Genomic DNA, 72089 nt, shown 5'->3' with positions numbered 1-72089 from the left:
GAAATGAACAGATGAGAGTTTCAGGGTTATTGGCAGTAGCTCATATGTAGTCGCTGGGGTAGGAGAGTGAAGCTTCCTCCTTGTCTAAAAATATCTCCTGTGCGATCGAGGTGGGCTGCCTGTGCAGTGAGACCCCTGGTCATCGTGTGCCTCTGAAGGTCATTGCTTGTGAAAATAAGACCTTTGCATCTCAGTTTACCGGAGACTCCACTTAAGGCTTCCCAGTGCAGTGGTTGATACTGTGTGAGGTAGAGTCTAGGACTGTAGTAACAGAATCCAATGTTGACTGGAATCACATTTAGCCATCCTCCTTATGTCGCACAGCCAGCAACTGTATTTCCACATATTAGGACACTTTAAAAGATTGTTATGATCTTCCATTTAGCTGTGAATTTAATTATTGGTTTACTGTCAAAATAACTTAATAGTCTAACTTGTCCTTTCCTGCAAAAGAGGATTACAGTGGACTGTTTGGAAACTATACAATGTCATCTTTTTTCTTTGTTCAAAGTCACCATTTGAAAGAACAGCTGTCCTAATATCATAATCCTCCGCACTTAGTTTTTATAATGCTGTTATAAATAAATTAGAAAAAAAATAAAATGAAATTGCTTTGAAAGAACAGATTTTATTTATCTGATCTTCAGTTGACCCTGTGTCAGGTTATTATAATTAACTTATTACATGTTGTGGTCAGTGAACTGCTTTTCACAATGAATTTATGTTGTAGTACTAGTAAGACCATGACACCTTTGCTTTCTTTGCAGAAAGGAAGAAAAGCTGTATCACCTTCTGAAAGGTGTGCTGCTTGAAGGTAAGAGGGTGTAAGATAGCCAGCTGAGAGACAGATTGAAACAGCTGGCCTTGCAGAAACAAACCCTCATTTACAATGAGCTTTGTGGATAAGCGCCACCGGATTGGTCGAGGAAGCATGCAGGGACAGTGCAGGTATGCTGACATTACCAGCGACACATCCAGTGCAGGGGGCTTCATGGATGAGACAGACCGAGAGGTCAGCAGCCTTACTGACCGTGCATTCAGAAGCCTTTGCATTGGAGAGGAGGCCATCTACAATGACTCTGAGCTCACCTCCCCAGCTGAGCGGCACAAAGCCTTTGCAGAGGAGACCGTGGCTGTTCAAGAGATGTGCTCAGTGGGTGATGGGTGGGGAAAGGCAGAAGGGAAGCCAGCCCTTGCAACAACATTCCAGTATTCATCTGTACAGAAGGGCAGGCAGGAGCACATCCTCCAGAATAGATCCTGCCTGAGCAATGGTGCGATTGAAGGCACCTGGCAGCAAAGGAGGAGCAGATCAAGAGTGTCATCCCTCATCCAGGCTTTCAGCTCAACAGGCGCAGGTCATGGGATCACCCCACTCCAAGATGGACGCCATAGTACTGGAACTGGGACATTGGTAATGGACAGTGAGCCCTGGAACAGGTCAGGTCTGTCAAGCTTTCACAATGAATTGTCAGGACTCCCTGCTACTCAGTTTCAAGACACCTGCTTGGCTGGAAACTACTTCTATTCTTCCAGCACAGATCCCGCTGTTACAACTCCGAAAAGCAAAACCAGCACATCTAGATTCCGAAAGCTCAGTTCCACCAACTTTTTTCTCCACAGTGAGTTCAGCCCATTCCAGACCTGGAAGGAATACAGTAAATTCCAGTGCCAGCAGGACTCCGTTGTCAACCCTATCGCACACACTGGTGTTCCCCGGTGGTATGACTCCCCACTTTACAAGGAGTTGACTGCAGCTAACACAACGCAAGTCACTCTACCTGAGGAGAAAAAATACTACCAGAAACAAAATGAAAGCAGAATACCGTCAGAACCCCCAATATCAAGTGTTCTCCAAAAGGCCTTGGCTATTGAGAAACGGTGTGAGTCAGAGATGATGTCCAACTGTCCACCCTGGAGAAGAAACAGGACCCTGCCGAACGACCAACTCCCAATGAATCGACCCTGCACAGTCTCACCTTGCAGTGACAAACTCAGACATGAGGATGAAGCCTTGCTTTCTGCATGCCGTGCATCTGTCATCTACCACAAGGTCCACACCTTAGTGGATGAGACGGCCAACAGTTCAGCCTCTTTCAACATATCTCAACTACTGACACCTGTTATACATCCAAGGCAGGAAACAGAAACCTCTGAGATTCTGCAATATGAATGTTCTCCTTCACATGACCCCCTGATCCCGAAGGACACAGACCCAAGAATGCAACATGAAGTCAAACAACGGGACAATTACAAAGCCATGGCGTCGAGTTTGCTTTTCAACCTCAAAGACAACAGGAAGAGAGTGAAGAGCACATACAGTCCCACAAAGTTCAAAAGCCTGGAGATAACTGACCGTAGCAAGCAGCCCTCTAAGCAGGAAATCAGTAGCCTCACTGATGAAAAATCTGTTTCTGGAGTCCATGGGTCTGGAAATCTGCAAGCAGGAGCAGCAAACAGCCATTCAGGTAATGGCCCTGTCTTGCAACCCACAATTCAACATACTGATGCCAATGTATCCGATGAATACTTAACGCTAATTTCTCCTCCAACTGCTAAAGAAGCACCTCATGATGGCAGTTTCAGCAAAGCGATAAAGGGTGAAGACCAGCTCTCTGGAAGCCAAAAGAGCCAATATAGTAGTTCACCTTGTGTACCTTCAAAATCCAGTGAAATTCCGCTCAAGAACAAATTAGGTCAGCCCACAAGGAAACAGCAGAAAACAAGCCCTGCAGAACAAGAAATCGTGAACATGCTCCCAAGAGAAGGATCACTTCATTCCATCCCAGTAAAAGACACTGAGCAAGGAGGAACAATTGCTGTGAATGAAAACAATTTCATAAAGAGTGACATAATCAACAGAACAAAAAATGTACAAAATGAGATGACTGGCCAAACATTTAGCTCTGGTCACCATATGCAAGTAAAAAGAAATGATACCAAGATGGAAGTGTTTACTTTGAATAGTAAAGGAAAAATGAAAACTGTAAATTCTGTCATGAAAGAAGAGGTTGCAGCAAGAGAATCTGACATCCTTTCACATCCAGAAATGCAAAGCAGTAGCAATGCTTCACAAGGGGTGCTTGAAATTAAAGAAAAATATGACGTGATGACAGAACCCTACGTGAGTTTGGATCGTAATAATGTTTTGCTGGGTTTGCTTCCAGTGAAACAAACAGAAAACAACACAATTAAAGTCACAGAAACAATAGAAAAAGGCCATGTAAGAAAAGAAGTTCTAAAATTTCAGTCAAATGAGATATCTCAAGGTAGCCACGAAATGCTTGCAAGAAGAAAAAACCAGCCATTGCTGCACAGCCAAACTGAAGGAACTGCAAATAAGGGACATGAGCACACATACAGATCACCTGAGAAAAAGAAACATGAATATTCTGCAAAGGAAATGTATACACTGCGAGAAAATAGTCAGGCTACAAAGCATGTAGATAAGATGACAGAACCTGAAGAGGCTCCAGTTGATTCACTCTGTAAACGTGAAAGTGGCACCAAAAAACAAGAATCAGCTATAGAGAAAACCATACTCCCCAGTACTGATGGCATCACAACTGAAGACCATCAGCATGGTATTAAGCAAGGTTTATTTTCAAAGAGAGGCAGAACATACAATAAGAATGACACAATAGACTTTAAAGAAGAGCAGTCAGAGGCTAAACAGTGCCTGCTCTACACCAGTATGGAACAGCCTGTGTCCCAACAAGTAGGGACAGCAAAAGAGAACAGATCTGGTAAAACTCAAACACTTCCTAGAGAAGAATGCTCATGGGTGAATCAGAGCCTACAAATAACAAAAGAAGACTCTGCACATATAGAGCTTGCCAGTGTAAATAAGGAAATGAAAGCAACAAGTGGAAATATGTCAGCAATGGAGCAGGTAGTGGAAACTAAAGATATGAATTCAACATTAGAAAGTCAACAAGGAATAAATAAAATGCCTGCAAACAAAACCCATGAACAAGAAAAGAGAAAGAAGCTGTCAGTTCTAGGACTGGAAGAGATTTGTCAGGCAGCTGTACAAAATGAAATTGTTAAAAATGAGGCAGTGAATGAAGGCAAAAGAGATTCTTTCAACAGCAAAATGGTCAAAAGGGAGTCCTCTGTAATTAAAGAGACGGACAGAGTGGAGAAAGAGGCATCAGCAACATCAGAGAGCCAAAGTGATGGTCATGCCCTATTCACAAGCAAGAGAGATGACCAACCAAAACATACACATGACAAAAGAGAAGACAGGCAAAGTGGATTTGCAAATAAGGACAATCCCAAAGTCAAACACAAAAAGTTTGCATTCAATGAAAGGGACTATGCAATGCATGAAATCCTTACATCAAAAATAAAAGCACATGCTCAGAAAGAAATATTTGCCATTATGGAAAAGGGTTATGCGAAATGGGAAGCTATTGCTACAAGTGAAAAAGAATCTGGAGCCAAGAGAAGTTTGTTTGGTGGAAGAGTTAGGAGCAACGATCATTACGGCAATGCTGCAGCCAATGAGAATAACCATACAAAACTGGAAACAATCCCAAGAGGGCAAGAAAAAGGGGATGTAAAGAGAGCACCTCCAATAAAAGAAAGAGAGCAGAATTCCAAAGAAACCATCGCAACAGATGATGAGTGTGAGGCTAAAAATGGTCATCCTGTAACTAAGGATGTAGATGATGGAAAGAATGAACCTACACACATAGAGAGAACTTCTGGTGGACAGAATGCTTTGCCAGTAAGAGAGAATTTGTACGCTCAGGATGTATCAAACATAGTCGCGGATATTCGGTCGGCGAAATCACACAATCTCACTGGAACAGAGAAAGAGGAAAGAAATGGAAAGAAAGAACCATCTGCAGACCCAAAGACCGCCATCAACCAACAACAGCTTCATTTCAACAAACATGCAAAGGTTGAGAATTCTGAAATAAATCCAAAGCACCACTTTGACACTGCACTTGAGCAAAAAGCAAAAAGCAGTCCTAGACAGTGGTCCAGAGAAAAGGAATGCATCAGCACCGAAAACACTTCAATCCACAAACGTCCCGATTCAAACAGAGAGACAGAACATGCAGAAAGTGCTGTCCTTCAGAATAATACGAAACACGCACTCCGGTCTGGTAAAACTGAATGCGAAGGTACAGAAGAAAAAAATGAAGTGGTGAAGGCTGATGAAGGTTGTCTGTCCAAACAGGCCACACCTACAAAAGGAAAGAGGGAAGAGGCTAGAATGAACGAAGGGGGAATTAGTCAGGAAGCATATTCATTAAGGGAAACGGGAAGTGTTCAAAATGGTTTTCTGAAGGTGAAAAATGAAGGTGATGGAACAGATCCGAAAGAGAAAAGCAGGGAGTATAGAAAAGGGGAAGAGTTGTCAATCGAGAAAGCTGGAGACAAAAAGGAAATGCTTGCAACAATAGAGAAAGAGTTTGTTAGGATTAATGTGTTCGCCATTACAAGGAACGCTGATACCGAACTGGATACCTGCTCAACAGAGCACAGAGATACAGAAGAAAAACATCATGTTAAAGAAAAAAGACAGAGAGAACAAGAAGCAGTTGACTACCAGGATGATTCTGCAAATGTTCCTCAGGTCAAAGAAGCAGAAAAACAATCAAAACAAGTAAAAAGTGAAGCTGAAGCAAAAGAAATCACTAGAGGGCAATCACCAGCAAACCAGATCCATGCCATATCAGATGCACTTGCAACAACAGAAATGTATGAACGAAATAAACAGCTAGCAAAGGAACATGGCATTCGTGAAGTACCTGAAACAGCAAAAGAAAATGCCAAACCACTGGTGCTCGCAGAAAAAGATTTTTCTACACAGCCATTTTCAGCGAGAAATGGAATTGTGGAATCTTTTAGACAAGGAGACAAGCAAACTGATAAAAAGGGGGAACCTGCAACTAAGGAAAATAAAAAAGAATTTATTGGGTCAAAGGAACCTAAGAAAATGGAGACTACTATAGAGAACAAATGCATTAATTTAAACGTAGACGCAACAAAAAAGCGTGATGGACTATACCCGCTTGCAAAAGAACAACATAGTTATCCACAATTGCTTGAAAATCAAAACAGGACTGAACCAGATGCACTTGCAGATGAATATGTTGAAGCTCAAACGCTTCCATTAGATGAATCCTGTAAACGGGAATCTCCTTCAATCACTGAAAAGGACAAGGTGTTCAAACACAATAAACGTATTAAAGATTCTACATTAAAAAATCCTAAATCAGACATACCCGGAGCCAAAAAACATACTGACATAGAGGTACCTGGAGCAAAAGAGGAAGCAAATTTTGGGGCTATTACAACACATAAATCTTGCGCACATGCTGTTCATGCAAGAAATGAGAAAACTAAACCTGAACTGTCTGCAACACAAAGTCATGGAAACACGGAATCAAATAATAGATCAGAAGACAGTTATGCTAAATCTGCCATATTTGCAGCAAAAGAATGCAATAAAAGCAGTAAACTCTTGTCCCCTAAAGAGCAGCTGTTGCCAAGAAAAAATATTACAGCTGATGTATTTGCAAGTAAAAACTACACTAAATCAGAGGTAATTGCAACAGAAAGTTGGACAAATCCAGATCTACTGGAAAGAAAAGAATGGTCGAAACCAACTGTTCTTGTACAAAAAGAAACTACTGAATCAAGTGTACCTGCAAGAAAAGAATATATTGACCCATCTGTACCTTCAACTGCTGATCAACATATAACAAAAGAACAAATTAAATCAGAAGTGCCTGTATTTAAAGAGGATCATATTGCAGATGTGCCTATAACAACAGAGCCTTTAAAACACAGTACATCTAATGTAAAAGAATGTGAGTGCAGTGTACCTGTTGCAAAGGAATACAGTAAACCAGATGTCCCCATGACAACAGAACCTGTAAAACTCAGTGTACCTTCAGGAAAAGAGCTCAGACAAAGACTACCTGTAACAAGGGAATATAAGAAACCAGATATCCCTGTCACAACAGAAATGTCAAAACCTACTGTACCTACACGAAAGGAATGTACTAAACAAAGTATACCTGTAACAAACGGAATTAGTAAACCAGATGTTCCCGCAACAGCAGAACTCTCTAAACCTGGTCCGCCGATAAGAAAAGAACTTATTACACAAAGTGGACCTTTCACAAAGGAAAACAGTAAACCAGATGTGCCCATAAAATCAAAACTTGCAAAGCCTAGTGGACCTCGAGGAAAAGAACTTAAACTGAACGTACCTTTAACAAAGGAATACAGTAAATCTGATGTACCTGTGACAGCAGAAGTGTCAAAACCCAGTGTACCTACAGGAAAAGAACTTATTACAAAAAGTGTGCCTGCAACAAAGGGAAATAATAAACCAGATGTGCCCAAAACAAGAGAACCTGCAAAATCTGGTGCACCTATGAAAGAACATATTAAGCAAAGTGTACCCATAGCAAAGGAATATAATAATCGAGACATACCTGCGATGACAGAAACTTCAAAACTCAGTGTACCTGAAGGAAAGGAAGTTGTTAAACATTGTGTATCTGTAACAAAAGAAATTCGTAAACCCGATGAGCCTGCAACAGAACCATCAAAACCACCTCCGTCTATAAGAAAAGAATTTATTAAGCCAAGTGTACCAGTACCAAAGGAATACAACAAACCAGATTTATCTGTACCAATAGAAACTTCAAAACCTGGTCTACCAAGAGGAAAGGAACGTATTACAAAGAGTGTGCCAAAGGAACATGTTAAACCAAATATTCCGATGGCAGGCCATTCTAAACCACATGTGCCTGTGAAAACAAAACAGCCTAAACAAGACATAACTATGAGGAAAGAGCACACTAAAGAAAGACTAGATGTAAATAAAGACAGTCCTAAACCAGGCCTACCGCTTCCAAGAGAAACGAATGAAATGGAACAGCTATTGCCAAAGGAATATTTTGTTGCTGAAGAGTGTAAAGTAAAAACACCTGCTAATTCAAATGTACCTTTATCAAAAGAACTTCCTACACCTGAGGTGCACAAAAGACAAGAAAACATTAATGACAAACCCAGAGCCTTTCCACTTAAAGGCAATTCAAAAGGAGAAGTGAAAAATGAACATTTTAGCAGAAAAGATGTTACATTTCCACTCAGTTATCCTGCCCAACATCCAGAGATGGCTTGTGAGGGCAGCGACGTCTCATATAAACATGCATTTGCATCAAAAGAATATGCCAAATCAAACAAAGAAGTGTTTACTGACAAAGAAGAATATGATAAAGCAGGTAGCATATATACACAGAGGTTTAAACAACAGGAGGGACTTTCACTGGAAAGAAACAAATTCAAAGAGCAACTGATAGCAAATAAAGATCATCACTACTTTGAAAAAGACATACCGCACAAACAAAGACACGCCAAAACTGCAGCTTCTTCTGATAAAGGTCAAAGGGTTGTGAATGAGAGACACATTCTTAAACACGAAGTTCATACAAGTTCAGAGAAAGAAAAAACTGGAAGAGCAGCAGAATATGATGCAAAGCAGAAGGCTGCAAACCTGGGAGATCGTGAGTTAAGCAGCCATTCATCAATCCTACCCTTGCAGGTCAATGGTAGGACTGAATCTTCTGGCTACCTGGAGCAACCAGTTCATACCGATATGTCCACAAAGCCTCTAGTTGAATCATATTTGTCGATGGAAGGTGCACACCAAAGTCTGATGAAGGAGCCTAAGGTGCATGGTGTGCTGGAGAACATACAACATACATTGGATGAGAGGTCAAGCATCCATGATGGGAAGGAGACTAATAACAAAGAAATAGAAGTTCTGGAGTACTATGCTCTTAGCAACTGCAAAACTGACACAGAAAGTAAAGGAGGAAGGGTATCTTTGCTACAAACCGATGAGAAGATGCCAAGAAAAGGAGGGGTCCAGACATCTGGCAGTGAGGCAGATGAGAGCAGTTCGACCCACTACTCAGCAGACTCAGTTAAAGCTTCAATACCTACACCTCAGTTGGACACCTTGTCACCCACAATGGGGAAACCCACCATGTTCAAAGTAAAAGACAACACTTTCAGGATATCCCCTGTAACCAAGGCAGTCAAGCCACGTTTTCACAAAACCTTTCCAGAGGACCTCCAACGTGGTTCTCCCAGCAGTTCTGAGAAAGGGGTGGAACAGCAAGATCAACTTGCAGAACCGGCCAACTTTCCTGCTATGCACCATGCAGCTGTCCTTTCAAATCGATTCCCCCATGCAAGAGAGCGAATGTCTCACCATGTCCTTTCACCCTCTGACTTCAGCACTGCCAAGGAAGGAGGCTGCTTCAGGCGGAACCCAGCTCCGGAGGAGGATGAGTGCTGCTCGGTAGCAAGTGCTTTTTCAGAGGACGTGGAAAGCTATGCTCCAAGTACTGTAGACATGGCAGATGACAGGGTAGCAATTCTCAGGAACATAGAGGATGCTTCAGACATCAGAGATACAGGTGAGAGGCCAGAAGTCAAACTTCTTGGCAAACCACCAGTTGTTCCCCCCAAAAGTGAAAAAGCCCTCCGGCGTGCCCAGAAGCTGACATCACGCAGGATTAAAAAGGATGAAGGCAATGTCCGGCAGGAAGGGAAGAGCCAAGTGGATCAGAAGGTAGTTCGTGCTGTGTCCAGTGTGCCATCTTCCCCCACAGGCCTGATGGAGTCACATCGCCCCATGCCTGGCCCCCTGCCCGCCCCCAGATTCTGTATTGAAACAGGTTACGTTGCCCCTGCCCCCAACCTTGTCCCTCAGCCCTTCCCACTAACACAAAGGAAGCTCCTGCAGGACCCCAACTCAGGCCAATACTTTGTGGTTGACATGCCAGTACAAGTCAAGACAAAGATGTTTTTTGACCCTGAGACAGGGAAATACGTTCAGCTGTCGGTCCGCCAATCGCCAGAGGGAACTTTGTCGCCAGCCTCCTCTGTGGAGCTGCTGAACCCTCCATACATGTTGTACCCTGGCTTTCTGCCAATGCACGTGCCATCTTTGCCCCCTCTGAGGTCGTCCTCCCAGATGTCGGCCCCTGCCGCCCTGGTGGATGACCCCAAGAGGCCGGACATCAGCGAACCATGGAGACAGAAGAGTTATCACCAGAGGACCAGCAGCGAGGTGCAGCCATACACTGAGCCTGTGTACCAGTCACCCCATCAGCTTCTGGAGGAGTCTTCACACGGGGAGGATAGGAACACGGTCAGCCCCAGAAATCTGAACATCATATCCATGAGTGAACTAGAGGACTTTGCAGTGGAGAGCACCTGACATCCATGAGGGGCAGAAAAATCAAATATTATCGGATGAAGTGAAAAACTGAACAAGGTTAATCGAAGCACACAGTATATAATGTACATATGAACATAAAAAGCTACATGGATGTGTATCTGAGCAATTTATACACAAAAAGAGAGCTATTACTTAAAAGTAAAAGTAAAAATTAGTTTATTGATAGTGTATTTTGGACAGAAAGTTCCTTCATAAGATATATGTAAATTTGATTTTTCATTTGTAATTTTTTTTTTTTTATCTTAGCTGGGGATTTGTGATGAATCCTTTCATAAAGCAGGGCTATTTGTTTAAACTGTGCTTAACAAGATATACCATTCCATTTGAAAGGTTCTCATTCAGTAATACTTTCGAGGAGTTGTCTCTTTGTTTTCTTGCGTTATTCTAAGTCTGGTCCTTAAGGAAAAACCTAACCACTTACTGACAGTTCAATTCCAGTGTTTCTGAAATGGTAAGACTTGCTTTGCTTTTTTGTTTCAGATCTTGATTTCTCAGAATGCTCATGAAAATGCTAAAAACAGCAGTATGTTAAAATGATTAGTAAAACAGAATAGAAGCAATCTTTTTATAAGTCTTATTAAATATTGAATTAAGATGGTGACAGTCATCAGTTTTCTTGAGATTTATTGTCATTTCAAGCAGTAATATCCCTTGCGCTGTATGTAGACTTAGGGGGACGGTGTTAGTCTTGCTGTGATTGTTTAAGCTCACCTCCACCCCCATAACACTGCACTGCTCTTCTCTTATTGGTGTCAGCAAATGTGTCTTTCATAAGGGTCTTTTTACTCTGAACATTGATGTAAAATCAAAATACTTGTTTTATCAATTCAGTTGTTGGTTCATATATGGGTACAAGATGGAATCAGAAACAACTTTTGCCTTCCAGCAAACTCTCACCGTTATTCAATGAAATGCTAAAATTTATAAATATCATAATAACATTATTTACAGTTGTATGTCAGATTTTTGTATTAACTGTCAAGTGTCCTCCTTTGTAAATCTCACTCACTCCTTATTCCTCGTTGATCCTCAGTGACTGGTTATAAAAGTTCTTACGTGAGGTAATGAAAATTAAATATTGCTCAGATCATACTGCTCTTCACAAAGACATCAGAAAAAAAGCTTCATTGTACAGATTTTAAAGAAGTTACCAATAAAAGGCAGCCTTCCCATACTCATATTTACATTACATTTCTTCATATAGCTGATGCTTTTCTACAAAGCAACTTACAATATTAAGTTACTTACAACTGTTTACCCATTTATACAGCTGGGTATTTCACCGGAGCAATTCAGGGTAAGTACCTTGCTCAAGAGTACTACAGCTGTAGGTGAGGTTCAAACCAACAGACCTCAGATCCAAAGGCAGCTGCTCTAACCCCTGCACTGTCATTTTGCTATGAGCAACAGAAATTTAAATTGAAAATATGAGTCTTGATGACATCAAGCACTACACAAGGCCAGGAGCTTCTAGCCACCCACATGTGACATAACTTCCGCACACCAGATCTCTATCAGAAATCTCATGACTTTTTATGGAAGTGTACTCTCGTGAGCTATTATACGTGGTATATTAAGACCTGAAATTATTAAATGCATAGGATTCTTTTGAAAGGCAATTCCATTATTAATAACTGTAATTTAATTCTGTATTGAAACAGGCTACGTTGTCCCAGCCTCAACCTTATTCCTTAGTCCTTCTCACTCACACGAAGGAAGCTCCTTTTATCAGAAATTATACTTTACAAATGGCAGGTTTAGTCATAAGTTACATCATGAGAATTCGCACACACACATTGTCGGAAGACGCTTGTCCCAACTGGGGCTGCGGTGAGCCGAAGCCTAACCCAGCAGCACAGGGTGCAAGGCTGGAGGGGAAGGGGGCACACCCAGGATGGGATGCCAGTCTGTCGCAAGGCACCAGGACTCGAATCCCCGACCCACCAGAGAGCGAGCAGAGGCCAAACCTGCTGTCACCACACCCCCCCATCATGAGAACTGCCTTGTCCTAATAAAACAAGCAATAATAAAAAAATAAAGAAAATATTAATTCATACAGCACATTTAAAACCTACTTTACAGTAAAGAGGATAAGGGTATAGGTTACAAGTTTAAAGTGAAGAAAGTAACAACATTAAAAAAGTCAGTTGCTCCAGAAAACATTAATGTACAATTAATTTGTAGGACAACTATTTAATTATTATTGCTGTTATTTTGCCAATAGGTATTCATTTCTAATGAAATACTGAAAAAACTATGCTCAAAAAATTCTTCGTACTAGTTTAATTTGACTCTGTAAAATCTAAGGTTGGAAGTTATCTTAGACAATGGTGTTATAAATAAAGACTGATAACTATTTAGTGAGGTTCACCAGGCTTGATGCAATTTATTTCAAGGACAGGCAGTGCAGCGTGTGCCTAGTTCTGTTGCAGTGTCTACTGCTAGTTACCTCTACCCAGCTCCTCCACCGGCCAACGTATCAGACCAACTTTGCATCTAACCGAGAATACGTCCAAGTCCCAATTCTCTGGCCACGACAAAGCTGGCAAGCTGCTGTTCTAGACTTTTCCAAAGAGAAAACGATAATTGCACAGCGAACTTTGCAGTGTACTGTACAGCATAGAAAGAGCACAGTTAATGCGTACCTGCTTTACAACTACTGTTTTGGACTGGTTATTGTAGCTCAAAGCACTGTTTTTTTAGACTGCCTACTATTAAAGGACCAGGAGAGTGACAGGTTTAAGCTTGCATGCAGTGCAAAGTTCGCTGTACACGTGTTGAGGAGTCTTTAGAGTGTATGCATCTCTTGAGGATGCTGTAGAGCGCACGCACGTGTTGAGGGTGCTGTAAACTGTACGCACGTGTTGGGGATGCTCTAGTGGGTACATACGTGTTGAGGATGCCTGTAGAGTGTATGCATGTGTTGAGGATGCTGTAGAGTGTACACATGTGTTGGGGATGCTGTAGAGCGCACACACGTGTTGAGGATGCTGTAGAGTGTATGCATGTGTTGAGGATGCTGTAGAGTATACGCATGTGTTGGGGATGCTCTAGTGGGTACATATGAATTGAGGAGTCTTTAGAGTGTATGCATCTGTTGAGGATGCTGTAGAGCGCACACACGTGTTGAGGGTGCTGTAGACTGTACGCACATGTTGGGGATGCTCTAGTGGGTACATACGTGTTGAGGATGCCTGTAGAGTGTATGTATGTGTTGAGGATGCTGTAGAGTGTATGTATGTGTTGAGGATGCTGTAGAGTGTATGCACATGTTGGGGATGCTGTAGAGTATATGCATGTGTTGAGGATGCTCTAGTGGGTACAGACGAATTGAGGAGGCTTTAGAATGTATGCATCTGTTGAGGATGCTGTAGTGCACACACACATGTTGAGGATGCTGTAGAGTGTACGCATGTGTTGGGGATGCTCTAGTGGGTACATACGTGTTGAGGATGCTTTAGAGGGTATGCATCCGTTGAGGATGCTGTAGAGTGCACATACGTGTTGAGGATGCTTAAGAACAGCACAGGCCGTGTAGTTCCCCTGAAATGAGGTCCAGTATGTATCTCCTCGGTGCAATCTGTTGTTTCTGTAAATACTGATACTCCAGCATGTGCAGTCTTCCCTTTGACATAATTCTGGAACTTCTTTACCTTAACATTTACATTTATTCGTTCAGCAAACACTCTTCTCCAAAGCAGCACACAAGGATTATTATCTATTAAACTAGCTGACACTTTTGTCGAAGGTAACTTGCAGTGCCAGATACTCTTGAACAGAAAGTGAAGCCTGGCATAGATCGAAGAATACATTGCCTTTCATAATATGAGATATTAAATGTTAAAGGGCTTTAGCATCAGCTGATTACTGAAGAGCTGGGAAATTTGCGAGCTCAAATGAAGGCGTTTCAGAACTGCAGACTGGTGTTGTGCTATTGACATGTAGTACTCCATTTATCCAGAAGGTGGCAGTATAACGAGATGTTTATTTCCCAAGGACGATAAGATGTTATGGCTGTAAACTGCATTTTAGCATCAATAGTCATATTTAAAAACATCTACTACCTTTTCAGTAAAATACTGCACTTCTAGTTACAAGTGATATTAAAAAACTATTTTTAAGGAATACAGTATATTGATGTTTGGAGTATTAAATATACTGCCAACTAATTGGACTAAAGGGCAGATCATTAAGTATAGTTTGTATATTGACCCCTAAAGTGCACAGATGTTTTTTTTGACAGAGCAAATGCTCTGGGGAACTAGACTTGTTCAGCAGGCTGATACCCTGGTAACTGACATTGCTCTGTTGTGTAGACAGGTGAATGTTTGTAGGGGTTTAGTGTGGTGTATCTTACATAAGTCATCCTGAGCAAAAGTGTCAGCAAAATACTACTTAATTATTGCTGTCTGTCATTTTGGAGAAAAATATTGCTGTGTTTCCAACAGAGTTTATTAGTCCAGCCTTTATATCTGTTAAGAAAATGTCAGAGGCCTGCATGGTACAGCTAAGCCACAGTTCACTAGGTGATGGGAGCAGGGGTTGCAGGGGTTCGATCACTGTGACCCACTCAGATCTGCTCTCTGGGCCCATCTAGTGGATGAGACCTGCAGTCTGATACAGCTCTGCATCCTGGACCTCCTCCTCTTTCTGGTCCCTCTCCAAATTTCATCACAGGATCTGTTCCTGTAAGGTGGGCTTAATAGTAGTTCACTCAGAAACGTAAAAATGAAACTGTCTCTTCATTTTGTAACTGTCTTCAAGTAAGTTTGGGCCCCAAAATGTCCTGTTACAGGCTAATAGGAGGTACCACAGTGCTCAAGAACACACACTCACACACACACACACGCATTGTCTGGCGGTGAGCTCCTGACACGCCGCATGACTCGGCCTTCACCACCATAGCGTCGCCATGGCGCGAGACCGCTGTCCCGTGCTAATGAAACCTTCCCGAACGAACCAGAGGGCTGGCGGCCGCCATGACTCGCACCTACGACCCGTAACCTTCTCCTGGCCTGTCTGCCCACCCGCCCTCCGAGTCCGAGATATGTTGGTTTGACCACAAAAAACAAAACGGATGCTGTAGGTTGGTAGTTTGCTAAGTAAGTAAGTTAAATAATTTAAATCTCATCCAGGCTGTTTGCAGGATCATCTGATGATTTCACACATTTCTGTTTATTAATCTTTATTTACACCTTTTCAAGGCCGCTTACACTGTCCGATAATAAACTTAGGCAATGATTCACCCATTTCTACAGCAGGGTATTCTTTGTCAGTTCAGGGAAAGTGCTCTGATCAAGGGGTCTACAGAAGGGGCAGGATAAAAACACATAAATTTAAGATTACTAAACAATGACCCCAACACTGTACTACACACACACACATTGACTGAAACCGCTTGTCCCAAGCGGGGTCACGGTAAACCGGAGCCTAACCGGCAATGCAGGGCGTAAGGCTGGAGAGGGAGGGGACACACCCAGGGCGGGACGCCAGTCCACGCAAGGCACCCCAAGCGGGTCTCAAACCCCAGACCCGCCAGAGAGCAAAACCTGGCCAAGCCTGCCGCACACCCGCACCCCCTCGCTTAAGCACATGGACTTGGAATTTGAAGTCTGCTGGTTTAAGTCCCACTCTCATCACTGCTGTAGAACCCCTGTGCTACTTTGGAACTTAGCCTGAATTATGTGTTTAGTAAGGAGCTGCATGAGAGTAAAAGTTTAAATCACTTCAGATAAAAGTATTTGCTTCATAGATAATATTAAATAATAATGTTAATAAAATTAACCACATAAATACAAATATATATAATTATAAATTTAGTAATTTTGAATCTAATTTAAATTATTTATTATTATTATTATTATTATTATCAGCCCTTTGTTCAAGTCATAAAGAGCAGAACTACAGCGCTTGCATCCTGAAACCCATGGGAGAGTTGCTACCTGAGCTGACACATAAGAGAAGTGCATCAACTGGTTTGTAAAACATATTTGTTTCATTGTTTATTTTCTTCCAGGGATGGGGGTATAACGAAGGGCAGAGGTACTGAATCTAAAGTGGCACAGGGATGCCTTTGCCCATGCTGAGTAAGTACTGTGTGGTTATTGGGAAGCCTGTAAACATCATTATCCACTGCATTAAAGACTGCTACGTTTGTATAATTTCCGACAGAGATGAGCAAGATTGATTGGTTTATTGATCACTTTAAATGCAGGAATTAGAAAGCAGTGACCACTGAAGATGACTTCATAATAACTTATGCAATACATCTGCATATAATAACGTGTTCATAGACATATACATAGCTGATGTGGCAGAGTACTGCAACCAAAACAAAAAAAAAGAAAGAATCTCATCGTGCTGTAAAAATAGAAATCCAGCCCCTATTGATGTACTTTTTTCTTTAAAAAAGAGATTTCGTTCTTGGCAGCCATCCAGCTAATTTAATAGAACTTGGTCTCTCTAAAATTATTTGAATTATTGGCAGAGTTTATATAATGACATCAAATTATCAGTAACTCCAAATGCACAGCTGTAGGATAGTAACAACTTTATGAAATATTAAATCAAAAATTATGAGTCCAATGTGATTTAACTTCTCATTTGTATTTGGTAATGGCTAAACTCTTAATTAAAACCTTATTATGCATTAGAATAAACAAATACATTAAGAAAAGTCAAATGAAGCTCTCGTAATGTGCGCTGAAAGTTTTAATGAGGCCATGGTTGTGATCCGTGGCGCCTTCAGTAGCAGGAGCGCTGGGGAAAGGTCCCCTGTTGGGAGGAGGTGCTGATTTCTGTAAGGAAACTCTGCTTGGTCAGCAGGTTTCGGGTTGGGCGTTAGTCCCTCCGCTCTCATCCGAGCTCACAGAGCTGAACGGGACCGCGGTGAGCCCTGCCACGTCATAGACTGTCAGTACAAGCCTCAATGGCTGAAGCCAAACAACCATGCCGTTCTGAAGGCAGACGGATTAATGAAAATGACGCGAATGCAGAACCAAAGATTCCTCGAGATGAGGGACACCTTAAAAACTTAGTCGCTCAAAGGGCCACGAGTACTGAAGGTTTACCCTTTAATGACATGTTCCATCGATTGCCAGCATTGCATCCACCTGGCCGAAATGTTGGGACATGCATCTGTCTGACGTCAGCACACAGCAGCCAAACAAAAAGTAGACCTGAATGGGTAAATAACCTCGTCTAAACGTACGACATTTTCGAGGAATGCGTCACACACCGTGTTCTTCTGGAAGAGCGCTCACGATTGCGTGGTGCCCAGCAACATCAAGCAAGACTTCTGACATTATCCTGTACTGTCAAGTCGCCTGGGTGTTGCATCATGAATTATTAAATCAGTACTTCGTGGTAATACATAATTTCTTATCAATTATTCATGCTAATGTGTGTGTAGTTTACTTAATTGTGTTATTGACGATCAAAAGTAATTTCCTGAAACTCCTCAAGGACGCAAATTTAATCAGTCTAACAACTTTTCATGTACAATCCTTTCAAATAACCTTAATCTGCACAACTATTTCTTTATTTATGCCCCCTACTGAGAAACAGACAGCGAAAACATAAAATGGAAATAAATGAATGATATGTTTTAAGATCCTAATTGTGATGGTGTTCCTCTGTAAAAATGGCTAAATATGTAAATACAAATTGTAACATTAATAATTAGCAGCTAGTGTTGATAAATTTAGTTTGAGATTTGGAAATGGCATGTGTGTGATTGGCAAAGAGGATGCTCCTAAAAGTAAATAAATAATAAGACTCATTCTGGCAGTTTTACCTCTAGTGAACAGGGAAGTAAATTAATTATTAATAAGAGCCAGATGGCTGAAGCAATAGGCTACAGGAGACGTACATAAGTGTGCCTACATCTTTAATTGTTTTAAATACATGTCAAAACAGGACAGAAGATAGCATGGATCCACAGAATATCTGATGATACAGCATATTGTATACAGCTCGTCTGCGTTTACCTTCAAAATATATACGTATGAAGCACAGACACTTGTCATAGACTTTACAAAACAACGACATGATGTTTCCCGCAAATAATATTGCAGAACATGAATGCAAGATTTCAGTATATTTTACTTCTTAGTCTATCGATATCATTATTTTACAGTGTGAGTTTGACGCTAAGCAGCCGCACAAAGAAGCAGAGCATTAAGATGAACAAGGCTCATTACTTAATATTCTGGACATTCTCCCCCCCCCCCGTGTAGTTTGTGTGCTGCCCGAGTAGAAACGTTAACTTCTTGAAATGTTACAGCTGCATATTAGCAAGCAGTGCAAATGTTTTTACATGTACACACCGGCTTTTTCACACATCAGTAACAATGCTCATTTAATACGTTAATTAATCTAATACAAATCAATTGTGTCCAAGCACCCCGCACCTCGGGAGCTAAAAAATCCCCCAATACTGAGCAAGGCCACACAAAAATCAATATGTATATTAAATAAATAACTTAACTGACTCCATACTTTGTAGAATTCGGAAAAGGTAAAATCTTCCCATGGAACAGTCTCATTTGGGGGGGGCGGGGGGGTCACGGTACCACACCAGCCCATTTGCATCAGCGTCCCGGCAGTGGCTGACCTGCAGGGGGTGCTCACAAGCTGCGTTTCTTCTCCAGGGGGTCCTTGGAGCCATGCGATGGCTTGTCCGTGCCACTCTCCTGGCTGGGGGTCTTGCCGCTGGGTATGGGTGCGGGGCTACTCCCGCCCACTGGCACACCTGCAGCGGACCCTGCCCCTGGCCCCGCCCCTGAGCCTGTTGGCACACCCGCACCCAAGAGGTTGGCTGACTGCAGCACAGCCTCAGAGTGCTCGCGCGCCTTCATGCGCAGTGCTGCGACGCTAGCCGTCCGGTTGCTCTGGCAACCGTAGGGGGGCAGGAAGGAGAGGCCCATGGGGTCAGGAACACAGCAGGAGCAGAGCGGACCTCCTGGAGTGGTAATAAGAAGGGTGGGGGTGAAAAGCACATAACTGGGTTAGAACCTGTGCCATGCCGGCTTACTGCTTTCGCCAACTCAAGCCGTGAAACCATCGTGCTTCTCATCGGTATTAACCACACACCAATTATGTTTTCAGAAATACCTTTCACCCAGAGCAACACCCTGAAGGGGCCCTACGCTACAGGCAAACACAGAATCACAGAGAAATTTAACCAAAAAAAAAAAAAAAAAACTCAGCCTGAAATGTAGTCACCACTGTAACACCGATGAACAGCACAGTCGTGTTTGGGTCATCGTCAAATAGCGCGCACGAAGAACACAAAGGAAGATCACAAAGAACATCAACCAAGGACCGTTCGCGAAGAGTCAACCATTTCTCGCACACAAAAGCCTTTCTGCAGCAGAGATCGAACTAATGGTTTGTCGGCCAGTACTTTTCAAAGCATGTTAAACAAATTGATTTTTTTCAGATAACTTATTTGCAGGAACTGAAACTCTAACCATCACTGGCATCTGCTGGGCTTTGCTCTGATTCTGTGATTTACACAGCAGGCCTAACACTCTCCAGGAGTAAATTCAAACTGGAAATGCAGGAAGCCTCCTGAAATTATTATTTTTTTTTTTTTAATTTTCAGGTTTGGTATCGTTCATGTTTACTTAGTTATTGTTAGAACAATTTAGCCACGAGAGAGACGTACTCTTTGGCCTCACCTTTCAGAGTGGCCACTTGGGACAGCGCTTGGGCATAAGTGGCGGTGTTCAGGAGGGTCCCAGGCAAGCAGGAAGGGAAGAAAGGACCTCCTGGACCCACCGCTCTGTTCAGACTGGCCAGCGGAGGAGGAAATTAAATGTTAACTGACGTCATAACATTTAGCGGCTACCAGATGGAGGCCGAACGTGTTAGGCACCTTTGCTGCATTTCCAGGGGTTCCTTCTTGCCCCGGCTCTGATCTGGAGAGGGGGAGCTGAGGTTCCTCACCGGTGAAGCCCCCTCTCTCACCTGCTCCTTGCTCCCCTCCTGCTCGGCACTTCCTCTCTCCGTCTTCCTCCACTTGGCCCTCCGATTTTGAAACCAAACCTGAGGGGCGGTCACAAACCACCAAAAAGAGCCCGGCAGGAATTCAACTATACACAACATAGATAACGTTTGCAGTATTGTATTCTAAACATTTTATTGGATTTGTTTAACTCATTCAAAATCCTGCTTTCAAAGAAAAATAAAAAAAATCTCTGCTACTTGGTATTATGCGAGGGGGAGGCAAAAGGTACCTGCAATATTCTGTATTCATTCCAATACAGATCACTGCAGATACTTTTTGACTTATTCAAAGTCAGGTGACTTAAATTGTCAGGTTAGGGAGATCAGACTGAAAAATTCTTTACAGTAGAGACACATACAGAATCTGACAAATACTGGGGGACACATTTGCCCCCCCAGCACCTCTATGACACTCTACAATGGTGTTCTATTGCGAAATATTACAGCAGAAAGTGTTTGGAGGAAGAAAAGTTTAAATATTTTCATTCGCTAGCAACTTAATAACATTGCCTCTGCCTTATTTATTATGAAAAACTTTTGTCAGAAATTAAAGGTTCACGGTGCCCACCCTCCCACCCCCCCAATCCCGCTGTATTATGACAACTTACATAAAAACTTCACGAGCACAAAATGCTCTGCATATGCGGGGAAGTTCTTGTATCTTAATTGAATGAAGGTCATTGGCTATAACAACATTTAATTGAGCAATTTTTCATTATCATATTTTAATGACTTCCTACTGACAGTGGCCCGGCTTCTGAGAGAGAGCCGTGATGAAGTCGTTTATTTCCCTATTTAGTGATTGTTTGACAACATCAGATTCGATTAAGACTGTGCTCTCCAACGCATTAATCATGTTTGAATGCAAAAAAGGCCATAATGGGGTCCTATCTCCGCAGACCCGGTGGCATTGTGCATAGGTACAATAATGTCAACAGACAAACAAAAAAACATATAGTATTCACTCAGCATAATAAAAGACAACAGTTTACAGGCAGGGCAACAATATTGGGAATGTAATTGTCGCAGCACTATCTCACCCCTGCACCTTCCAGCTAGAAGTCATGATCTCCTCCGTCTGAATAGTCCATAATTGCCCCATTAATCTCAATTTGCAGTTTGTTCTTAATGCAGCCAAGGCCAATTGACACTTAAAGGAGGGTCTACACACTACAACAAAAAGAAAATTTATTTTCTAATAATGATGTAAGTTTAATATCCCTGCATGCTGCGTCTGATTCATGTTCAGATTTAATAATACGAATCGCGTAATCCGATTAGAGGGAAATAATTTGTTTACAATCCCTAATTTACAGCAGCGAATTCCATTATCTATGTGCAGTCATTGGTTTTAAGCGATAGTAAGATGACCCAGGGGAACAAAAGCCAAACTATTATATTTCGCACAATTAGATCTGCGCTCACAACAAAACCCAAAAGCAAATCGGGGAGGAAGGAAATTACATATAGGACACATTGAATTTCATTACATGCGGCTATGTTTATATAGCGGTAAGAATATTTTGCCGGGCAATCTCTGAATTTAAATTGTCAGAAAGTGAGCTATCTGAACAGTGACCGCGAAGGACGTCTCTATGTGTGTTTGTGCGTGCGCGCGCGCGCGCATGTATATGTGTGTATTCATATTGCTATATACCTATACATATATACATATATATATATATATATATATACACACACACATATGCATACACACTTGTGTGTGTGTGTTTATGAAAGTATGAAATTCGTGCATCCATTCTCAGATGACTGGGAATCAAAAGGACTGAATGGATGCACATTGATTCATATAAGCATGTGAAGAATGAGACCGTTTTACCTCTGTTTCTGACGCTCCGGAATGGATTTATATTAGAACAATTTCGTACCTTTGAGACGCGGACAAATTAGTGTAGAACATTATCACTAGTTAATTATGAATGACCGATTAATCAACCTAATCTAATATTCCACATTATGTTGATGTTATTAAAGTGCATCACGAAAATGACAGAGTGGCTTAATTTACTTTCTTTGGCCAAACGTGCTTTGAACACTTTATGGGGTTCTATTCATTAGACGGGTCTTGCGGTCCGTACTGGCGCTGAGTGGGGTGGGGGAGGGGGTGGGGGATGGGGGTGCGCTGGGGGGTCCTGGTCCGCGCGAGCCTCACCTGGACACGCGCTTCGGTCAGGTTTATCTTCATGGCCAGTTCCTCTCTGGTGAACACGTCCGGGTAGTGGGTCTGCGCGAACACCGCTTCCAGAGCCTCCAGCTGGAAGCAGCAGAACACAGGTTCTTTAGTGTGTCAGCGCGTGCGGGCGCGTGCGGGCGCGCGCGCGCGTGTCGTTGCGAAAAAAAAAAAAAAAAAATGACCGGGATTTTTCACTGCGTTATTACACGTTTCAAAGAACGCGAATAAACCCTTTCTTCTATTATTTTTACTAGTCTTTATTTAGGCTAGCTGACACCGCCGTCTAAAGCGACTTACAATGTTAGATAATTAACTTCACGGATGATTTTTTTTTTTTGTCATGATTTATACAGCACCAGTTCAAGGCACATGATCAAGGTACATTAAAATATCCAGAATAGTGTCAAGTTTAATAAAACTGTTCATCCCCGTAGCAAAGAATGTTTTTTTTTTTTTTTAAACGAACAGGCTTTCATCTTACTAGCAAAACAGTGACGGGAAAACTGTTTTCTGTTTTCCAGCAATATAAAAGAAATTAGAAATAAATTTGAATTCAATTACAACGTTTTAAAATAGTAACACTTTGACTTTCACAGAAAATCAGTTCTGGTGTTAGAGCTGTGCGTTCACACAAAACGAATAGGATGTTTGCAGATTTTTTTATTTTTTTTGTTACTTTATGCTCTTTCCCTTCAAATGAGACTAGAAGTAGGTTTGCCTTCAGCCTTCACCCGTTTCATACCTGCTGTAAGGTAAACGTGGTCCTGTTCCTGCGCTGCTTCCTTCGCAGAAATCCGTCATCGAAGTCTGCGGCTGCATGGCCTCCGAAACTGCCGGAGTTCACTGAAAAAGGTGTGGAGAAACGGCGTTGAGAACTTTCACCACACACTCGGCAACTTTCACTCCAATAAGCGCAGCTCGGGCAGCCAGGCCTCGCTTTTCCAAAAAAAAAAAAAAGAAAAAAAAAATTCAGCGTCTTGTTTTACTTTTGTCAGACTGAGCAAAAAAAAAAAAAAAACTGTTATAGTAGCCTAATTCTTACACATTTCTTTTTTATTGGGACGTGGGGGGAAACGCTACTTTGCCAGTCATCATGCCAATAAGATATAAAATGTACCGAGCATCTGTTTATCTGAAGCCAAGGAGAGCTTCGATTTTTGCGAACATTTAGCTGAGCGACGCCGAGCAGTGAGTGATGCAGGCGGTTGGTAGGAGGGAGGACCGTGACCACAATGAGGTGTCCATTAGTCATGAAACATCTGTGCCCAGGCAGGCAGGCAGGCAGGCAGGCAACACAAGAGCCCGTGTGGCCCGAGGGTAGAAGCTGGAGCCCGGGCCCGCGATGGAACCAGGTGGGGCCAAGAGCGTCATAAAAATAATAAAACACTCCAAACAAAACCGGCGAGGAAAGGTCATACCCAGTGCCAAACGTAGAGATATAAACGATATAACCTCCAAAAAGTGTGTTAATGTTTTCTTTACTCTGCAAGGGGGAATCTAAACTAAGAATCAGTTATATGCCTACCTTGTTCATACGCTTCGAGAGCGCTGCTTTCTCAGTTATATTCATTTATATTTTTTTTAAAAAAAAAGATTTTTCAGACACAGGGTGTAATTTAAGCAGTGTTAGCAGGTTGCTTTCGAGTTTGTTTTTTCCAATCAGAACACAATGTATACACGAAATACAAGCTTGACACATTGTGGTTTTGAAACAACTGAACATTTCCCTCTATGCATTCAACATATGAACAGGCCCATAGTTAGAATAATTATTATTATAATAGCCCAATGCAGTTACATACTAAGAACAGCGAGTGTGAAGAAGTACTCACAAGTGTTAGTCCTGCAACACTCCCCGTCCAGCTGAGGTGGACAATGAAAATAAAACATTTTCTTGTCCTTATACAATTTCTCTGGACTCTACAACAGCCCGGATTCCTATTCTGCAAAACAAATCAGTAAGTACATTATATTATACAATATATCGCATATTATTATGTGGACCTGATTGACATCTTAAGTTTTATGTCATCTGTAAACATGTATCTACATAAGAATAAGTACATAATCCTTCTCATACTTGCACATGACTTCCACCTGTCAAATCAGAAACTTTATGGGAACTTCAGCTCCGTTATATTATCAAAAAAAAAAAAAAAAAAAAAAAAAAAATCACACGAACAAAATCAGGTGTCCTCCAACATGCAGAGAGAATATGATTATTACTGTACTTTAATGTCACTGTTCTTGTCTTTCTCCTGCGTATAAAAGTCTGAGATGTTACGCAAGCATAAATAACGTACCTGCTGTGTGTTCGTGGTCGATGACAGCGGCTGAACAGAGCTCTTGATGGACGCTGTACACACGCTGCTCCGGCGAGCGGGTGAGTGTATGTGTGCGTGTGTACGATTTACCGGCAGTCACACTCCCGCAGCCAAGCGCGCGCGCGCACACACTCTCGGGGTCTCTCTCTCTCTCTCTCTCTCTCTCTCTCTCTCTCTCTCTCTCTCTCTCTCCCGCGCGCGCTCGCTCGCTCGCTCGCTCTAACACACACGCAGTGGCGGAGAGCGAGGCCCAGCTCTGGGAGCAGCCAGATGTCTTTATATCCGTCTGCAGCGCGTTCAACCTCTCAGCACTCGCCTTTATAATCTCGCGCATAATTGGTCTTAATCTGATTATTTGCAGCGCTGTCTGCTCTGAGTGACTTGGATAGGTCCGCTGGGTGCTCCGAAGCGCTCACGTGCTGGACAACGTCAAATCTGGACAAAGCACGAGACTTTAAAAAAAAAAAAGAAAACACGTACCTTGTACGAATTGCTTAGCGCTATGCGTTGTTATTCCCAAATCATTCCCAAACATGCGTGCTTTATCGACAGCCATGCACTTTTTTTTAATCCCTTCGCTTTTTCATATTAAAAATCTAGATGACTGGTTCTGGATTTTAAATTGACTGTCAGACCAGTAATTGCACATTAGATGGGTTAGGGGTCCACTTTATACAAGGCTTCACTTGCTGAGCGCTCATACATCCAAATTTTGATTTTGTTCACAGCAAGGGGTCCTTGGATTTATTTTCTCTTTGCCTGTAAATGATATGCAGCGGGACCCTTTCAATTACTTTTAAAACGCATCTGGGACACGGAGTACAGACATCGTCGTTTCTCTGCCTTCTGAAAATTAGGCTCTAAGTACCAGCTGAAATTTTGAAGACGAGGGCGGGATTGGATGAAATCACATAAACTGCAAAAAAGCAAGTATAATGGCTCATAATTGGTTCTCTAATAGCATTACACAAGGATAATAGCCTGTTACGGCCCCCTGCACTATTAAGTGCTTCCCTGGCGTAAAACGTTTATGATATTAAGGGGGGAATATAATGATATTTTGGTTATTAAATGCGTGTAATTAATTTATGCACCGCTGAAAATAAAGTTGGTATTATGACCTCGGCAAGATGCAGTGGAAAATTGAAATCAAACAACTGTTGATAAGTTTCTCCTGCATGTTGTCTAGACGTAGCATCAAAGGTGCGTTGCTTCTTTTTTTCTTTATGTTTTAGATAGATGGGCGACAGGCAAGTGCAATGTTTTTTATGGCCTCATTAACTGAAGGGAGAGGGTGAAAGCGGCATTGACCCCATCTGTGCAGTAAGAGATCCTCATGGGCAAAATCAAGCATACCCTAAAATCTATCTTGCGGATTCCATGTAACGCGTTATGGTAATACGTGGGTTCTAGTTTTTGAACAAAACTCGTCCCAGCGATTACAAAATAAAAGTTAAAAAATAATTGCATAGCAGAATACATATACTAGCCGCAGCGAGAGTTCACTGCATACAGATCAGTCTACCCATGTAAAATTTATTTCATTCTTTATTGTAGCTTGCGACCTTCAGCTAAATCCCTTTATGATTTGTTTTGGAGGTAAGTGTAGACACCGGTTACTCGTTGGGAATTTGGAATCAAAACAGAGGATGAGGAATGACTGATTGGAAAATTGAGATGCAGAATGTTAGTAAGTAAAAACGTTAGCCTAAACCAAACGAAAAGATGGAAATCTGGAGAGGGGAAAGTACAAAACAGGGCTTTCGGCTGAATTTCGGGGAGTTACACGTTGATAGCGCTCATTGAAATACAGACTCATCGACCGCTGACATGAAGTTAAAAATCAGCACCCTGGTCAGCGCTCCCATCCTCTGCTGCGACTGCTGAGCGTCTTTCTCTACTTACTGTTCCCCTAATTCATCAGCAAAACATGTTAGCGAAAAGTACATACAATTTAAAAGCGTACACCGCCTATGAGAGATGCTACATCACTGCACATTACTCATACCCTAACTTATTCAGAAAATATGAAAATGACATACAATATTTATATACACTCAGACATCAGTCTACCATACTGTGTATGACTTTGTGAAAACTGACATTTTTTATAACATTCAACATCATTTCCTGCAGAAACAATTTGGGTGCATTCCCAGGTATCTCAAAAGCAAGTTTTGAATGATCCGAAATGATCTTAATATCAGTTGAAAATGATTAAATGCAGTGACATGAAACTTAACAGGCGAACAAATGCATAAATATGGCTTGATCTGTCAAAAAACACAAAATATTAATTCAGTTAGTCATTTTAATGGTTGACAACTATTTTTATTGCACATCACGGCTATTTCTTTCCAGGGAAAACTTGATCTTTAGAGACTGTAGATTGAGAAATATTCCGCCGTAAGTGCGATCTGCAGTGTCTTTAACACGTTTTACCTGTAAAACAGACGCAGACTCGGGTTCTATTCTGCTGTCCTGATGAGCGAACCAGCTCAGTTCCATTGAGTCAGTAAAGCAAAGTTTCAAGTCTGAGCTGAATAGAGTAAGTACTATTTAACGGACGTGTTAAGAAAAAAGCCTATAAGAAAAGTTAAGTATTAAATAAACACGAAAAACCACTTATTCCACAAGAAAGGCTCTTTAAATCTAAAGCTGCCACTTTAAGATATTCGGATAAACGTAATTGTTTAAACTGTTGCATAAATTATTATTTTTTGCTTCCGCGGACGGTATTTTCTTTTAAAGTTACCCCCAAACGTTTAATTATGTGTTTTGCAGCATTTCAGTTGTCTTGTATTGTTACAAATTTGTCTTTAAAATATTACAGCAGCACCTCATCCATCGTTGTGTGTTTCTGGAAGCAGCCTATAAATAAGAAAACTCACGGGACTGAGCTGGTTGCAGGTGTACTTATTTCGTTTGTATTTGCTGTCTTTGTTAACTTTTGAAGGCCTCGGGGAGCATTTTTGAAAATCCTGAGGGATAAATTGAATTCACTATTAATGGATCTGTTTCTAGGTGTAAAACTGAGGTACTACAGTACTCTCGATTCAGACACTGGGTTGGGACGATCACACTTTTTTATTTTATTTCCATCACTTGCTCTTTTACGGTTATCTTTGGGGAACAACATGGTCACCGGAATAAGCACTATCTTTGAGTTTTGTGCCATGATTGCAGAGGAGCAATTAAAGCCAAGCTGATTTTCCTTCCCTGTACAAAAAAAAAAAAAAAAAGAAATCACAGCTAAGAAAAAACAAAAAGATGAATTTCCAGGAGTGAGAGGTTTAGCATGGGCTCCTAACGTGGCCTGTCAAACACAGCAAAACATATCTTCCTGCGTATTAATTAGTCAAAAACTACAGTCACCTGGAAAAGAATAATGTCGTAATTTTAACCCATCTGTTTACAGCATCAGCACAGATAAATGTCCGAATAAGTTTACTGCAGCTTTAGTGGAGAAACACTGGAGAGAAGTGGAAGTGTAATTACAGAGTTTAATTAAAAACACGGTTCTGGCGGACCGCGAGGCCTGTGTGTGCGACGCGCTGGGACACATCGCCAGCCATTCAATGTTCTACAGGTAGTAAAACTGACTGCATCTCTGCTTGTTCACATAGTTCAAATACTTTTACCCTTACATACCATGTACATTAGAAAACACGTTCAGAAATAATGCATGTGTTGTGGAGTGATATGAAGGGGCGACACAGCGGCACAGCGGGTAGCGCTGCTGCCTCATAGCGCCTATGTGGTGCGAGAGAACAGGGGTTCGATCCCCAGTCTGTATAGAGTTTACATGTTCGCCCCGTCTGCCTGGGTTTCCTCCCAAAGACATGCTGTTCGGGTTCCCTCATAGTGTGTGAGTGACAGAGAGAGTGTGTTCCACTGATGTATGTATGGATGAGTGACCTATTGTAGTGTATCTAGCAGTGTTAGTCATCTTGGTGAATGAGGTGTGTGGCTAGTAACACTACAGAGTATCCACTGTAAGTCGCTTTGGAGAAAAGCGTCTGCTAAGTGAATAAATGTAAACGTTTAACGTGAGCACACAACGTTGTAGAGTTGTAGAGTTTAGATTTCTTCACTGTTTCAGACTGTAAAGAGAAAGAAGGTGTGAAATTTGCGCGGGAAAAGCAGGGCAGTAACTTGTACCGGAGAAAGCGGTTGGCGCCAGTGGAGTCCACGGTCAGCTGTGTAATAAAATGGCGTCTCCTGTAAAGGATCGTGCGAATTTTAAAGTTTTCGCTGTTAGTGGTTACCTATAGACTTACCACAAAAATGGGGCTGAGAAAACGACTTTACACACAACAGGTTTCAAAACTGTTAAGGCCACTGGATTTACTAAGTTGTGTATACTCTCTTCCACCTCCAAGTTAGGGACACACACCAGTTGCAAATGATAAATGTACACTGTCGCTGAAATATTGTTTAAAAATACTTTTCGGAAGAACCGGCAGCGCAGGCATATCGGAGCACCCTCCCGAAGAATATGTTAAAAAAACTCCCAACATTCATTTTCAGTTCAGAAATAATACCGCTACATGGAGTGATATGTTAATATTCGAGGATTTAACGTAATAACGAGAACATGAACACGATAGTGGTAGTTCACATAAAGGGTAAAATATCTGAAGTGGGGAGTAAATACCACACATTAGGTATAGGGATACTAATCATGTTAATGCGGTGAATCAGGAGTCCTAGATGTTACAGAGAAGTCGGCGGAACGCCTGCAGAGTTGCTCGGACCAGCAGTGGTCGACAACATGGCGGTCAAACCCTGATCCCACTCCGTGAGTCCCCATCTTCCTCGTAGGGACACGCTGCGTACTCTATTCCCCCCAGTAAATTACTTAAATTAAACTTGAAGCGTCGTTTGTTAGGATCACCCTGTTTAGACTAAGTATTAATTATTAAGAGAAAAATCTGAGTATGGTCACTACATACATGTGGAGAACGCATATTAGTAAATCTAAAGCTTTCTTGACGAAGGGAATGCGTAACTCTCTCCTGTTATATTAACATGCGTTTCATTGCATTTCTATGTGAATTTAGGCAGACCGGAGCTTGGTGGAGGTGAATGTTATACTCAGGAATGAAACGGTCTTATTCAACTACTGTCGCAATGTACATATTTTCTTTTTAGTTGATTCACAAGTTTAAATATACAGTAATTTCCAGGTAGCGGGAAGTGTTATTTCAGTAATAGCTGCCCGAAGAACATTCATCGTTACGATGTATGGGGTATTTAAATATATCCCACATCCAAAAATGAACCGCAGAGATATGTAATCTCATACCTGCAAACAAAATGTTTAATAGATTGCATTCTGACAGGATACAGTCCATTGACTGTGTATTTAACCAAGAAATTTGAAGTTTATTTTAGTACTTCTGTAAGCTGCAATTTGTTCATAGGATTGGCGAACAGGTTCATACATTATAGTCACAGTTACACTTTAGATCCCATGTAATGGAGGTAGATTAAGAGGTAGAATCATCAGTTCCCATTTTCAGCTTTCAGAATGCCTCAGGATTGCAGTTGCACATTTTTCTAGATCTTTACACTCTAGACAAATGCCAGCTATAAAATATTTTTTTCACAGACTAGCACATCCACTAATTTTAAAATAGTGACATTTTTAGCCTATGGAATAATTCTGGTTACATTCATAACCAGCAGTTAAACTAATAATTCCTTATTTTACAGTACAATTAGGAGTATATATAATTTGCAAAATCATTTTGGAGATGGTAAACATGCTATCCCGCTGAAGGGATGAAGAGCTATATGAACAACTGTAATGACTGACTTCAAGTAGATCCCAGGACATATACAGTATAACCCCTGATGCCCCTGAACTTAAAAAGCACCAAATGTACACAATGGCATGTATTGCCTCCATTTAGTGGAAGTCAGCTTTGAGCCTCCACATCCCCTCTTGGCCTGGGGTACGGTGGAAGTCACACAGGTTCCTGATAAGCTCTCTGAAGACTGCTGTCTGAGAGGCAGATAGCCTGGGGCCAAAGTGTTGTAGGATCTCCTCAGTGCTAGCCTGCCCATTCACCTGGGCCTGGAAGGCCACAAAGTTCCGAAGGTCCACCAGTAGCTCATCGTGTTCTGTAGAGGCACGGGGGAAATCTGTGCCCCCTGTCGATTGCAGGCTGCTGCCTTCATCTTGGTCTTCCTCCTCCAGGCTCTGGGATAAGCTCAGGTGGTTCCTGGCCTTCATCTTGGCTAACAGAACAGAAGAGGAGAGGGCAGCAGAACCAGAGTCTTCATCCAACCCTTCTCCACTGAAGTGGTTGGAGGATGTTGGTTTTTTAAGAGCAGACTTCTTTATTATAGCAGCATCCTGCAAAGATGAAACATTCAAAGTCGTATTAGGAAAGGAGAAAGGCATGTGTAATGAGCAGCATGAGACTATAAGTAAAATATCACATTTCAGATCAAATCCTTCACTGACTACATTATAAATGTGCTACTAGAGAATGTTTATAATATAGAGGTGTCCCACAAAAAGATCTGTTAAGGCCATTTTGGTTTCTTCAGTACAGAGGCAGTATCAAAACAAAACAAAACCAAAAAAAAAAAGAGAAAAACTTCTGCTGTGATGTATGTTGAATTATTGTTGACTTTAACAGATGACTTTGGGCCCTTAATTTCATTGCCTAGGTTAATAAATTTACATATTCTATTGCCATTACATCCCCACTGGCTGCATGAAGATGTGCTGGAACCATGTTCTGATGGATGAGTTTCACTTTTTGCCAAGATGTTTTTTCATTATTCTCGTCATATCTGTAGCATATCAGAAGAGAGTTCTTTAAAAAATTGGAAGTGCTATTACATGTTCTTGAAGGAACCTGGAAAGTCCTCTGCACATAAAATAACCATAAAAAGACAAGTATAAACTGGATGATGGTCATGGAAGAGCAATCATAAGATGTGATGAACAAAATTAGGAAAGTTTTACTGGATCCTGGGCAGGAAATGACCCAAGAGGGTTAAAAAAATTGGGGGCACAATAAACTCTTGTCTTCAAGTGATGAGGCATGATCTCCAGAATGCCATCAGCATATCTCAAGAGCAATGTGTGGTTAGAACATTGCTAGGATAAACATTTCAGTAATCCCATTTAATGTGTGTATTCACTATTTACTGGAGACGAAAGTAATTTTAAATGCCCAAAGTAGGCTGTCAAACTGACCAAGACCCTCAAAATAGCATACCAAGATATCATGGAGGAAGGGGAGAAAAAGGAAAATATTAACAATGGGTTGATAACTTCTAAACACTTCTTAAGCACTTAACCAATAAAGTACTTTTTTTCTGAAACATCCCACAATATCAAAATATTCAGCCCATCTCTACTTTTCACTTTGTTTGCATACAAACATTTTTTGAAAGATCTACTTTCTTAAATGTGTATTACACACCTATACATCATATTTAACAGATGAGAAGGTTGATTTTGGTTAGATACCTTGCATTTGTCCGATCCATGTGCAGCAGAAGTGCTAGTCTCTGCTAACACTGGGTTCTTCTTTTGACCAAACCTTCTCCTAAAAGAAATCACAACATTACCATTATATTGCAAAAGAAAACACAGAAAAATGCAGTAAACCCAAGGGACTTCTCAGAAATTACACTATACATTTAGCTTTAAATATTCTGCAACGTGACTTACAATGTCAAGCTACTTAGAATACTTTACCGAATTATACAGCCAGGTAATTATTACTGGAGAAATTTGCAGCGAATACTTTTGTAAAAGGTTCTACAGCAAGAGACTGCATTGCAACTCCAAGTCAAGAGGTGGCAGCTCTACCCATTACACTACCTGCTACCCTAAAATATAAGAATATCTGAACTGTTTACACTGAGTGCAGCTATAGGCAGGTAAAGTGTTTGAATGGCTGTCAGACAGTTACGTAGTCTGTTTACTTATTTGTTGCAGCAAGAATGCATAGTTTCTTTTCAAATTATCAGGCCATTGAAAAAAAAAAAAAACTGTCTAAATTTGTGACTAGATTGTTTTGTGTTTTCACCAGGCCAACAGAATACTGTGCTTTTTGTTAATCAAGCGAGTTAATGTACTTTTCATGAGATTAAAACTGCTGGGCATTTTTACTCATGTATGCAAAGTCCACTGTCCATTACAAGATAGAGCCAGTGAAAGCGGAATTTCATGCCAAGAAAAGTGTGACTGGCTGCAATGTTTGACTGAAGCCCTACTTGAAAGTTCCAGGGGTTCCCAGTGGTGTCCCACAGTCGTTTTCAGTGGGCACTCGTGAGAAGGGGATCCTGCAGTGCTGGCGAGACAACTTCAGGACCCGCAGGGCATCTTTAGCTACGCGGTCAGCCTCTGCCTCAACAAGCACATAGTCTGGGTTGGATGCCTCCATGATGGAATCATGCTTCATCACACTATGAATACCTGTTAATGATAAACAGATTGCCATCCCTAAGTAAAAATTGAAGAATGGCTTCTAATAAAGCCACGTACACATTCCTCAGAGTAGCACTCTGATGTTAATTAGACTAACATTCAGAACTGCTATAGCATAAGACAGAAATAATATTGTGGATATAAACAGTCCTGGGGTGAAATAAATGTGAAGGGGAGCAGCTTATGTGAAGTAAGATCAACAGTCATCAGTCTTTCTTGGGTGACTAATAAATACATGGTATGTAAAACAGGTATCCATTACTTTTGAGCAAAATCAAGCTCAAACCACAACATATTAATGAATCAACTTTTACTCCAAAGTATGTGCTATTCAGTGTCCTAATTCTCTACTGAAACAGTTTAAAGACCTATCAACAGATTCAACAACTTATGAGACCTTTACCTGACTTCTTAAACAGTTTGGCAAGGACATAGTCTTCACTTTTATTCTGGTCTTCTTTGTCTTTCTCATCACCACCAACCCTCTTGTATCTCCTCTTCTTTACCAGGTGCGAGATGCGATGCCCTTCAAATCGGGCATCCCTATGGTGCTTGTGTTTCAATGGCACTGAAGTATCTTCTGGATCACAATGTTTAGTCTTTTCTTTCTGTTTCTGAGGACTGTGCCCTATTCCATCAGCTGGCCTTGCCTTCACCTCGCAGTATAATGTGCATTTAGAAGCCCCGTTTGTGGGACTCCCGTCATCTTGGTTACAGCCATCGGTGTCATTAGGTCCAGTGAACCCATTTGTGGACTGTGGACTGTTTATTTTATCAGTTAGTGATGAGGATGTCAAATTTAAATGGAGAGAGTTTCTTTGTAGTGGATCTTGGGAAAGGTCTTTTAGTTTTGTGATTCCATTCAGCTGGCTGTGTCTTTTTTCAGGAGAACTTGGCAATTTCACTTTTTTTGGCTTCTTGGGCACTTGCACATCAGAACCAGTACCTGAGATAATTTTACAAAAAGAGCCATGTTAAATTTAAGGTTTCATTAATGTTATTAATTACAATGAGTTCAGCGAATCTCAAGCAGCCATCATGAATACATGTAAATCTATGAGAGGGAATGTCAAGGACAAAGAAACAGGCAAGGACAAAGAAACAGATGATTACAATTTATTTTTAATTTCCTGATTTAAAATAATACATTTAGTTGCTAAATTACCTGCAAATATTGCACTGGTTTCAGTTCCCTGGGAGCTGTCAGGATTGCTCAGCGTGAAGAGCTCGTAAATGTCATTGGACTTGAAAAATCGACGTTGTTTGGGGTCTTTAAGTACTCGATTTGTGAGGAACTGCTTGAAGATTTGTCTGAGGGGATAGGCCAGAGTTGCACTGAATTAGCTACTATTGAGGGCCAGACGTTTAGTCATTATCATAATGACCAGAAATATAGCGTGGCTGGCCAAGGATCCAAAAAAAAATGTTACCCCACAGAACTGTTTAACAGCGGGACAAGGTATTTTGTGTTATAAGTTAGACATGAATTACTCATTCAGCATGTAAACAACCCATCATCCAGTAATCTTTGGGAATTTGTAGAACCTTTAAGGCGGAATAACACAACAGGTTACCGCCATCTTTGAATGACCTGTATTCACAAAATAATCATTTCTGTTTTTGTGAACTGAACTACATAGCCCATTTTGTTTGAGTGCCTATCCTAATGTACAAAGGAGCAATTAGACATTCTCTGCCTTCCAGGTTTTTTATGAGACAACTACATTTGGTAACAAAGCGGTATTGTTGAGACATTATGGTAATGTAGAGCATTGTCATAACATGCATTTAAAATTTCCTACGAAGTTAATGTGTAAACCTGAAGATGTTCATAAACAAATCATCCTGGTGGCCACTGCACATGTAAACATTTTACTGCTGGTTGTCTTAAAGCACCTTAAACCAGATAAATCCTAAATGCTGATCAAAATCCTTCACTGAGTAATACCTTTCAATGTTTCTAAGTGGAAGTATGATCATTCAACATACATCCTACTACTAACCTGTGGTAAATCTTCTCTTCAATTGTCCCAGCAGTGAGCAGCCTGTACACGGTCACCTGCTGTTTCTGGCCAATTCTCCATGCACGCTCACGAGCCTTTAAAGCACAACATGATATGCCATTTACAAACAGTTTTTATTAATGTGTATCGAGGAAAATGAAAAATCTAACCAGTGTAGAAAACTACAGAGCACTACAGAATCTGATGAGGATGCGTGTTACTAAGAGCCCTACTGAGGTAAATGTAAACACAATGTATTAAATGTGTTCACCTGAGTGTCTGTGCTGGGGTTCCAGTCTGGGTCATAGATAATGACGCGGTTTGCGCCAGTCAAATTAACACCAAGACCACCAACTCTAGTAGTCAGCAGGAAGAGGAAGATTGACTCGTCCTGGAGAAAAAAAAAAAAAATCTAGGTATTATAATAATAATAATACACTAGAAAAATACTGTAAAATGAAGTGAAACCAAGTAATTTACTCAAGATGGATACCGGCTTCAAAAAATCATGAATGATACCTCATTGTACTGTGCAATAAGCGGTTGTCTGGAGGCTATGGTGGTGGTGCCGTCCATTTTCAGATATGTGTATCCATTTTCCCTCACAAATACCTCCAGGATTTCCAGCATCTGTTAGAAGAAATGTTTTTGGTCACAACACTGAGAAAGGGATTAAGATAAAAGGATTAAAGTGGGATTAATATTACATGTAGAGAGGTGCCACCACTGTGGGTGTAGGTTCACTACGAAACTCAATCTTATTTATATTGAACAAAGACAGCTGGACCTTGACAGACCCCACACAATGTAATAAGTGCTTCTAATGCATTTTATTAAAGGAAAAATGACAATTTTATTGGTGCTAGAGCAGGTTCTTGGATATAGGTATAAAGATATCCACATATCCATATTTTTACTGTACAAAGTGCCCTGTGTATTCAAGAAAATTGTAGCTCTTTACACATTATTATATTTAAATAGCTATCAAATTGGCACACAGAGGTTTTTCTTGATGTTTTCACTGGATGGATAAAGGAGTAACTTTCAGGGGCATAAAACGATACATCAGCAGTGAATGATTTCAAATAATTGCTGTTAAACGGTTTCAGTCCAGAGTAAGTAAACTGCCTAGTTACGACAATATTCTACTCAACAAGAATAAAGACCTTTTGACACAAACAGTTCATGTTGGTCATGTATACAGAGAAACGCAACAGCTAAATAAGTTACCATATGGTCAAAGTGTTTTGAAGAGAGGGCTGCACACACACCTGTCTTGACTGGGTGAAGAGTAGCACTCTGTGGCCCTGCTTGTACCACAGTCGGAGAAGTGACTCCACCACGATCAGCTTGCCGGAACGACGCCAGTAACCAAAGTGCTCCTCTTTAGTCAACTGGTCTTCAGGAACACCCCGCAAGATCCGGGGCCCTCCAGAGAACAGATCTGGGTGGTTGCAAATCTTCCTCAACGCAATCAGCCCAGAGAACACCTGCACAACATAGGCACAGTGAGGAAAAGGAGGGGTAGTGTAATTTCACAAAGTTACAAAGGCCTGCACAGCTACGTACGCCGCAACTGAATAACCGAGAGCCCACCTCACCTCTGAAAAACCTTCTTAACAAAAATTCCATTGCATTAATAAAGCTAATTAATTAAAATTGCCTTCAGTAAAACACAATGCTGCCTGCTTCTTTTGTTCTTATTTTCCTTTCCCTGACCTGGCAATGGACATGCCATTAAAAATGCAGGTTAATGGACTGCAGGGCCATTAGAGGTTTGTAAACGTACAGCTATCCTCTGTGACCCACTGCACCATAAGCATTCTGGAATAGTGTGATGAATGGCTTGTTCATGTGTCTTTGGATGTGGAAAGGCAACAGCGGGGGACCTTGAGAGAGAAGAGGAAGTCCTCAGCCTAGGCTGAAGCCAGCAGATGTTACAGAAGGCCAAACAGAACTAGGAAAGTTAGACTGATGTATAATGCAGTGTTTCTGATTTGATGAACTGTTTATCAAAGTCTTACACCAGTAAAAGATTCTATCAGAACATGTATGCATGGTTCACTTGAAGTGCACTGGACAGAGCCAGTTATGTTCTAACTGATAGGCTCAGCAAGATATTGCTCCCGCTGAAATATGGGTCTCTTCTCCATATTAATGGTTCACAGCACATGGCTTAACTGCTCTACACACACAAAGCTGCAGCAGACTTTCTCAATACTCCTTGGGTAAGTTTTACTGAGAATTCACTGTGTTCCTTTCTCAAGTTTATATTCAACCTACTTAGAATGAAAAAAGTAATATATTTAAAATAACACAATTCAAAAAGGAAAGACAGTTCACCTGCATTTCCCTATTCAGGATCTGATATACTTCTTTGGAGTCGATAAAGTTCTGATAGATTTTTCGCTGCTCCTCAGTCAATCGGCAAAACAGAACCTTAACAGTAAAAACAAAAAGAACAAAAAAAACAATACACAGGCATCCCTCAACTTACAAACTTTCTTTATCCAAAATTCCAGCATAATGGCTTCTAGCTCTTTGATACCAAATTTTTGATTTACAGAACACAAACTAATACCTGAAGCTTGTCCAGCAAAACTGTTCAAAAAACACTGCATGAGTGAAGTAGAAGTGCAGCAATGTACTATAATTGATGTGTCTGCATCCAGATCTCTCAATTTCTTGATGTTAGGAATATGAGAATGTTGCTTTAAGAGCGTGGGGCATTATGGGAAGTGTGTAAAATTCCACAGGAGTGTCTGTCGACCATAGGTGAGTCATTTAATTAAATGATTGTGGACACAACAGAGCTATTATCAGAAAAAGTTTAACTGATGGTTTTTTGGGTTATGTATGTGCAATTAGCAGCAGTGCACAGTTTCAGAAAGTCGTTAGCAATAGACACAAGATGCTCAGTGGGTTCTTCCTTGGCTTATTGCTCATCCCATGGAGAACTGATCAATTAAAAAAAGAAATGTGGGAATTACCCCACTAAGTGTGTAAATGTGTTTTATGTTGTGCTAAAATCATGGGTTGATAATTATACAGGTGTTTTAGTGTTCTAGTGATATTTGGAAAATTTGGGGTTTTTGTATGTGCTCGAAATGCATTACAATATAGGCTTTCAGTACCTGAACTTCTCAGGAACGGATACATTTTGTAAATCAAAGGATGCCTGTATTTTGTTTGCGTGTATGTATAGATTATAACATTTGAAAATTATAATCAATTTTTACCTGTTTAAGTTGACCAGTTCACTAAAGAATCACTACACAGAGTATGCATGTGAGTACTTGAAAACATGGGAAAACGGTTAGTTACTACCTGCTCATTCTTGTCTGGTAGAGAAAGGTTGGTTTTCACATCAGCTTTCATCCTCCGAAGCAGGTAGGGGTTAATGGTGTCTCGTAAAACACAAGCACACTTGTAGGCTGTCTGGACCTTGAAAGAAGGAACAACGAATTGATTAAACTTCAAGAGACACACCATTGCAACTAAATCCATGTTCCTTCATGACAGTCAGAGAATTCCTTTGGGAATATGCTTAATTACGAATATCGTCTTGGATTACATAACAAAAATGTTCTGATCTCAAGTGCTGATCTTTTGACTAAGCTCCCTGTGAAGTTTCACTCTCTTTTTCTTCCTTTTCAGCAGATTGGCACATTAAAAATTCATAGCAATGCTGTTTGACTCAAGGGAAAGGCCCTCTTATCAATAACATTGTCCTAATCCGCACTAGGCCAAACACCATTTGCCTGAGGTTCAAAGTAGGGGTGGGGCAGACCTGAAAGATCAAAGGGAATTTATAGGGGTGCACAAGACTGTGGTGCACAGGACAATAAGTGGGGATTAAGGGCCACTTGGGATAACAAAAGGCAGAGAGTAGGGTCCTATGACGAACATATGCTACAGTAATGGCTGGTCTGTACATGGCCAGGAGGCCTGATTAACTCCAAAGAGTTTACATACAAAGGGCAAAAGGAGTCAGCAGTGTGGGTTTTCAAGGGGGCGGGTGTTGCTTCTTTGTTAATATAAACCATGGCTTGATTGCTCTGGTGGAGCTAAGGAGAAAACGGATGCCAGAAGTTTCGCTACTTGGTCCGATTCAATCATCATCAGTAACATGTCTGAACTGAAAAGAGAAACACAGTCAAGTCTACAGCTGAGTCCATTAGTGCTAGAAAAAAAGTATATTAGGATAAGAGAAAAGCCAACAAAATGCATTGTGAAGACTGACTGTAAACAACCACCCATCCATTATCAACTGCTTATCCAGGGCAGGGTTGTGGTGGTCCAGAACCTATCCTAGTAGCATATGGTGAAACATAGGGTATACTTTTACCAGGATGCTTGTTCTTCACTAGTTTATTACACACACACACCATACTATTTCACTCACACACGAAAGCACTAGAGGCAATTTAGTCACCATTTCACCCAAAAAATGTCTTTGGACTGTAGGAAGAAAACCAGAGTACCTGGAGTCAACTCATGTGAACATGGCAAGAATAACATAATGCACTTTTTGTATCGTTCTTGGGGATGTACGTCGCACTGGAGAAAAGCATCTGATGAATAAATGTAAATGTGAGAAAATGCTAAATCTATAGACTAAACCAGATTCCAACTCACATCCGAACCCCCATACGAAAGCTGCAAAGCACCAACATCACTTGCTGTGCAGCCGTGCTGCCCTGTAAACAATGATGCCACCATAAAAAAAGTCAGACCGTTCTGCGTCCTGTCAACATTTCCCTTTGAAACCCTTGTATTTATCCTGTGACAAACAGCACTTCCAACGTGACGGAAGCCGCCACTAAGGATATGTGGAAGACAAAAAGACTGAAGAGAGAGGGTGAAGAGGGCTAGCCATCGGCAACCATTTAATAACATTAATAATTAGTAAAGGTTTTTATTATTGGCTGAGGAAACATCAATAAGCCTTTAAAGGAAGTTAAGCGTATAAATCCATACAGTCGGTGTATTATTAACGAGGAGCTGATGATAAAGGCACTTTATCCCTCCTGTCCTCATCACAGACCAGCACCCTCCTCCTCCCACTCTGTTGACATGCCTTAAATGTCTTTTTTCAATCAAGAAAGAAAGGGAATATGCCTCTTCTGGGCATCTATCTGCAAGACACTGTACTCACTGACTGCAAGGGGGGGCACTTCTACTGACCACAAAACTTATGCAATCCCTGTTGTCCGTATTAATTGACTTGCAATCTGACTGCATTTAAACTATGCTTCTTCAATTCCAACACAAAGATCAATACATTATTTCAACACCATTAGAAGAAGCCCCAAAATGTGTTACCATAACACCAACATAATGACAAGGCATAAGACCAGGTTTAGGAGTGGCCTACCTGAACAGGTGACGCATTGGCGTAGCCTCCCATCGTGATGGGCACAGAGAACTGTTCCATGAAGGTGGGCAGCGTGCCCAACTTGCCAGGGAAGACAAAGTCAAACAGAGACCAGAGCTCTTTCAGGTTGTTCTGCATCGGGGAGCCGGAGAGGATGATGCGATGGGGCGTGCGGAACTGTGGGGGCAGGGGGTACGTGATACTGAAGCATGACCAACAGATGAATCTCCCCCATCAGGAGGCTGTGATGCTCCAATCTGAGGTGTTCATCACTTAGAGGCTCATCAGATAGCATATTGGATTTTACACTGTGAGGCCTTACATCAAAGACGACTGCAGGCTTTAATTGTGATGAGGCATCTCAGGACTGGCCAAGCTCTGTATGGAGAGCTGAAATGAACACCTACAGCTCTCTAGGTTGACTGACTCAGATACATTAGTTGTATAAAGTGATCAGGATGGGATTAAATAGGGATGAGTACCGAAAAGGAGGGTGCAGGAATAACTAGCACTTCAACTAGCAGCAAGGTGAAACACCATAATATTCTACAACTGATGACTACATAAAAGCACAGAAAAATACTACTCCCTCACATGCATCCTCACCATTTTACAGGCCACTGTAACTCCAGCATGAGGGTTGCGAATCTTGTGTCCCTCATCCAAAATAATGTAATGCCAGTCGTACTTCTGGATGTAGTCCTGCATGATACGCACATACGAGTAGGAGGTGATGAGGATACCATGACTCTCCACAATCTCCGGAATCAGTTTCTCCTGAAATGAGCAGACAGCAGGTCAATATAATACAGCAGGTCCCCTCTGCTTATGGTGACAATCCCGCTACATTTGCCAAAAAAAAAAAAAAAAAAAGCCAAAAAAAATTCTACAAAAGCCAAAATGCTTATTACATCAAAACGATCAATGCGCATTAAAAAAAACATATTCTGATGTGTGGTGCATAATACCCTGAACAGACATTGGCCTACAAGGCAACTGGCATGCAATTAGTGTAAGCTCCTTTGAGCTGAATTCACCCCATCAGCACAGAACACACAGAATGGACACAGCCATTTACAGCAGCGCAGATGAGTGGGAGCACAGGGAGCGCAGCTCACCTTGACACCTCCCCACTGCTGTGAAACTCCTCGGCAAACAGTGCTGTGCTTGACAATTAATCTCATAGACGGCATGCGTGTGACATCCCTTCCCTCTATCAGAAAAGCATTCACACGCTGAGCTTGGGCAGACGCATCGGTAGCCGGGACTGTTTCCTCAAAGGAAAACTACTTTTTGCCTCCTTTGCTGTGTCTAAGGTTGTATGTGTAATTAATTAAAAGCACATCACATTGAATGATCTGATCCATTGAAGAGATTCTAAACAATACTTGAGTTCACAGCATGATTAATTGCATCACTTTGAAAAAGCTTCATCTACGATAAAAACTGTTTATCTGAACATGAAGAAAATGTGTATCTTTATAGACTACAATGAAATGGATTCGCTGACTTTATACAGTGAATTTCATTTGGTTTAATTGAGTAAATGTCTAGATAATTACTGAAAACACTTTACCCTTAAGGCCATTTGAGAAGTAAAGACATAGAAAGCAATGATTTTGCACTGATCAGCTCTTGTCCTGCAACTGCTACTGGGGATCAGAAGAATTTCATCTGAAACCATAACGCAGTAAATTAATGCAGCCCACCAGACCCTAATGAAAGCTCCAAACAAGAGTCAACAATGGAGGCCTTTTGGTTCTGGCTGAATCCCAACCCACACTGCTCCAAGTCGAGCCTATGGCGCATTCCACGTCACAGACGGGCAGATGCTCACCTTCCTGCTGGTAAAGGAGCCCGTTTCATGGAGCACAGCCACACGAAAAGGCGGCCACCAGGTGTGGAACTCCTTGACCCACTGGTGCATGACTGTGGCTGGGCACACGATGACTGTGGGGCCCAGGCCTTCGTACCTACATACATCGGCGACAAGGGTTATCACATGTGGAGACATACCAAGTTCTGTTTTACAGAAAGGTACGAGGCTGCCTGATCAAACACCAAACTACAAAATCTGATGTGTCAATCTTATTCCTGTCAGTACATTGAAGCCAGTGCTTATAAATTCCTTTGATCACCATTAAATGGGAATCAAGGGAAATTATTATTTATTCTTCACTTATTTTGACAGTAAAGCTCAGGTTAACAAAGCTGAGATGTTCAAATCTTTGCAAATTGAACATAAATCAACAAAACATAAAACCCCACACGTTACTGCTTTGACACTAACACTCAGCCTACATTTTCTCTGAACAAAATGAATGGACAGGATATGCTCAATGACTACAAGAGCATTACGGCCAATCTAAGATTCCAGGCTGCTACTGAGGCATAATTGAGTTTGCAAACAATCAATTTGTGGAGAGTCGACGCAGCACGCTGTATTGACCCATGCAAACTCTGCTCCTGCGCAACAGTGCAAGAGAGGCACTGCCTTTAACATGTTTAATTACGTGTTTCATGTTTAATTTCCCCAACCCTGCAGTCCCACCCCGTCACACTCTTGTTTTCCTCTGATGTTGCCACTAAAAGAATTAAAGGAATATCATAATTGAAATGTCGTTAATAATTTACGCCACCCTCTCTCCACCAGCAATTCGGCTGCTGAAATATTAATGATGTTCGAGACTGTCAGTCTGGGAGGGGACGGTTGCGGGGGGGCGCTTGCCTGTAATTTGAGCCTCGCGTCCTCAGCTTGCTGTAGCTCAGCCCTGCCAGGAAGGCGATGAACTGGATTGTCTTGCCCAGGCCCATCTCATCTCCCAGAATTCCTCCTGCTTGCTGGCAATGCAGCTCCCATAGCCACCTGACGCCCGTTTGCTGGTACCTGGGGACAGAGCCACATGGCAGCATGATGCTGAATTAGTCATGCCACCAATAAAACACGCTGATCTGTGGAGCACAACAGAGCACATATTGGGACGGATTAAAGTAGAAGCACCACAAAAGACAGTGCTGGGAAATGTCACTGCCCCAGGCACCCAGTTCAACTCAAAGATTGTTTGTCCACCAGCTCCAAACCTGAAACTCACTCAACTCCCAAAAAACACCATCCTCTAACTTCAGCGTGCAGAAACAGCAGTGTGAGCCTACTTTAACGGTATATGTTTTTCGGCAAATCCACAGCTAAGCAAGATGCCATTTTCTAATGTGCCATGCAGAAGAGATCACATCACATCACACAGGAACATAATGCTACAAAAGTCCTACAAACTTAGATGGTTAACTGGCTCAAGACAGTAGGACAACCGAAACTACGAGAGCCTTACTTGAAGAGCTTTTTCCAGAGGAAACCAGGCATTTTGAAACCTTCATCGAACTCTGCGTCGCTCTCTTCTGAGTCGTCCTCTCGTGCTTCTTGCTTCTGCACCTTTTCCAGTAGCCTCTGCCGCTTCCACCTCCTGGATGGATGAGCAAATGAAAGGAGCTAAAAAAGTCAAATGGCATGGCACTAGCCCCCCCAAACTAGTACTCTTACACACAGCTTCCGTACATCCCCTGAAGTGCATCACAGCACATGTCAACAGCAACGATAACTACAGCGTCAGTTTCTGATTCAGATCCACGATTACAGAGTTTTTAGACATGATCCTCCTTCCTACAATAAATCCAAAGGCATTCCAACTCATGCTCATTTCACTGGTATCAAAGCGAGTGATCACAAATAAGGAAAGAGGCACTTTTGTCTTTAGAATCTGGATGGTCCCAGACCGACCACTCCGATTTCCCAGATTGAGACCTACTACCGTGTCTTAGTTAGCTGGCTTTATACGGCCTACGAGGCCAGCTTTAATTGATCCAGTCTGGCTGCAGGGATACAGCAGTTAGTGGCAGTGTCGTCAGGAACCAAATTAAGATTGATACAGACAATTAAGCATTTGAGCTCCCCATGAAAGGTGTGAGAGGGGAGGAAAAAAATCCATCTTCATTTAGTCCTGGCCCTGTCACTTGACAATGAAAAGGTTCCCTTTATTCCAGCTTCCCAGACTATATTTGTAATTAAGTCAGGACTAAGCTTTAGTTCAGTTAATTACATTTTTTGTGCTAACTCCCCAACCCCCAACATTCACTCCCTCATACAAATAAGAATCAAAAATGTGTTGCTTAATTCACATTACTTCCCAGAAGTGCACAAAAAGGAAACATGCCAATATAATTTAGTTGCTATAAATATTGAATATTCAATCTTATTCTGAGCAGTAATTTTAGTTTTTTCACTTAGGCATTAATGAACTAGAATCCACACCATAATGAAAATGTGAAATTCTGAAAATTCATTCAGTTCAGGCGTAGCTGTCTATCAATGGATTACACTGGGAAAAGAACATTCCAAGCCAGGTAGGGCAACATGTAATGAGACAGATAGACAAAGCAAACCACACACTTTGCTAACAGAACTCAAAGTGAGTGCCTTATGAACACACCTTATTCTCTGTTTGTAACACTCTATGTCCCCGTCATCTTTACATTTCTTCACGGCACCTTTCTTCCCGCTGTCCTCTTCCTCTGAGCTGCTAGGGTAGTCCTCCTCACTTCCAGTAGCCTTCTTCGTCCTTCTGGATTTCCGTTCCGCCTTCTTGCTGTAAGGCTTCAGTTCATATTCTTCACCTTCATCCACCCAGAAGTCATCATCTTGATCTGGCTGATCAGGGTCCATGAGCTCATCACTGGGGATGTACTCTGAGCCTTCGCTGTCAGAGTCTCCCCGCACCTTCTTCTTGGAAGCGATCAGTTCCTTGACGGGTTTAGCTTTGGGGCAAACTCTGAGCGCATTCCTCTGCAGCTTTCGCATACGTTTCTGGAGCTTCCTGTCCTTACTGGTGAAATCGTTGTTCTCCTTTGGTTTGCTTTTACCCACAGAAACACTGTTGGCGTGAGCCCTGGACTTTCTCCTGGCCACCCGTTTCTTCCTGCTGATGGCCATCATGGCTTGGTCAGCCAGGTACTTATCAAAGCCTGAATTCTCACTGAGCATAATCTTACGGGGTTCCTTGTGCTTTGGCTGTTGGGGGATGCGGGTGCCGAAGGGCGTCATCTGACCTGTACGGATTAACTCCTCCCACTCAGTATCCTGTGCCGGCATGAGCATGCTGCCCAGGGTGGATGGGCCAGGCTCTAGAGCAGAACCAACCACACACACGCTCAAAATATACTCTTGTCACTGCTTGGAGGGTAATCGGTTACAACAATACGCTTCTAACAATCCATGTTCACTTAAAATTCTGCTAAACTATCAATCTATAGTAATTAAAGTTAAGAACAAAGGTTTCTGCAGAAAAGGCAATTATTAAAATATGAAGGTAAACAAAACAACAACCTGTGATCAAGCACTGCTCAAAAGTGGAACAAATATAAAATCAGAGAAAAAATGGTTATGAAACCCTACATTAACAATCTGCAGGCATACTTAAGGAAAAAGTATTGGAAGTATTGGATTATTAACAACAATAATAAATAACTATGCTTACCTTCATCATAATCCTCCAGCAATTCAGCTTCGATCTTCTGAACATCTCCTCCAAGAATGGCTTGTAGTCGTTTCTGTTTGGCTCTTATCTTTTTTAACTGCTTTTCCTGTGGCAGTGGTTATACATAAAAACTATTGGTAACAACTAACATTTCTACTGCATCAAGTGAGGTTGTTGATACATACGGTATAGTATACGTTCTTTGTTAAAATGATTTTTAAGACTTATCATGACTTCGCTAGCAAGTAAATGGGCAAGTAGGCTTCAGCCAAGATAACTTCAGTGGCAAACACAAGCATCCCAGTAAAGTTACTACATGCCAACCAAATCTGAGGGAATCAAGCTGCATTTAGCCAGGCTGCAAAAAACTTGCTTACCTTGTTCTCTTTCTGCCTTTTGACAGATTCAATTTTCCTGTTGATGTCTTTGCTGGTAGCAGCATATGGAGCAAGTTGATCTATAATTTTATCAATGTGCTTTAATGCACCTGTGCAGGAACTATGTAAGAGCACAAGGAAAATACAGAGTCACACAGTAGTTCCTGTTACACTCAGCACATGATAGCACTCCAACTCTCACAAATAATGTTGGGTAATGAAACAGGTCAGGATACAAGTACTATTTGTGACTAAAAAAATAATCCTATAGAATATGTTTTACGAAAGTTGTGAATGGAAATAAACTAGCTAATTTTATCATGCTCCATGGTAAAAGCTAAATTTATCCATTACAAACACTTGAGTTAGAAGATTTTCGTCTGGGGGCTTTCATACCGAAGGTCATCCAGCACAGACTCATACTCCTTCTTGGCCTCAGTCTTAGCTGCAGCCTGGCTGGCCTGCTGTATGGCATGGTCCACCTGCTGAAGCACGCCCCGCTCCAGCACATCCTGATCATATACATCAACGCCAAGGTCCTGGAGCTCAGTAGCCTGGGCCACGCGCGACACTGTCTGGATCTTTTGACGATCAATATGAACCAAGGACTGGGGCCTCCGAGGAAGCTCCACCAAGGATCCCGGTTCCAAGATGGCAGACTCATCCCTGTTGGTGCCTTCACACTCAGATCCACGCTCTGTCCCCACCTCTGTCCCAGAAAAGCAGGCAGAGCTGACAAGGCTGGACAGCGCTGGGAGTCCTTGGTCCTCACTACCATCTGCTGGCATCTTTATATTACTGCAAGCAAATACAGGAAACGTACGACAGGCACAAGACAGACATGAGGCACACAAACTACTGAGTGGACTTCGCATCCCTCAAAAGAAGTCCTTTACAGAAGTTAAACTCAATGCCTTATCTCACTGAAAGGAAGTGTTTCAAGACATTTCAAAGAAAGAAGGAATTTTTACACAACTAAATACCCCTCATTCCATCTGCAAAAGTTATCGCTGTTTCTTTTAATATAATAAACAACAGCGTTGGAACAGCCTATGGTAACTGAATTCCATGTATCATACCCACATCTCTCAGGACACACCTAAAACATCCAAAATAACATAAGTATTTATTTTTAACTTTTGAAGAGTTGGCAGGATATTCTGAAATGTGAAATAAGCAAAACATTTACATTTATTACATTAATATTTTTTTTTATTTAGCAGACGCTTTTCTCCAGAGTGACTTCCAATGAACTTTATGTAGTGTTACCAGCCCACACACCTTATTCACCAAGGTGACTTACACTGCAAGATACACTACTTACAATGGGTCACTCATCCATACATCAGTGGAACACACTCTCTCTGTCACTCATAAACTATAGGGAAGCCTAAACATCATGTCTGTGGAGTATGGGAGGAAACCAGAGCACCCACAGACTTACACTACTAGATACACTACTTACAATGGGTCACTCATCCATACATCAGTGGAACACACTCTCTCTGTCACTCATACACTATAGGGGAGCCTGAACAGCATGTCTGTGAAGTATAGGAGGAAACCCACGCAGATGCAGAAAGGACATGCAAACTCCACACACACTGAGCGGGGATCGAACCCACGCCCTCTCACATCACCTAGACGCTGAGACAGCAGCACTAGCTGTGCCACCGTGGCGCCCATCAAATTAAAAAAACATCAAAAAAAAAAGGTTCACCTGTTAAATCAAGATCTGTCACACACTGGTACCTGAACAACACCATGTCACGTGACATGTGGTAAAGCTCTGATGTGCCAGCAAGCTGAGGTTCTCATCATCCACAATTCTCGAGTATTAATTCGTGTTTATTACACAATTTATAACACGTTAAACTAACACATTGATTCTTTAATTAAATCGGACTCCCGAGACGACTTACAATGCTAGACAACGACATGACCTTTTTACACTGATTCACACAGTGTGTGGCCTCGCAGTGTGCGTAAGACGTACGGTAAGGCGCTCACACCGCCACGGATCAGCTCCTCTCACGTATTAGCTTAAGCTCAGACCGACGTGTTACCTCTGAGAACCTGGTCGACCACGGCTCAGAGCTCGGTGTAGCTACAGGGCAGCGCTGCCAGCGGAAGATCCGGAGTTGGCGAGTAACGTCATGTCTTATTTCAGTTTTTCGTCTTTTTTGTTGTTTTTTTGTCGTCACCGGTAACTGTCACGTCAGACGTCTTCAGTGAATCAGTGTCGCCCTCGCTCACGATAACCGGCTAACAGACATGACCTCCTACGAATATAGATAAGTACGGGGGATTACAATGCAATAAAAACGCAAAAAAAAAAAAAAAAAAAACTATATACGTGGACTACTGCAAAATACAACTCGCATTGTTATACAACAACATGCTGTCGTTTGTCTAACACTCTGCCCCATTTCCGGTGATAGAACCCGAGAAAAGAGGGACGTCGTTATCATTCGGACCACATAAAAAATTCGAGAGCGCCCCCTTGCGACGACGAGAAAGTGACTGTTTAAATGCGTCTCACCATTTCTGAGTCTCAATAGATTTAAGAAAGTTTTTTTTTTTTAGATTAAGTTATTAATTTATTGGTAGATTTAAGAAAATTTTATATCGGAAGTACACTATCACAGTAACACGATCTACGTATATTTACATTTACATTTATTCACTTAGACGCTTTTGTCCAAAGTGACTTACAACGCAACGGATACTGTGTTACTAGCCCACACACCATATTCACCAAGGTGGCTACACTGCTAAATACACTACTTACAAAGGGTAACTCATCCATGCATCAGTGAAACACACTCACTCTGTGACACTATACGGATGAAAGCATTTACAGTGGCAAGAATTTATCCAAAAACCCATACTGTACTTATGCCAGTGGTTTTCCTGTTTTAATACTCACTGTGATTCGCTACTCGCTTATTATGGTCAGGGCGGTCCAGAGCCCATCCTGGAATTACAGGGTTCAAGGCCGGGCGGATACACCCCGAACTAGATAGATGCCCGTCCATAGCAAGATAGCTCCACATGCACACAGTAGAGGCATTTAACTAACCAGCACACCTGAACTGCATGTCTTGGGAGTGTGGGAGGAAACCGGAGCACCCGCAAGAAACCCAAGACACAGGGAGAACATGTAAACTCCACAAAAACTGAGATGGATTCAAACCTACTTCCACACGACCCAGACACTGTGAGGCAGTACTGCTACCAACTGTACTACCATACCACCTCGTAGGACTATGCCGCGTGAATCATAGCGATTTACATCATAATCATACAGTAGAGATTTGTTTTATTTTCAAACCAATTTTTAAGAAAAATGTAAATTTCTGAAAGGAATAAATTAAATCACATACTAGGAGCCCAATGCCCCAAAATCATCTTATAAAATTTCTTTGTATTTTTTTCAGATAAAATTCATGTTGTCAAACTAAAACAAAATGTAATATAAATGAATATGGAAAAGTGTGCATGAAATGTATAATATACTTGCTCCTATTCTTTCATATGAAAATATCTATATGTATAATACACACCATCCATCCATCCATCTTCCTCCGCTTTATCCGGGGCCGGGTCGCGGGGGCAGCAGTCCGAGCAGAGTACTCCAGACTTCCCTCTCCCCGCACACCTCCTCCAGTTCCTCTGGGGGAACCCCAAGGCGTTCCCAGGCCAGCCGGGAGACATAGTCTCTCCAACGTGTCCTGGGTCTGCCCCGAGGCCTCCTCCCAGTGGGACAAGCCCAGAACACCTCCCCAGGGAGGCGTCCAGGAGGCATCCGGAACAGATGCCCGAGCCACCTCAACTGGCTCCTCTCGATGCGGAGGAGCAGCGGCTCTACTCCGAGCTCCTCTCGGGTGACTGAGCTCCTCACCCTATCCCTAAGGGTGCGCCCAGCCACTCTGCGGAGGAAACTCATTTCTGCCGCTTGTATCCGCGATCTCATTCTTTCGGTCATGATCCAGAGTTCATGACCATAGGTGAGGGTAGGAACGTAGATCGACCGGTAAATTGAGAGCTTCGCCTTACGACTCAGCTCCCTCTTCATCACAACAGACCGGTACAATGACCGCATTACTGCGGACGCCGCACCGATCCGTCTGTCAACCTGCCGCTCCATTTTTCCCTCACTCGTGAACAAGACCCCGAGATACTTAAACTCCTCCACTTGAGGGAGCAACTCCCCCCTAACCCGGAGGGAGCAATCCACCTTTTTCCGACTGAGAACCATGGCCTCGGATTTGGAGGTGCTGATTCTCATCCCCGCCGCTTCGCACTCGGCTGCAAACCTCCCCAGTGCACGCTGCAAGTCTTGATTCGATGAAGCCAACAGGACCACATCGTCCGCAAAAAGCAGAGACGAGATCTCGCGGCCACCAAAGCAGACACCCTCCGTTCCCTGACTGCGCCTAGAAATTCTGTCCATAAAGATAATGAACAGAATCGGTGACAAAGGGCAGCCCTGGCGGAGTCCAACATGCACCGGGAAAAGGTCTGACTTACTGCCGGCAATGCGAACCAAGCTCCTGCTCCGGTCATACAGGGAACGAACAGCCCGTAGCAACGAGCCCCGAACCCCATAATCCCGAAGTACCCCCCACAGGATACGAGGTTTGGGTCGGCCGGGCACTCGGCCCCGACCACCGCCCAACTCACAATGCACCGGCCCCTTACGGTTTCTCCGGCAGGTGGTGAGCCCACCGAAGAGTGGCTCCACGTTATGGCTTCGGGCTGAGCCCGGCCAGGCCCCGTGGGCATAGACCTGGCCACCAGGCGCTCGCATGCGAGCCCCCCCCCCAGGTATAATACACACGATTCTCAAAATTCACCTCTTTTGGACTCACTTCTCTGATCTCCTAAGTGATACACGTGTAAATGTTTATGTTCAATAATTCTGGGGTTAGAACTGGTTGAACAATGGATAAACGTTCATGCTGCTACTTGTTTGATGTTCATGTTTACCTTTAATATTTTGTGTTTAGACAGTGTAGAAAAATTGATAAACCTTCATGTAGCTCCTCATGTGACATAGGGTGGAATGTGACAAATTAACTGTGCTTTAGAATCACACATCTGCATCAAAGTCTCTCCTTCCGTTGATGTAATGCACTGAGATTACCACAAATACCTAGAAATGTAAATATATGGCACAGTACAAAATGCATAAAACCACAAACTTAAACCTGCACCTCCTTGTGGGAAGTGTCACCTCCTAACTGTAAACTATCATATAAAATGCTTTTTCTTCTATTTCTTAATGAAAGTGCATTATATCATGGCGCACAGTACTGGGGGTTTGAATGAAGCAAGGAGGGACGCAATGGTTGCGCCCCTCCTGAACATCTCATTGAACAGGGGCACATAGGAAAAGGATGCTCTAGGTCCGAGAACCCTCTTTATTCCAAGAACTATGCTTCTATTTTTTTTTTCCTTAAATTAACTTTATCTAATAAAGTTATCAATAAAATACACAACCAAAAACAAACATCAAAAAATCCACAGCTAAACGAACACAAAACCATTTTCCTACAGTTGGTCAACAAAATTACTAAACAACCATTACATAAAATACATTATGAAGACAGTGACAGAGTCTTTCCCATAACAATCCCCCTTCCTGGCTTCAAAAAATATAACTGACCCATGTCTTCTCCATACTAATATACCCACAAAAGGACTATCCTTCAATAGCAGCTCAACCGAAGTCATCATGTAATATACATGATTCCTTCAAAACACATAAAATACTTAAGAATTGTAGTATAAAACTTTATCATACCCCAAAAACTATGCTTCTTTTTTCTTTCAAACTTTTTTAAATAAAGTTATCAATAATACACACAACCAAAGAAAACATTAAAATCCACAAACAAACAAACCCAAAACCATTTTCCTACAGTTGGTCAACAAAATTACTGAACAACCATTACATAAAATACATTGTCAAGACAAAGTCTTTCCCATGACAATCCTCTTTTTGGCTTCAAAAAATATAACTGACCCATGCCTTCCCCACACCAACATACCTACAAAAGGACTGTCCCCCAATAGCAACTCAACCGAAGTCATATCATATACATGCTTCCTTCAAAACACATAAAATACTTCTAAATTTCAATATAAAACTTGATCATACCCCTAAAAACAAATAAATACAAAACATACACATGAGTAGTCATCAATATAAAAGCTCAAAGTGGACAGAATTACCTGATAAAACAAGGCCATTAAAATCTGTAGATAAAACACCATACAAATAAAAACCCACACAAGTTAAAAGAATGTTAGTTAAAAGTGCACAAACCCAACAACACAAACTACTAAAATCTGTGAATAAATACTGTGCAAATAAAAGCCACACAAACATAAAAGATAAATATACAGTGGTAAGATACAAGAAAGCACAATATGTTTTAAAAGAATGCAATTCTATAAAGCAGACGTCCATCCTCAGAGCTTCAGACACATATATCCACAAGGCCTTTCTATCTGTCCTTTGCCTCATGGTAGCCTCAGGCAATCAGATCCTGCTTTATTCTGAACTTCAATTCAGCTCGGATTTTCAAAAACACACCATAAGCTCTCATTTTCAACCCCTTTCGGACAAGACTAACATATGCATTCCACAATTCTTTCTTCCATATAGCCTTTTTACTCTATTTAATAGGCCAAGGCTCCTCTTCCAACAGAATTTTCCCCAGAAGTGCCCCCAATGGTTGCACACTTACATTTCACATTTTCCCCATAATGCAACTGTCTACATTTAACATGTTTCCCGCCTAAAACAGTAACGCGGGTCCTTACAATATATAACCCAAGATTCTTCTTCTATTGTGCGAGTCGGAGTCCACCATCCCACCTGAAATCATAATAAAGCCAATAACTTGTTAATCGAAGTAGTCATTTAACAATCACAACGAATAGTTTCATAACCTCGCTAGAGATGATACATACCATTTTGCGATGCATGGTTAATTATATCTTTTACATGAACGGTCATCATGTTTTGTACAAACGTTCAGGATACGCTTTGTAACGACCCGCGTTACGGAAGAGTGTATGTTTTTAGTGTTTAACAGGTTCTGCCATGCGGTCTTTATTAGCTGGTCTGATTGATTTTTATTGTTTTATTTTCGATTTTATTATTGGCATGGCAGTTTTTAAGAGTAATTTATTTATTGAATAAAGATTTTAATTATCGGAAATGATGAAAGGTGAAATTTGTTCCTGTCCAGTTGGACAGTCAGTGTGGAACCAGACACCCCTTGGCTGGTGATCCATTCTGATCCGTAAGAAAAAACGAAAAGAGATGTAGGGTCTTGAGGAAAAGAGGTCCTTAGATCGAGAGAATTTTTTTCCGCTGATACTCGCCGAAACTCTCACTGTGTGCCTGCGTTCTAATAAACATCCGTAACGAACGGTGTCCGTGCGGCCGTCTTCGGCCCAAACGAACCCAGAGCGCCGCGCGCGCCACTCTTTTTAATTTTATATTTATCAAACCCGGACACTAGGTGGCGCACGCAGAACGTCCTGCGCTCATAAATCACAGCAGTTGTTGGAACAGCCGAGCAAAGATACTGTAACTGCTACAGTATTGATTCCAGAAAGTTGCGGCGGGTGACTCGAGCACGAGCTGGAGTCCAGCTCGTAGTAACGCTGGAAGTAACGGGTACGGAAGATCACTACGAGCGAGACAGAAAACACTTGAGGACAAACGAGTGTCATTCTTGCTGCAAGTATAGACCATCAGACAAGGAAAGGCTCGTTTTTATGCCAATATTTCATATTCTTTGAGGAAACAATTACAATATTATGACTCATAAGTAAGGTGGCACGCTGGCAGCAGTGAGTAGCACATGCAAGGTGCGAGAGAACGTTGAGTTTGCATGTTCTCCCCTTGTCTGCGTTGGATTCTTTTGAGTGCTCCGGTTTCCTCCCACAGCCCAAAGATGCAGTTCAGATGAACTAATGTCTCTAAATTCTGCTGAGTGTGTGTGCGGCTACCATGCTATGGACTGGAATCCCGTCCAGGATGTACTCAGCATGGTGCCCAGTGCTTCTAGGATAGGCTCCGACTCAGGGCAACCCTCTTCAGGAGAAGCGGCTATTGAAATTGGACGGCTGATTCCTAAATAAACACGTATAAGTGCTAAAATGAAACTGCTAATAAAAGTGTTACTATGAGCACTATGTTCTTCTTGTCAGAAGTTAAATAGACTCTTTTTTTTAAAAATCTCTTTGGGTTTTAGTGAACCCTAAAAACTACAGTGTGAGATTTTAAAGTTGCTAACATTTTACAGTAAATATTCACACAGTTTACTAAGTAACAAGGAAGCTTTCGCTCTCATGTTCAAAGTGTACTCAGGTGGAAGGCATTTTACTGATGTTTACTTTGAAATGTTGTAATAGTTTTAACTTGATAGTTCTCCTATTTATACATGACGACATAACGTAAATCATGTCCACTGTACGGGCCATTAATTTGGCTGAAGTATAACAGATATGCTCACTATTATATTCTTATTTAACAGTGAACAACATACATTTTGTTTCAAAAATTGTAAGTGTAGCAGGCATCACTGTTCATACTGTGAATTTAGCGAAATATCGGATATAACGATCTTTGGCCAAAGCCCATGAAAATTCCATTCCATGTAAGTTCAAACAGATTAAATAGAAGAATCGAAAGAGAACAGTTAAAGAATCAAAATCATTTTGGACAAATAACATTCCTACAGGGGCAGTGCCTTGTACAAATATGAGCTTGAAGAAGTTGGACAACTTAATTGCTCCTGGTGATTCTGTTTGCAATTTGAGGCACCCAGATCTGTTCCTTTTCTCCGCTTGTCCCTAACCCTGCTCATTAACCCATAGTGCTGGCTTTATTTTAATGTCTTTAGATGTCTCTCTGCATGAAAGATAAGTTTCTCTGAAGCATCTCGAAAATAAATATGACCATGACAGCATGAAGGATAAGGCAGATGATGCATAGCACAATGTGTTTTTCTTCTTAAATGGCCATCTTATGTGAATATTTCTTGTCCTTACTACAATGCCAGCCATTCAGTAATGATCCTGCTGAAACGGTTTTCTTTGGAAAATCTCCCGCTCTCCTTATGTTGTGGAGCATATTATCGAAACACAGCTGAGGTGGAGTTTCAAAGATATCGATCTAACCTTTTCACTGTACTGTTCTTCAGCTTTTCTGAAAGATCCTTGCTAATGTTACCTTTTTCAAATTGCTGTTAACATAATTTTATAGAGCAAGTGATCTCATTTTAGTAAGTGTGAAGCAAAGCAAAACTGTTTTTACTAGGCGCTCTCATTTGGCTTCAGTCTCAGTATCATATTATCCTTGCAGATTTTTATTTTTTTCCTAAGGTTGCTCATTTTGCTAAAAATAAAAGGATACCAAGCTAAAGTAAACTTGTGCTGTCTACACTGGGTTAGGTATTTATTTTATATTGAACAATTAATTTTCAATGTTATTTAAAAAATATTTCACAGTTGAATTAGTCCAAAGGCCAAACTCTAATAAAAACAACCCCTAATTTGTTCAAATATACTTTGGCTGGAAAGTGCTTTTCAGTGGCGACCTGCTGCATCAAACAGTGTGCTGCCCGGAAGGTGAAGAGGGGGTGACAGTAAAATGGGTTGGGGAGGGGGGTCTAGCAGCATACACACTTTCTGGGAACATAGCCAATAAGCCAGCTTTTATGTCAGCATCAGAAATGAGAATATTCCAAATAGGCTTAAAAAAATTTTGGAATTTTCTAATTGCTGAGAACATTTCTGTTCCTCTCAGTGTATCTGGCCTTCTGGTCATAATTTAAATTTAGCTTAGCTGTGATGGTTTTTTTCTTCCATGCAGATGTAAAAATCCTCAAAAGTTTATGTCTGCCACTTTTTTTAGACTTATTTGACTGGAGAGCAGGTATTCACAATGTGGTCAGCTGCTCATCTCAGGTGGACTCAAAGAGAGGGAAATAGTTGACAGTGGAGCCAGTGAGTGATGGGCAGGAGAAAGTGAAGTTCTGCTGAACGCCGCTGCACTGTTTGGTGTAGGTGTGTGGTAGCAGCGTTCAGCTTCATGGTTCCAGGCAGAAGCACATCAAGCCTTTGCAGCTCAGTGCCTCCATTCCTGGGTCTCATCTTCCCTCACTCTTCTCTACCAGTTCATGCAGACTTTAATGAAATGCAGGTGGCAGAGATGGTGGTGTCCCTGAACACTTATCACAGCTGAGCCCCATGAGAAGAGCCCCAGGGTTGGGTGGTACCTGCAACACAGTGAGGAGGCTGATTACATGTGTGTAGTTCACACTGCTGCCATGTGCGTGTTGTGTACCACGGAAGCTGGCACCGAATTTCCTCATCCACCCGTTTGTCTTTACACACCATTTCTTTCTTCGGTCTCAGTCTCCGCTGAGGCGTTTCACAGCACATCAGCCATCTGCGTCAACGCATCCATTATTTGCTCCTACCGATAAATGAACTGTTTCTTCTCCAGTGGGTTTTAACATATGACGTCCCCAAAAGCAACAGTCTACACGGTGGCTGTAAATATTGTTTTTGTTTAATACTGCACATCAGGGCAAAGAGAGGCATGGGGGTTTGGCACATTTAAACATCATGGAGGTTTTGTACCAGAGGTTTGGTACCTTGTTATTTTCATTAAAATTCACTTATGTTCTGATTTTAATAAAATGACTCATATTATATAGTCATTAACTACTTTGTCAGGATTATTTGTTTTCTCACTGCTCTTTTAACTGACTGATCACTACATTTAGTCATTCAGTTGAGGCTTTTCTCCAAAGCAACTTAGACTATTTACCCATTTATACTGTTGGGTAATTTTACTGGAGCAATTTAGGGTAAGTACTTTACTCAAGGGTACTACAGCTGCAGGTGGAGATCAAACCTTCAACCTTTAGATCCAAAGGCAGCTCTAGCCACTACACTACCAGCAGTCCCCCAATGCTGTCATAGGACAGCATCACACACACACACACACACACACACACACACACACACACACACACACACACACACACACACACACCTGGGGGACTGCAGGGTTGCAGCAAGCCTGAGCCTAATCCAGCAACACAGGGCATAAGGCTGGAGGGGACACACCCAGGATAGGACACCAGTCCATAGTAAGGCACCCTAACTGGGACTCAAACCCCAGACCCACCCGAAAGCAGGACCTGGTCCAACCCACTGCGCCACCGCGCCCCCACATACTGTAAGTAATTTACTGTAACTTTAAAATCGTGCTGTGATTTGTAAACTGCTGATAACTGAGATAAATGGAACCTGGTTGCAAATCCTGAGGGTGTTTGTTTGGGAAAGAGCTGGGCATTGCTGACTGGTGGTTTTGTAGTCATTGTAACAGCCACTGTGCTGATCTTGCCCAAAGAGGTCTGTACAGTGTTTTACCTGCTGACAGTGCTCACATCCCCTCCCAGACGAGTGTTTTAACTGCACCATGTCATCACAAAAAGGGTGTACAAAGGGTCACTGCTGCTTCCAGCCTTCCAGGATCGCTCTGCCCGCCATAGATTGCAGATAGGCTGATGCTCTGCCAGTGTACCATGGATAAACACTCAGATTAACCCTAGATGTAAGACAGCTTTGGAAACATCTATTGGCAACACTTGTCTCATTGGCTGCACTGGTTTCAGCTCTATTGAGTCCTCTGTGCAGCAGATTATGCTTCTCCGACTACTGAACTCACACATTGTCTGAACTGCTTGTCGCATACGGGGTTGCGGAAAGCCGGAGCCTAACCCGGCAACACAGGGCGAAAGGCTGGAGGGGGAGGGGACACACCCAGGACGGGAGGCCAGTCCGTTGCAAGGCACCCCAAGTGGGACTCGAGCCCCAGACCCATCGGAGAGCAGGACCCAGTACTGAACTCATGTCCTCATTGATGGAATGGGTAGGATGGAAAGTATCCATACAGACTTAAAAGTCAAATATGGGAAAGAAATTAAACTCATAACTTTAAATCCTTGTCAAACATTCCAAAGGAATTAAAAAAACTGGTATCATGTCCCTGGAGGCCTATGGATAAAAATGAATTTTATTTCTTTATTTTTGAACAGTAGGGGGTGCGGTGGCGCAGTGGGTTGGACCGGGTCCTGCTCTCCGGTGGGTCTGGGGTTCGAGTCCCGCTTGGGGTGCCTTGCAGTGGACTGGCGTCCCGTCCTGGGTGTGTCCCCTTCCCCCTCCAGCCTTACGCCCTGTGTTATCGGGTAGGCTCTGGTTCCCTGTGACCCCATATGGGATAAACGGTTCTGAAAATGTGTGTGTGTGTGTGTGTGTGTGTGTGTGTGTGTGTTTTTGAACGTTCTTTTAATGTTTAATGCCAGCCAACGGTACTACAGTGGAGGAAAATCAGACACGGGGCTGTAAAAAAGATAATACTTTGACAACTTTTCACTGATATTAGATGCAATGCAGGTTGACAAGGGGGTGCGGTGGCGCAGTGGGTTGGACTGCAGTCCTGCTTTCCAGTGGGTCTGGGGTTCGAGTCCCGCTTGGGGTCCCTTGCGGTGGACTGGTGTCCTGTCCTGGGTGTGTCCCCTCCCCCTCCAGCCTTACGCCCTGTGTTACCAGGTAGGCTCCGGTTCCCTGTGACCCTGTATGGGATAAGTGGTTCTGAAAGTGTGTGTGTGTGCTGGTTGACAATATGTGACGCCTTTGGTTTTTCCACAAAACTGTTATTCAGTGAGAAGCAGTTTTTCTGATCTGACATAATTGGTGTGTAACTACCAATTCCATAGGCTGGTTTAGGAAATCATGTGTGTAGTAGAAAAATGGAAGTATTGCAAGAGCAGCAATAGGCGAACCCCAACTTCTATTGCCAAGGAGATAAGTAGAATCAGGTGTGTAAATCATAATCATTTATTAATTTTATAAGGATATAATTTAACATTTTTTAATCTTTATTTTAATATTTTATACAAGAATAATGACCATCCCTATAGGGATAACATGCTTTCAAGCAGCACTGTATGCAGCTGGCCAATGCAGGATTTGTGTTTTAGATTATTTAAAGGTAAACAGCAGGAGTGCCGCAATGAACAGTGCAGGGCTGCATACTGCACAGCAGGGTGGGTGGTTATGCTGGCCATAAAGCTCAGGAACATCCCTGCCTTCAGCGGCCTGAGCTCCCACGCACAACTGAATGTACATCTGATAGCAATCTGGGAGATCAGCACGTCCCTGCCGACGTATGTAGGGGTAGGAGGGGCACAAGGCAAGGAGGTGAAGGGATTCTCAAGCAACAGAACACCTGTAACAGCAAGCCTTCAGCCCCCCCGCAATGTTTGTATTTCTATGTGTGGTGTACTGTATGTGCCTCCAGCAGCATGCTGGAACCTGTCTGAAAGCCAGAGACTGTTCTTTCAGACCTCATCTGCGGTAAAGGGTCCTGCAGTAGTCAATTTCCACCATCACCCTTCAGCTGCCTACAATTTTACACTGATGATGCTAGCAGTGATTAGTTATGCTGTTGTATATGTATGCAGACCTACAGGTTTAGTTAATTGTGGTATGTACCCATTGCCGGATCCTCACCGAGAGAGGTTGAGGACTGTAATTACTGTCCAAAAATAGCAAGCAAACAGAAGATTTAAAAATCATGGAACGGATGTGTCTGCTGAAGGGTGGTACACCTCTGAGTGACACCTGCCATTTGTCACACCGAGACACAAGGCAGGCAGTACGGATGGGTCCTCGGCATGACTGGGAGGAAATCAGGGGCCTGTTTCACACCAAGAGGAATGCATGTGTGATTACTCAAGTCCTCTAGTCTTTTTCCTCTTACCTGTTTGCTATCTCAAGCTTGTGTGACATTGGTCACCTTCCTCACTATTCAAAACGAAAAATCCTCTGTGTGACATTAATACCACAAAGCTGCTGGTGGAGCGTATCTGTCACGCGAAACATAGGGGCCTGGGACGACTGGACCCAAGTGCAGAGTCGTTCGTCCGGAGACGAGGGATGAGGCAAGTTCTCGGTGTCGGTCGATCGGCGGTCAGGGCCAGAGCAAAGATCCATGGGCGAGGTCAGGGGACTTAGCGAAGGGTCGGTCGAACGGCGAACAGGACAGGAGCGAGGATCCGTGGACGTGGTCGGGAAATGAAGCGAAGAGTCAGAAACCGGAGGACGCGAACGAGGAGTCACGAGAAAGGGCGGTCGTCTCTGATGAGATTCCGCAAAGGTCTGGGAGTTGTGGGGTGTCTTTTAAAGGGCAGGTGCTGAACTGGAGTCAGGTGCTGTAGATGGAGTTGTGGGCATGGACGTGACGGTATTTAAGGGTAAATCATCTATATATGTGCGTTAATTACAAGACAGACACTTTGTCTTCTTTAATACAAGAATGGAAGAATACAGCCTGGTAGATTTTTAGCATCTTGGCCACATGTTCTTTTACGGACTGTTCTCTAACACCATCTCGACTTGTGTTTGCTGTTGACTGTGTCATTGCTGTTAGAGACGAAAGACTCTGTGCTGCAACCGTTGCGAGAGCACTCCCAACTCTACTAATTCCCTCGCCCATATTTATTCGACATTTAATTTCCTGTCATAGTGCCTATGGATAAATTTAAATTATGACTAATGTTTGTGCCTTGCTATATGGAGGCAAATGAGCTGTGGGACTTGTTGTGTTTGAATATAAATTATTGCTGATTATGGTAATTTCGAACAGACATTTCCTGCAAACATTAAAAACAAATGTGTACCTGTCCTCGTTAATGCATTTCTCCCAATAGGTCAAACCATTTCAGCTGCTCCCTGCCATAATGAGAAATTTTTTAACCTTGCGAAATTCCTGTGGCAGAACATTTTTTTACCCCGAGCCTGTCTATATTCAGATAATTTTTGACACAATTTAGAGTGTATCGTTTTATAGAACGTATTCCTTGCTGTTTATTAAGGTTTTCAGTTTGTTTACTTTAATAGAAATCTAATGACTAATAATTACTCATCGGTGTATCTTTATTTCTAAGTTCAGGTGCACACGTGCACATACATTGGCCTATTAGGGATACTTTAAGGCTGTTATTGTGCAGAGGGTGAAAACAACTGTTCATCGCTTTGGTGCATTTAACCCACATCAACACACACATTTTATTTATCAGGAACTGGAGAAGTGTATTGAATGTACATAAAGATGACATATGCTCTGTAGATGCTGGTGGACATTCCTGTTTTGTACTGTGAAAAAATTGCATTTGTTTCACTCCAATTTGTTATGGTAACTTGCATTTTACATTTTTTTCATTTAGCCGACACTTTTCTCCAAAGCGATATGCATCTCAGATAAAAATACAGCGAGTGCATTACATCAACAGAAGGAGAGTTTTGGATGCAGATGCATGATTCTAAAGCATAGTTAATTTGTTACATTCCATCACATGAACCAATGTACATCACACAAACTTTTACGTCAGACGAGTAGCTGCATAAAGGTTTATCCAGTAATCAACAGTTATTACATTCCTGAAATTTTTTTGTTTGCTAATTTCCACCATATGGAAATAATCTGTGAAACAACCAAGTGTATTTCAGTTTAAATATAGGCAAACTGTAACAAGTTTCAATGCAGCCAGAGTTTGAACCCCCGCCCTAATTATCCACCACCTTTAGAACAGTTTGAAAAGCGATAAACATTTTCTGTTTCAATGGAAGCCTGCATCTACAGCTAATAAAACACTTTTCTTGACTCTAGATATGATGTCATCACCCATAGTCAAGTCACGCATTCGGTGTGATTTGATACCTTATGCACCTCCTATCACCCACAGCGATCTCATCTGCCTGGTAGGCATCAGCCGCAGATAAATAGGTCATGGCACCAAGACAGCAGGTATGGAACGTAAACTACCCAGCCCTTTGGTAAAAGATACCGTTGGCTCCATCACTGCTGAAAAACACTAAGCGCACTCAGGAACTTCTTTTTACCATGGGGGTTGATGTTGTCATTTTTATCCATTAATGTGCATTGTTATGTTGATTCCTTTATCTAAAACAGCTTAGATAACCACAGTTCTTTTACTTCTAGATATTAAACTAATGCAATTAAGAGGATGTATTTTTTTCAAGGGTGCAAGAATAGATACCTTCCAATGATTTAAACCAGAAACCTTTTGTTCCCAGCTCTTGATCCATAACTGCTGCTTTTTTGTTGTCTTCCTGTATGAATCAGTGGCTTTGCTGTTATATTTGTAGCACAAATTAATGGCAGTTCCTTGGAATACTCTGCGACTGCAATTCTAGGGAACAGGATGTAACGTGACTGTGGTCAACTGCTATGCAGCAGGAGGATGTTCACAGAGGCCTTGCTGACAAAGGAATAGGGTACAGGAGTTCAGGTGCCCCAGCAGGGAAAGCCAACAGCAGTGGATCTGTGATCTCTTTGCCCTCTTCGTCTGAGAAAGGAAGGTTTCTGGGAAAAGGGTTCTCCGTCTTTGCTGTCTCATCATGTTGTCTACAAATCATTTATTTGTGAAATTGCTTTGGTCATTAACATTATGTTTTCTGCTTCACGGAACACAGAAAATCACAAAAACAATGCTGGGAATTTTTTTTTTCCTTTCCGTTTGAAAGAACCATTTATTTTAAAGCTGTGAAAAAGCAACATTTTTGCAGACTGGAAGGAGATTTTGATTAGAAACTTAAACTGACACGCATCTTAGAAATGAATTCATGACTAGAGAAGCCCAAGGTTATTTTACACATTAGCACATACACCTGTTCCTCACATTACAGGATTTATTAATTCCATGCATTGACTTTTGGTGTATCCACATTACATAGATTTATTTGTTTACCTGATACTTTTCTCCAAAGCAATTTTTACAATTATTTACCCATTTATTCAGCTGGGTAATTTTTACCAGAGAAATGTAGGGTAAGTATCTTGCTCAAGCTTGCCAGTTACAGAAACACCAGCAAGGAAACTTCAAGACATCTCAGCTCTTGAAGATGCCTGGAGAGCCCTTGGTGGCCTATGCCCCAGAAGGGGTGGAAGGCATAAGTAATTTTGCTCAAGGGTACTACAGCTGCAGAGGAGATTTGAACCTGTAACCTTTGGGTCCAAAGGGAGCAGCTCTAACCAATATGCTACCAACTGCCCCTCATCTTGGTAACCTGGCACACAGATGTTTAGGACAAGGGGTGTGGTGGTGTGGTGGCACAGCAGGCTTTACTGGGTCCTGCTCTCTGATGGGTCTGGGGTTCAAGTCCTGCTTGGGGTGCCTTGTGACGGACTGGTGTCCCATTCTGGGTGTGTCCCCTCCTGTGTTGCCAGATTAGGCTCCGGTTTGACGCGACCCTGCTTGGGATGTCTGTGTGTGATGTTTATGATATGAAGTTCAAAAGCTCACTGCCTATGTCTTTCACTCTGCAAACCAGACAAACTCTATACCATTAACAAACACAGAGTAGCTGAATGAAATATTGCTCATATCACACACACACACATTGACTAAAACCACTTGTACCAAGTAGGGTCATGGCAAACCAGAGCCTAACCCAGCAACACAGGGTGCAAGGCTGTGGGAGGGGACACCCCCAGGATGGGACGCCAGTCCATCGCAAGGCACTTTAAGCAGGACTCGAATCCCAGACCCGCCAGAGAGCAGGCCCCAGCCAAACCCACTGCGTCACTGCATCCCCGTATCAGAGTAGCTGAACAGACAGATATAATTCTTGCCAATCCTCATTTGATTGCTAGACCAATACTATATTTATGGTAGCAGTCGCTGTATTCAGGCTCATTTAGAAATGAATACACTAAATTTATTTAGAAAATAGCCAGGCTAACAGCACAGAGGGACAAAAACCTTTTAAATATGAGACACCTTGTGTGTATTTCTGTCTCAAAATGTCTGATAGAAGTGGTGATGTTGTATCTGCTGTGGAAGTAAAATGACTGCATGATTGGCAAAAAATGCACCAGTTGCATGTAAAAATGTATATATTTTTTAGTAAACTGCCATTGGAGTTTTTCATTGTACATAGCTGTTATATAAAGAATGAGCATACACACATATGTTGTCAAGACTATTTACCAGCATCAAGTTGTTTTGCACATTTTGGAGATCCTTCTACCAAGAGAACATCACAGAGACAGACATGGAGAGAAAGTGAGAACAACATCTTGCCGTCTGTGCATAGTCCCCAGCTTCCCGTTGCTTGATCCCACGTCCATGGCAGTGTCAGGCAATCAGATTAATAGCAAAACCAGTTCAGAAAGTTGGTGCTTATGGAGCCATAAACCACAGCCAGGGGTCTAGAGGGCAGCTTTTGTTCTGTGAGTTATAAATGGGAGCCTGAAGACCAGACCTGCTGATCTCCCCCAATATTTATAACTAGACGCATGCTTGGTGTGGCTGTCAGGAAACAGACACTGCCTTTGTGGGGGTTGAAAACAAAAGCAGGATGGCCCTTGGCCCCCGTGCACTTGACGGGTGTGTCATGGCAATCGAGCAGGCAGGACAGCCAGGCGAGTAGGCCCTGCTTTATGGACTGGATATATGAGTGCATTAAAAGTGACAGAGTACCACAGTACTTAACCTCAGATGGGCAATTAGGGGTCTTAGTGATCTGACTGTTTCATACAATCAACGTACGAAAACCAAACTGAAATCCGTGAGCAGCTTGTGTACAGAGATATGCAAAAATCAGAATATTGCAACCACATCAACTAAATTTGTCTTTCACCACTTCCTGTCAGTATGTTCACAGCACACGAGTTCTGTAGCGCAAACAACAAGAGTCATTTCTGTCTTTGTTTATGCCCATATTGGTTGTTCAATCTCTGAATAAAATATTACATTATTGCTGTGTTGTAAGAGTTTGAGAAACAACTCAGTTGTGAAATATTCCAGCAAAGGGAGTATTCCCAAGATATATATAAAAACTGATATTCAGCAAAAGGTGAAAAACAGGCCAAGTATGAAGATTTGTCAGTTTTAGACAAAGGGAAGTTGAATGCACTATTACGCTACAATAAATTACTTTAGACTGACCTTGAATAAACATTGCGCATAAGCAAAGAAATTTATTGTTGACATATAGGTGATTATTAATGGTGAAATAAATTCATTCCTCCGTCATTCAGAAAATTCAGTCACAGCATAGTTACTAAGGCCACATTTGTAGTTAAACTATGATAGTATTTATAAGTGAATGATGGAGATTCTTCTTTGAATGTCTAACAAAATATTTATTCTGTATGGCATCAAGAGGTCAACAAGACCTAAAACTGTCACTTTCACTATGGTATTCAAGAAAAGTATGCTGCCCAGAAAAGCAAAGCTGGTCACAATTATAGACCAGCTTCTATACTTTGATTTCTTCCTGGAACACTGGAATGTGCCAATGCAAACTGGTTCAATGCATGTTCTCCCTTGAGACAAATTATACCATCTGACCACTCTAGCTCATCCAGACTCATGATACAGGATACTGATTGCAAGGGGCAGACTTTCATTCTATCTACACAGTCTTCAAACACCACATGAAGATCTCTGCAATCTTTTGGTTGGCTCATTGATTTAAAAAGTTTCTGAATCACTACAATTTTTCTTTTTCTCCTGACCCCCTCAGTGGAGGAACATCTGAATTCCTTCCACCATTGGAACAAAGACTCCAAACTCAATTTAGCTGGATCTCACACCTCATAAAGCATAATGCTGCCCACTGACTTGTCTAACATGACTGTATGCATGATTTTGGTACATTATTGTGAGAACATAACCTACTCTATAATGTTACGGCACTTATCACTTGATAACTTTAGCTGTGACTTTTCTATTAGATGTTTAGAATGAATAACACGAGACTGCACATAACTGATTGTATTTGGTGACTCTGTCTGCATTTTATTTGAATTAATATATATATTTTCTGGTATATGGGAGCAGCATGTAGCATAGTGTTCAGGGATGTTTCAATTGAGACATGCAAGTCTGAATCCCACCTCCTGCTGTTGGACCTGTGACCAAGGTATTTAATGCTGAATTGCTCCAGTGAAATTACCCCACTGTATAAATGGGTAAATACCTGTAAGTATCTTAATATACAAACTTAACATTGTGATATGCTTTGGAGAAAAGCTTTGGTTTAATCAATAAATGTAAACCTAATATAAATGTATTTCACACACTGCATTTGTATGTTGGAGAAAAAAATGTCTGCTTAAAGCATCTGCTAAATGAATAAATGTAAATGTAATATGTTTCGTTTCATTTGGGGTCTGTAGGAAGGAAGGGGAAACTGGGCTGGATGTGTGGCACAATAAAAATTGAGGTAGTGACATGTTGGTGGTGGATTGGGGGGGCTGTTTTGGCTTTATCCCAGTTCATCTCCTGTTTTCAGCATCTTATTTCCACAGCATGAACTAATAGCGTCTTTTTCAAGGCCAGCACGGGCTAGAAGGTGGTAACATGTCCATTTCAGCATTCACACATCCTGCAGTGCTAGATTGTTCCTCGTGCCCCTAGAAAACCTGTGAGATGCGGAATCCAGAGCTGTTTTCAGTGTAACATTTTCATGCTATCCAATTTCATTATAAAAGACTATACTTTGGTTGCCTCTGCCATGTCTGGAATGAGAAACTCCAATTCAGTGAATACTAATGGGAATTTGGGCCATCCCATTACTTAAGTCCTGTATGACTTGAATAAAGTATGGTCTGAAGATTTTTTGTTTGTTTTTAAATTTACATTTACATTACATTTACATTTATTCATTTAGCAGATGCTTTTCTCCAAAGCGACGTACATTTCAGAGAAAATACAATTTCTGCATTACATTAGGAGAATAAGAGACATAGTTGCAGATATGTGATTCTTAAGTAAACCCAGCTTGTTTCTTTTCACTTTATGCACCGATGTTCATCACACGAGTAGGTGCATAAAACTCACAATAGAAGAATCCTGATCACCTTCCTACAATTTTTTTTTTTTAAACAGTTCACAAACATTTACATACAATGCAGGAGTAGCGGCTGTGTAAATGCTTCTCTGGGTATGATCATAAAGTCACGGTGCATGAACATTTACACCATACATGAGCTTGAGAGATCACGGGCGAAGTGAATCCGGAAAAGCTGAGTTTTCAAACCCTTCCTGAATGTAGACAGAGTTTCAGCAGTTCTGAGTATAATTTGCTTATTTACCAAATTATTAATTATGCTTATTCACCAAAAATCTGCCTGTGAATTTGCTTATCCTTCTGCACCAGAAGAAAGATTATTAGTTATATCATAGAACTCAGCTTCACCTTGCACCCAGATATAGCTTTGCTTAATCATTCATTTATGCATTACGGAAAACTTCTTGTGCTAATGCAGGGTTTCAGGGTCACAGAGTGTATCCCAGAAAAATAGGGTGTGAGTCAGGGCGCACCCAAGAAGGGACAAATAGGCTGACATATTATTGCAGTTTCGTTATTCTGCCAAGAAAATATGGAACAATCAGTTAAGGCATTACTGGGATCTGACTTCCATGCAAACCAAGATTACCTTCACAAACTAAAAAAAAACTTCCAGTAAATTCTACATATAACTATTGTTTCTTCTACATATAACTATTGTAATACATGCTCTAGGCATGTATAGGCAAATATCGGCAAAAACAGTGGTATTTGATGATTTGACTGTATTTGGCTAATTGTAATAATTCACTGGACTGTATTGACTGTGTTGGTATCGTTATCTCTTCATCTGGTAAATGCATTTTGTTTTCTTTAAGATGTATATTGTTTTTTAGAAAAGTATCTGCCAAATGAATAAATGTTCTGTCAATGAAAATAAACAGAGAATGTACAAGTTAGTTTTGTTTAAAATAGGACAATGAAATGTTTTTTTTTTCTGCAAAAAAGAAAAAAAAACACAATAGATTTGTTGTTGGGCAATCTTTGTTTTTCGAAAAAGTGTGATTGTATTGCTGTTATAACAGCCAAAAATAAGGAGTGCAGTCCCAGAACTGCTCTTCCTGTAATAAATATGTTGTCTGTAAACGGCGTAGTGGTTCCACAGACACAGGATGGAATGAGATGTTTCCCTGGGATGGTGGGGTAAGGTAATATACACCATGAAGGTGGAAAGAGGTGGCTGAGGCTCTAAACAGCATTAACTTCTACAGGGATTTCCTCACGCCCACATATTCATTAATGAGTTGCATTATTGTAGCTCTTCAAAGCTGTACTATATGTTCTCTCTCAATCTTTTAGTCTAAGGGTATGTAAAAAAGTCCAGGATGACCACAAGAACAGTGGCAGAATGTTCATGAAATTCACTAACAGGAATTTTTATTATGGTTATTATTATCTCCATTTAAAGTTTTGCATAAGGCAGCTAATAACTCACATCACACTAAATAACTTTGGTACTGTGATTTCACTGTGAACAGTTTTTCCCCCCTGACAAAAGCCTGTTGTGTTTCTTCTGGCTTGTGTAGCTTACTGGCACTCAGTATTCCTCTGGGTACTGTTACCCTTACAATTTGCTGTACATCTCTCTGTTTTAACTTTGTCTGAAGGTAGAGTGTAGGTTCCTGTGTTTGTATTGACTTCTGTCATCACTCTACTCATAGTTACCATAGATTCCCAAGGGTCTTTGGCACGTCAGGCATTTGCAAGTGTTGAGGGCTCACCAGGAGTATTCTCTGTTTTTAATGTTTCTATCTGTTTTTCTATAAAACAAACATCAAGGTGTCTGTCTGCTCCCTCTGTAAATGTGATTCAGCACCTTTCTTCCTCAAGAACTCTGTACCTCATCCTGGATGTACATTGCTAACTTTGCTTCAAAGACCTTGTGTTCAGCATGAAAGGCTATTTCTAACAGTCCATGTTTCATTTTTTGCCTAGATGGTGTCCAGTATTTGGATTTATGGTCTGGTACAAACGAAATATTTGAGGAAGGGCTCAAATATGTTTAATATTTTCAAACACTCAGCATTTAAGAAGGCAGCCTGTAGACCAGTGATAATAAACAGGTACACAAAGGACTAGTATTACCAAACAACCATGACATGGTATGCTGGTATTTTTTAATTTGGTGCACATTTTACTGTATTTTTCTGTATAGAAGGTTACATCATAAGCTATTTTTGTTTAGTGTTAGATGTCTGAACACTTACTTTACACTTTTTAGACCGCCTGATATCTATTTATTCAGCTTGGTATAAATAGTCCTACTGAAACTATCAACTGAACTACTTAGCTCAAGGGTATAACATAAATGTTATGACTGGGATATGAGCTCCAATGTCTCATATCCCCTGCAACCCTATTAACCTTTATTTCACAGAGCAGGTGTTGAGCAGTGCAAATCAACTGCCATAAACTGGGAGAACAGTCTGGATATTTTTGCATGAATAAATATGACAAATACAGTGTGTTGCATGCCCATTGATTTAATCACTTTGCATAAAAATGTCCTGGTAACATTCTATAGTTAGTGTGACATATTTGTACTGTGGTGTTATTATTGTAAAAGTTGTGCAGGCTGCAGCTATTGATTTTTTTCTTGGTAATGGTTTAGTTTTTGTCTTTCTCTGGTAACATTTTATACAACAAATTTTGGATGTAATCAGATGAATAAATATGAGGTATATACACACACATTCTCAGAACCGCTTGTCCTATACAGGGTCGCGGGGAACCAGAGCCTACCCGGTAACACAGGGCGCATGGCCAGAAGAGGAGGGGTCACACCCAGGACGGGACGCCAGTCCGCCGCAAGGCACCCCAAGCAGGACTTGAACCCCAGACCTATCGGAGAGCAGGACCCGGTCCAACCCACTGCGCCACCGCGCCCCCTTGTATACACATATAATATACATATATACTAATAATAATATAATCCACTAATAAAATACATATATGCATATCCCTCAAATTTCTTTAATGTAATTATCTATATATATGTATATGTATGTGTATATATATATATATATATAATATATATATATATATATATATATATACACTCCTTCAGACTGCGTGTGTGTGTGTGTGTGTGTGTGTGTGTGTGTGTGTGTGTGTGTACAAAACTGCTGTCTGTTTGTTTTCATCTCCTCTGTAACTTCAAGGTACAGAAGACAGAAGGTTTTGTGGATTTATGGTACTGAATGTTTTTGTCATCAGGTCTTCAGACAAAATATACCATACATATGAGCATACTGTGACAGAATCACAAGTTAGGGCAGAAATGGGGGACTGAAAAATATTTCTGTATGGCATCATACATAACTTTACTAATCAATAGGCTCAATTATTTGGCTCTTCAATGGCTTTGTAGGGAGGATGTAACCTTTGAACAGGCATAGTTTGTTTTGTATCCCACTGATGCAAAGATTACCATCATCAGTTCACTGTCTACAGATTAACAAAACTATATTATGTCCAACCATGGAAATCCACACTGTTCTCACATGCACAGCTACACCCAAAAAAATGTGAGCCAAGTGAAAAACGTAAGTGAATTGTATGATTGCGAAACAGACTTTTGAGACGTGGAATGGAACTCACCGAGCTTGCAAATCTCTTAATGGCTTGCCCTTTGCCGTATTTCTGTCTGTTAGACAGCAGGATTTTGAGTGATTAGATAATTGCAACTCCTGGCAAAGGAATTATTCGGTTTTGCTTTCGTGCTTTAGTCTTTGGCAGTTCATGCAGGTTTTATTTCACTAGTGGATTAAATTTGACTTTTCCTTCTGCTACTGTTGAACCCTACCTCTAAGTACACCAAGTACGCCATAAGAGTGCCATGGATGTACACTGGGTTGTTTTAAGAAGCAGTGAAGTTATGTTTTTGAAGACTTTCAGATTATTTCATTTTAATTGTTTTTTCTTCACTTGTCTTTTTTCAAAAATTTGTTTGTTGTAGAGGATCAATTCATCAATTGAAATTGCTTCCACAGTGTTTACAGGTCTTGTCAAGTGTTTGCGACAAGTGACGGTGACCAATATTAGGATGACAGACATTACTGGATGAATAAGCCAACAATTGGCATTAGAGTTTGTAGAGATAACACGCTATATTTTCAGTAATTTTAAAGTAGACAATTTTAATATTGTTTCAAGTTCACGAAAGATAATGAAATGAATCAGCCAGGGTGCATCCTGCTTTGCGTCCTGTGTTTTCAGGAAAAGCTCCCAACCACCACTGCCCTCCACTTGAAAGCTGATAAGAATGAAATTAAAAAAAAATTAAGCCTTACAGCAAATTTTTCATTCATTATAGCTTCATCAGAAGTTTATACAGAACCTAACCCATGACTAAATTGAGAAATTGAGAATTTGTTCTATTAAGCTTTTGTTGATTTTGACATACTAGTAAATGTGACTGTGGATTTACAAAACTGAGTTATGAGCAGATGTCCAGTCACAGTTGTGTTCATAAGTTGAGGACTTGGTGTAGTGTGGTATTTTACTCTGACAATTCCATTTTTCCTTTCAAACAGGCT

General features: G+C 41.5%; 3 protein-coding genes across 4 annotated transcripts in view; 1 reads left to right on the top strand and 2 right to left on the bottom strand.

Annotated features, from left to right (window-relative positions):
* c8h10orf71 (chromosome 8 C10orf71 homolog) overlaps positions 1-11448 on the top strand; it is a 13775-nt gene extending 2327 nt beyond the window's left edge. The window contains exon 2 of the mRNA XM_018724887.2: positions 768-11448. Coding sequence (XP_018580403.2) covers positions 890-10267 — 9378 coding nt within the window. The 5' untranslated portion in view covers positions 768-889 and the 3' untranslated portion in view covers positions 10268-11448. The remainder of the gene's footprint in view (positions 1-767) is intronic.
* Positions 11449-18915: 7467 nt separating this feature from the next.
* drgx (dorsal root ganglia homeobox) lies at positions 18916-24892 on the bottom strand. Its single transcript, XM_018724895.2, has 7 exons — positions 24797-24892; positions 24326-24436; positions 23236-23336; positions 22473-22574; positions 20169-20338; positions 19972-20084; positions 18916-19250 (listed from the first exon to the last, which is right to left on the bottom strand). Exons 2-7 carry the CDS (start codon positions 24381-24383, stop codon positions 18916-18918), a joined length of 879 nt encoding a protein of 292 aa, XP_018580411.2. The 5' UTR covers positions 24384-24436; positions 24797-24892.
* Positions 24893-30164: 5272 nt separating this feature from the next.
* ercc6 (excision repair cross-complementation group 6) lies at positions 30165-48992 on the bottom strand. Of its 2 annotated transcripts, XM_018724890.2 has the most exons (21): positions 48630-48992; positions 46960-47361; positions 46564-46684; positions 46187-46292; positions 45143-45833; positions 43988-44119; positions 43387-43545; positions 42496-42631; positions 41265-41435; positions 40659-40835; positions 38609-38725; positions 37625-37720; positions 36553-36771; positions 35801-35911; positions 35553-35672; positions 35282-35376; positions 34444-34589; positions 33682-34224; positions 33065-33266; positions 32313-32391; positions 30165-31181 (listed from the first exon to the last, which is right to left on the bottom strand). In XM_018724890.2, exons 2-21 carry the CDS (start codon positions 47349-47351, stop codon positions 30732-30734), a joined length of 4263 nt encoding a protein of 1420 aa, XP_018580406.2. In that variant the 5' UTR covers positions 47352-47361; positions 48630-48992; the 3' UTR covers positions 30165-30731. The 2 variants fall into 2 exon arrangements, with proteins under 2 accessions (XP_018580406.2, XP_018580405.2); XM_018724889.2 differs by lacking the exon at positions 48630-48992 and having other exon boundaries at positions 46960-47530.
* Between the last annotated feature and the right edge of the window lie 23097 nt (positions 48993-72089).

The sequence above is a fragment of the Scleropages formosus genome, chromosome 8 (genome assembly GCF_900964775.1).
Source record: "Scleropages formosus chromosome 8, fSclFor1.1, whole genome shotgun sequence".
Taxonomy (NCBI): Eukaryota; Metazoa; Chordata; class Actinopteri; order Osteoglossiformes; family Osteoglossidae; genus Scleropages; species Scleropages formosus.
This window is presented reverse-complemented; position numbering and strand designations above follow the sequence as displayed.

Bases quoted from the DNA above. Each gene is read 5' to 3' on its own strand.
- drgx (XM_018724895.2), bottom strand. From the start codon at position 24,383: ATGTTTTATTTTCATTGTCCACCTCAGCTGGACGGGGAGTGTTGCAGG. The intron at 23,337-24,325 runs GTGAGTACTTCT...CACCTTTTTCAG, and splicing joins GTGTTGCAGGACTAACACTT to TGAACTCCGGCAGTTTCGGA. The intron at 19,251-19,971 runs GTGAGGCCAAAG...TTACCACTCCAG, and splicing joins CCAAGTGGCCACTCTGAAAG to GAGGTCCGCTCTGCTCCTGC.
- ercc6 (XM_018724889.2), bottom strand. From the start codon at position 47,438: ATGCGAAGTCCACTCAGTAGTTTGTGTGCCTCATGTCTGTCTTGTGCC. The intron at 46,293-46,563 runs GTAAGCAAGTTT...CCACTGCCACAG, and splicing joins AAAGGCAGAAAGAGAACAAG to GAAAAGCAGTTAAAAAAGAT. The intron at 35,377-35,552 runs GTGAACACATTT...TGTGCTTTAAAG, and splicing joins ACCCCAGCACAGACACTCAG to GCTCGTGAGCGTGCATGGAG.